Source organism: Salvia miltiorrhiza, chromosome 1 (genome assembly GCF_028751815.1).
Source record: "Salvia miltiorrhiza cultivar Shanhuang (shh) chromosome 1, IMPLAD_Smil_shh, whole genome shotgun sequence".
NCBI lineage: Eukaryota > Viridiplantae > Streptophyta > Magnoliopsida > Lamiales > Lamiaceae > Salvia > Salvia miltiorrhiza.
The window spans coordinates 42125689-42197777 of record NC_080387.1 but is presented as its reverse complement, the minus strand read 5'-3'; the positions used below and the strand labels follow the sequence as shown (position 1 = coordinate 42197777).

Here is a 72089-nt window from a genome sequence, read left to right as displayed (position 1 = left end):
TTTATTTTCTTTTTTTGCATAGTTTTAGGTTGAATTTGTGCAGTGTTTCAACTTGTTTCTTAATTTAAAGTGATGATAGATTTCAGCTTGAACTTTGAAATCATGAATTTAAATTTGAGATTTTAATTTATGGTAAAATATCATAATAAGTTAAAAATTTATGTATTATCATATTATAATTAAAGTTTTTTAATAATTTAGAAATTAGCTAAAAATTTATACTATCTCTATAAAATATTATAAAGAATCGCGTAAATTTGCCGATTCATTAACAGCCGCCACACGAAACATGTCTGGTTTTAGGCAAGTCGTAGATATTAGAAAATGCGGCATGACTTAAGTAACCAGAGTCGTGATATATGATAACTCTTGGAATTAATTAAGATAGTAAATAAAACGCTGTCTCCTATTTTGAGTCCTGAAATACAATAACAATCATAGTACACGTATATATGTTGTACATGCATGCATCTAAATTCACACTTTCAGTTTCTCCATAAGGAAAGAAAAACTGACAAATATACATACTATGTACTAAAATAGAATACTTGTCACCCTCACAATTTACAGATGCTATTTGCCCGCAATTCCCCAACAATAAGAGATATTCTTGATCAACCACGTATTCTTTCTGTTTATTGTCTCAGCTAATCAGTAATTTAGTTAAATATTCGACATAGACTTGTGTTGATTCAAATGAGATGGTGGGAATTTAAATTAAGAAAGTGAAGTATATTCTGGAACAATTTAAAAAGAAATAAATTAAGGATACATAAATTGTTGATCTTTGTATTATTTAAAAGAAATAAATTAAGGATACATAAATTGTTGATCTTTGTATTATTTACAGTAGTCAGTTATCATATATGGATGTATTTGATGAGGACTATAATATGCACATCTCTTTAGGCCAAGTCTAATGAATAAAAAATACTCCCTCCGTCCATGAAAGAACTTCCTAGGAGGGAGTGGCACGAGTTTTAAGAAAAAATATTATTGAGTGTATTGAGAGTAGATAAAAGGTAGTTGAGTGTATGGGGAGTGGTGAAAAGTGTTATAATTAATATTGAGAGTTGTGAAAAGTGAAAAGTAAGAAGATTATAAGTGGTGGGGTATAGTCCAAAAATAGGTAGGAAGTTCTTTTGTGGACGTCCCAAAAAGGAAAGATAGGAAGTTCTTTCGTGGACGGAGGGAGTATCAATGAGAGCAAAGAATCAAACTTGATGAAAGAAAATTTTCAAAGAAGAGAAAGTCAAGGCTAAAGCTTAGCTCCCATCAATTTTGACACCGAAGTCACCCTTGACAAGTCAGTTCTATTAAAGTCACCCTTGACGGGTCAGCCTCTACCAAAGTCACCCTTGATGGATCAGTTCTACCAAAGTCACCCTTGACGGGTCAGCTCTACTAATGTCACATTTGACGGGTCAACTTTGATAAGTGTCATTCTTGACAAATCAACTTATTGTCAACCTTAGAGAATCAACTCTCTTGAATGAATGTCACCCATGACAGCTCAGCTATGTCTACACTTGGCATGCAGCTCAGCTCTACATCATACTTGATAGCCCAACTTCGAAATTAAGACTATTGTAATGAGGTTTGGGCCCATTTATCCTTATGGGCCTTTAAAGCTAGGGTTTCTTTGTAAACTATAAATAGGACTTTCACTTGTAAACCTAGGTCAATCAATTTTTTTCTATTCATCAGCACAACTTGTAAATGTAATCTCTCAACAATAGTGAAATTTTTCGGTGACCTCCTATGGACGTAGATCATTACGATCGAACCACAAAAAATCTTAGCATTCCCAATCAAATCAAAAAAAATTCGGCAACCTCCCGAAACACAAGCCAACCCAATCAAAACCAACTGAGCGCGAAGCCACCAATGGGACCCAACCTCCCGGACCCCAGTCGCTAGCGCACCAGACGACTGTAAAAGAGTCCAAGAGACGCCCCAAACTCCCACCGCCGTAGCATGACCAGACATCCCCATAACATGGGTGCCGAAATTCAGCCACTCCCCGCAACCAACGAAGGACTGAATCCCGACATCAAGCAAAGGCCACTGACTGCCAAAGCAACAACCATACCCAAACAAAACCCAAAAACCACAGGAGAGCCTCACTATCCTCGCCATCACACCAGTCACGTCCTCCACCATAAGCTCTAACCACCCTGACCAACAAACACTCGAACACCCGAAACATCCGAGAGCAACACCAGAAGACACTCTTCTACCAAACACCCTATACTAGAGCAGCAAACCGAGCCAAAAACCACAAGAACGAAAACCCAAAACATGCAAGCAACACCAGCACACCAACTGTTCGATGAAATCATTTAACCAAACGAATATGGCTGTGAGTCGCCATGTCTAAAGCCGCAGCACGTCGAATTTCTTCAATAGAATAAGGCCACCATCCCTCAACACGATCACCATTGGCCATAATATCAGCTGCCCGATTTCCTTCTCTATAAATATGACTAACCATAAGCTGAAAATTTGGCAAAATACGCAAAGTAGCTTTCCAAGAAGCTATAAACCTCCATGGAACGTGAAGAAACCAAATTCATCACATAGAAGGAATTCGCTTCAAGCCAGAGATATAACCAACCCCTAGCGTGAGCGATATTAATAACCGTAATCACAGCTAAATCCTAGCTAGAGATATTAATCAGTATATATATATATATATATATATATATATATATGTCGAGATATCATTATAGATTTGGAATCTACATCTCAAGCACATAAATTTAATGTACATTTCCAAGTTATATTGAATGAGCAATTAATACATGAAATTTGGTGGCTCGTTCGTGAATCACGTAGGAGGGTGACGTGGTAACGAGCGGTTAAGCCACGTGACGCATGGTGAAAAAACACAGCCATTTAAATGTAACTACTCACACCTATTCAGGTTCAACCAACTCGCACCTTTTCGCGTGAAGACACGCATGTTTAGGGTTCAACTAACTCGCACCCTTTCGTGAACATGCACATTCTACCTATAAATAGGAGGCCCTCCCATGGTCCGAATCTTTCATTCAGCATATCATTTAGATCGTATTCGAATGATTTATCATATTTTACATATATTTTGAGTCCTAGAAGTGATATTCAGTCCCGGATATCAAGAAATTCGCCGAAATATTGATATGTGGTACAACATATCTGTTCAACTTAGCCGTTGTATCTTAGGCACATATGCTATAGACCGCAAGCAGCAGTAGCAGAGCATTTTTGTCTTGCAGATAAAGAGTCTAACTCTTGCATCGGTTCGTCAATAAAGATAACGTTATTATTTTCGTTTCATTATTATTATTATTATTATTATTATTATTATTATTATTATTATTGTTATTCATTGTACATTTTTACATTGTTACTTTGCTTATTATTATCTCAACACATACCAAATCTAACAATCGCAATACAAAAAATTCTTGTCGGAGATGGAGATAAGAAGTAGCAATATTAGTCAAGTTTCGAACGTCCTAGTTAGCAACATTCCGAACGCCCCGGTTCTCGTCGAAAAGTCAGAAAAATCTCAATTCTGATTTTAAGTGTTGGTAGTCTAAAATGTTTTTCTACCTTACTACTCTCAATTTAACTCGATTTCTAAAAGAGTCACCTCCAACTGTGGGGTGGATAAGACTGATGAGCAACAACGAACTGCGCTGGATGTGTGGAATCATTGTGATTTTCTATGTCACAACTATATTCCAAATGGGCTAGATAATATACTCTATAGTGTTTATTCTGTTTCCAAGACTTCAAGTGAGTTATGGAACTCATTAGAGATAAAATATAAGGCGGAAGATGCCGACTTGAAAAAGTTCATCGTCAAACGATTCTTGGAATTCAAGATGGTAGTCGAAAGGATTGTTCTTAAACAAGTACAAGAGTTGCAACTGATCATACATGATATCTGACTCAACCTAAAACACATCTAAATTGACTTGCAATAGGACAAGGACACTCTAGCAATGGTAAGTTGACCCAAAGTCATCTCTCAAGGAAGATCTTAAAGGGCTTCTACTTGTATAACAAGAAAGCAGTAAAGATTGTCGTTTAAAAGCAGTAAAATTAAACTAAAGCTTGAAATTAAAACTTAACTTGAAATTAAACTTAAGAATTATCTAGGCGAAACTCAAATACTAAAGCATAAATATATTATTAACCCTAGGCAGAATTTAAGCAGTAAAGTAAAGTTTGATTATTCTAATTTAACTAAAGTTTGTGAATAAAAACTTAACTAAAAATTAACTAGGCAGAACAGAACAAAACATAAATACGAAGCAGAAATAAACTATTAAACCTAGGCAGAATTAAAAGCATAAAGTAAAGGCGAGTAGAATTAGAGCAAGTAGGAAGTCTGTTTTGAAGAATTCTCCACGTGGTGACTCTCACTTTATGGGGAACTGGAATTCTCCAAACCTTCGACCGAAGCTCCTTGCCTTCAGCTGCTGCTGGCGTCTCATTATGTATCTCTTTGATCACTTCATATGTTGATCTCGCTGTATAGACTCCACCTGAGGCGGCGCTCCAAGACCATCCATCTTCGGTACCTGCAATAATCTTAACAGCAGAGATGACACGAACCAACTACCCAACTCCCTCTTTCTTCCTCTCGAATAGCTCACGTCTCCACCTCAACTCCTAAATCCACCCCCCGTTCTCCCATCTACCCGACTCACAAAGAAGGGCTTTCTTGTTGGCGCAGAGGTGAAATAATTTAGGGAAAACTAACTTTAGAGGTTTTAAACCTACCCACCTATGACTCCAGAAGTTTATGGACTTCTCATCCCCAATCTTAGACCTAATGTTATCAAGAAACCAAGATTCGCTCGCCCCTCCCGCCACTGACAGAATCCTAGGCCACCACCCATCTCTAAACCTGCCTCTCCCCGAGCACCCCACCCCCGCCTCACCCCAGTCGATGTCTCCATAGATAGATCTAACTACTCTCGCCCATAGTAGCTCCCTCCCAGTGAGATAACGCCAAAACCACTTTACCACAAGAGCTTGATTAAACCACTCAATATTCTTGAAACCCAACCCCCTCCCCCCCATTTTTTGGAGAACACAAAACACTCCACTTCACCCACGCAATCGAACTTTTACAAACACCCCCACCCCACATAAAGTTGCCAAACAAGGACTTCAGAGTACTTATAGTTGCTTTTGGGATTAAGGAAAAGGTGAGCTGGTAAATTGGAATGGACAGTAGAACCGCTTTCACCAAAGTGACACGTCCGGCTAGAGATAGTTTCCTATTCTTCCAAGAATCAATTTTCTTCTTCACCTTTTCTACTAGATAGTTCCAGTCCACCACCTTTTTGCAATTCCCGCCAACCTTAATACCAAGGTATTTGAAGGAGTGGAGCCGACATCACAACTTAAAACTGACGCCATCCTCTTGATTTTATTTGCATCGATCCCAATTCCCATGAGGCTGCTCTTTTTGAAGTTCACCGCGAGCCCCGAAAGTAGCTGGAACAATCTCAGAATGGATTTAATCGCTTTAGCGTTCATTTCATCGTCCGCTAACAGAAAGACTGTATCATCAGCATATTGGAAGTGTGAGATCGTAATGCAATCGTTTCCCAACTCAGAAGGCTGCACAAGGCCGATCTCCACGGCTCACATAATCAGAGAATGCAAGCCTTCGGCCGCAATAAGGAAAAGAAACGGAGATAACGGGTCCCCCTGTCGAAGCCCTTTCTCCAGGCTTAATTCACCAGATGGAGATCCATTAACGAGGACGTTAGCCGAAGCCGAAGAGATGCAGCCTCTCAGCCACTTTCTCCAAAGAGGATCAAAGTTCATCATTTCAAGCATCGTGTCCAAATAGTCCCACTCCACTGAGTCGTAAGCCTTAGCAAAATCCACTTTAAAAATGATTCTCCTCTTCCTTCTCTTCTTCGCCTCTCCGCAATGGCCTCATTCAGAATAACGACCCCATCGAGGATGAAATGCCCTCGAATGAAGGTACTTTGATTATTCGAAATGATAGAGTCTATAATTGTCTTCAACCTATTCGCCAGAATCTTGGCAATGACTTTATAGAGGCTGCTGATGAGCGAGATGGGTCTGAATTCATCAAGATATGTTGCTCCCTCTTTCTTAAGGATGAGTACGACAGCCCCGGGGGATTTTGCCGTTTGCAAAGAATTCACCCATCACCTGGATAAACTCTTTCTTGATAACCTTCCACGACGTTTTCCAAAAGGTGAGATTAAAACCGTTTAGTCCCAGACTTTTGTCTCCATCGCAGCTCCAGATAGCATCTTTAATTTCTAATTCCGAGAAAGGCTTGATCAATGCCACTGTTTGCTGCTGACAGTTTTCGGGTAGCGTAGTCCATGGGGAGGATAGGAAGGACTCGCTTCCCCTTCCTGAAGAGGTTTTCATAGAACGACTTGACCTTTTCTTTAATGATATTCGGGTCCTCAATCCATCTGTTCTCCAACGACAGCCCATCAATTTCATTTTTCTTCCTTCTCCCAACAATGACTTTATGGTAGAAACTGGTATTCAGGTCACCCTCTTTGATCCAACTGACTTTGATCCAATGCACACTCCTATGTGGGAGTATTTGAACCATTGTACAAATAAATGATGGCATTTTAGTATCATGGGTACAATGAATCACGAGGGTTTCCATTTCATTTTGTCTTCGCTCCAAAACTTATTCATAGTATAATCTATTTCTTTATGTCTTAGACCTAATGTTGATTCTAAGTATCATGGGTTGAACATGGATTCAAATATCTTATTTCAATTAGCATGAATGTTTGACTCATTCGTTGTCGTAGATGTGGAACAAAACTACTGATCTTTGAAATTTATCATTGTGAAATAGCGTGTTTTTGCGTTAATCTCTATTTATCCAAAATAGGCCCTTTTATCGCTTTTTTTTTTTTTACCAATATTTCTATTTCCTAAAATCGGGGTGTTACGGTAATTTATAGAACTTTTTTTTGTATATATGATGTGCAAAATTAAAATTTGATCAAAAGTTAAATAAATTTGATTAAAACTAAAATTTAGTGAAATCGACAAGACGAGCAGCCTAGATTCACCAATCCAGTATTTTACAACAACCTCCCATACACATTAATCAACTTTTTTTTTTTTTTTGATCGGGCAAAGTCATGTTAGATGTTAGTAGTTAGTTCCCCATCCACTCCAAGAACCACCTTATCTCTCCATTCACCAAAATTCACCTTATATCTCCCCAATCTCCAATTCGCTCCCAAGAGGGATCGAACCCGGGTCACTTCACTTAAGTGAGGACCCGGTGGCCAGTGGGCTAAGCCCCCTGGTTCACATTAATCAACTTTTAACAAAGCCACTCATAAATAAATTAATTAAATAATAAAACTTTTAATTTATTTAACTTTTTTAAAATAAAAATAAGATATAATTATTTTACTGTATTGTCTACATTATAGTTATTTTCTTGTAATTTTTTTAACTTTTTTATTTTTTAAAAAAAATAAAAATAAATAAAAAATCAAAAAAAGAAAAGGTAAAATTATTAAATTTTATTTTTATAAAAAATTAAATTAAAATTTACCTTATTAATCTACTTTGGGGGTGACCACATGCTGCATGGATTTATTGCAAGAAAAAATCTAAAATTTATTAGTCGAGATTTAAAGTGCAGGTTTTGATACTTATTTCAGAGTAACTAATTACCGTACCAAAGACTCTTTCCCGAAACAAACCAAGGTTAATTCAATCAAATTGGAATTATAATTCGTCAATGAAAATCGAGATCAGTAATATCGCCCAACTTTTCCCCTAAGTGTGGTTTGGTGGAGCTATCGCTTTGACTATCTTAATTATGATATTGAAAATGTCTCATTTTCACTCTCAGAAAAGAAAATGTCTCATTTTCAGTTAGGTTCTTTCCACGTGAGAATGTCCTTAATAAAACTGTAACATTTCACCTTATTCACAAAATTAAATACTTATATATTTATATACACTATTTTTAATAAGGATATATCTATTTGGATCAAATTTATACGAATCAATGTGGCCAAAATTAAATAGTCACAATATTAAAAATAAAAATATATTTTACCTTAAATACCCCTAAAAGCTTTTACCAATTATATATATATATATATATATATATATATATATATATATATATATTAATATATAGATATAGGGTAGGACTAAAATAAAAACATCTTAAAATATAAAATATAAACAATTTTCAGCCCTTAGATCATCAAGATCAACGGTTGATTCGTAACCCTGTTAGATGAATTCGTGGTCCTGAGTTCGAATCTCAAAGGTAGCAAACATTTATTTTTCACAATTCGTAACCCTGTTGGATGAATTTGTAAATGTTTTTATTTTTATTTTAAGAAGTGTTTTCACGGTAGCCCTTCCCGATATATATATATATATATATATATGATGGGACCTTTAACCAGCTGTCGAGATATGCTCCACTCTTAGTGGACACTGATGAGAAACACGCCGAGAAATTTAGGAACGGATTGCGCCACAAGATATCAATCTCCCTAGCAAGCCAGGAAGGTCTCACTTATGCACAAACTTTGAGCAGGGCTCTCACAATTGAGTCATTGCTACCAAGGGAGAACGGAAAAGCTCCGGGACAGTCTGGATTCGTACCACCTCAAGATGGTGGTAAAGGAAAAAGAAAGTGTAACGAGGGAACTGGAGGAAGCCCTGGGAAAGGAAAAGACAAGTTTTCATGGCATAAGAATGGAGGGAATGGTACCAGTGATTTCAGCAATGAAGGCCACAAAGATAATGAGGAAGGGAGAATGTCAGGCTTTCCTAGTCAATTTGACAGGAGGACATGAGGTAGAGAAAACAATCGAAGAAGCGCGTAGTTCGAAAGTTCAAAGATGTTTTTCCTGAAGAATTGCTCGGTTTGCCACCAGACCGACAATTAGAATTCACGATAGATCTAGAACCTGGAGCAGTGCCAGTATCCAAGGCACCTTACAGAATGGCTCCGCCGGAGTTACAAGAATTGAAAGTGCAACTACAAGAACTGTTGGATCTAGGTTTCATACAGCCTAGCGTATCACCGTGGGGAGCACCAGTCCTATTCGTTAGGAAGAAAGACGGTTCACTAAGGATGTGTATCGACTATAGGGAATTGAACAAGCTAACAATAAAGAATAGATATCCTCTTCTGAGGATAGACGACCTGTTCGATCAGTTGAGAGGAGCCGGTGTGTTTTCCAAGATTGACCTAAGATCTGGTTACCACCAACTCAGGATGAAAAGAGAAGACATCCCAAAGACAGCTTTTCGAACGCGTTACGGACATTACGAGTTCACAGTGATGCCCTTTGGATTATGTTCGCTATTTTATTTGACACGCCGCAAGTGTACGGGTGCAATTGTGTACAGTAGCAAGCAAGGTCGTATTCCACAGAGACTGGTTATTATCAATGCCTATCCTAGCTAGATTATTATTCCTCTATCTGGAAAATCGAAAAGATAAGTTTTTGTGTTTAAAACTAAGGGGGGTGTATTCGTTGTGGAATTTTATGGATTTCTATGGATTTTAAAAGTCTGGGTGTATTCGTTCAAGACTGTTAAAAGTCTGCAGAAATTTGGGTGTATTCGTTTCAGACTTTTTAAAATCCATACAAATTTAGGTGTATTCGTTATTCCATTGACTTAAAATCCGGAATGACTTTCATGGATTTCATCCAAAAAATACACACGACGAAATCCGGCCAAGAACCACGAGAATTGAAATCCATGAAGTTTTGAGCGAGCGCTGAGTTCCAACGCCCGCGGCCAAGAAGCCAGCGAGCGCTGGAACTCAGCCACCGTTGAGAGAGTCCAGCAGACGCTGGATTTGAGCGTGCACTGGGTTCCCAGCGGCCGCTGGGCCCAGGCAGCCCAGCCCAGCCCAGCAACGCTTTTAAATACCCATCTTCGGTTTTTTTCCCCTCTCATTCCACATTCGACAGACACCTACACCCCCTTCAAAAAAGAAGACAAGTTTAGGGTTCTATATTAGCTATTAGCCAGGTATTTTTTCATAAATTTTAGGGTTAAATGCATGTAATATCACGAACTTATGCCGAAATCCATATTTAGCACGAACTTCAAAAGTTCCAATTTATATGGCTAACTATACCCCGTGTCCAATTTTAACACCGTTTTAGTCAATTTAAGTGCCGATTATTAATCCGGCGATCTACTAATCCTACGTGTAAATGACGTGTCTAACTAGTGACGCGTCATTAGAGGGAACGCCGTCGTTTCAAAGTGGAGAAGACGAAAAGACTTAATTCCAAAATTGATTTAGGGATTGCGGCTCATTTTTAACGAAGCATCATTCTCAAGCTTGAAGAAAAAGAATATCCCTTTGTTGTGGTCCCTTACGCGAAGAAGACAACTCTGAACAAAAAGGAACTCCGTCTTCGTTGTATGCGGAAGGTGTTTGGAAAATGGCAGACAGGTAGGGCAATGTTTGATTTGTTTAATTCTTTGAAACTCGTCGTGTAGCTATCACAATAGAATATTGAGTAGATTCCATTAGGGTTTCTTTTAGTTTGTATTTCCAGTTAGGGTTTATATTGATAATAACCCATTTCATTTTCATATTCAGGGACACATTTGGATTGTACATCCATCACGGAGGAAAACTTATTGAAATGGGTAATACTAATGCTTATTCTGGGGGGGTTTATAAGTTATTCACTGGATTGGATAGAGATCGATTTGGGTATTTGGATTGTACATCCATCACGGAGGAAAACATGTATTTGTCGACTGGTACTACAACTACATTCATCCAACCAAGGCAAAGGGGGAGACCGAGGGCAAATTCTGCAGCTGGAAGTAGTGGAGCAACGGGTGAAGGAGATCAAGGAACACAAGAAAGTGTTGTCGAGTAGATTGGCCAACTGATTTCAGTTTTTGTGAATTATGTATGACATTTGATGCATATCAGTTTTTGTAACCACCTTTTGAGACATATACTATCGCTAGGTTGGGGATTATGTAAGACATGAAACTCTTTGATGACAATTGATGTGTTTGGTTTTGTTAAGGTAATTTTCAATGTCAAGTTTCTACATGATATGTGAATTTATAGGTATATGCACACTGATGCTATAGGTTGAAACCAAGATGCAATACTTCAACTTCCATTTCATTACTTGAATTACAGAACTTCAATTACATAAAGGATTTTCATTGCCAAGATGAAATACTTCTACTAGTACATAGATGAGCAAAATGACAAAAAATTCTTCAAATTCCATTCCATTGCCAAGATGAAATACTTCTACACAATACTTTAAAGAAGAACATAGATGAGCCAAATGGCCAAACAAATGCAGCCAAGGCGGAGCCGAGCTGCTTGTCTCTTAATCATCGAGTTCTTCACCTTCAAACCAACATTCATTGCCTCCAAATCGTGAATCCTCTGTGAAAGTTGGTCAAGCTGTCTACGAAGTCTTAGATTTTCTCCAATCCAAATGTTCATCTCTTGTGAGCAATTCTCCATATACCCACAACCTTCATCAACCCATTGGAAAAAATTGCACTGCCCATCGATTTTAAAAAAAAAATCAGCAACACCACAAAATTGCTCGAAGAACTCGAATTCTTAACACACTAAGAATTACCTCGCGATATCGACAACCATAAAAGAGCCGTCCCGGATTTTTGGAGGTTCTTGCAGTTTCGACCTTTGCGGGCTTCTTGCAAATGCAGGTAACTCCCACATGGCTACCATATGACGAGAACGACGAAGTAGATGACATTCTAAATTAGGAAGATCTCGGAGGAAGAAGATGACCCTAATTTATTGTGTATTTTGAAGATTGTGGAGGTGAAGAAGATCCGTTTCAGAATAGACAATTAGGGTTCCAAAGTCTTTGTGGAAGAATTTTAATTGATTCAGACTTTATTGAAAACGACATCGTTTTTTATTATTAAAAACGATGCGTTTTGATTACCGGCCGGAAAATAGTAAAGCTTGTGCCGGCAAGACACGTCATTGACACGTAGGATTCAATTTGGGGGGAGAAAAAAACGGTGTTAAAATTGGACACGGGGTATAGTTAGCCATATAAATTGGAACTTTTGAAGTTCGTGCTAAATATGGATTTCGGCATAAGTTCGTGATATTACATGCATTTAACCCTAAATTTTATATCTTCATATTATTTTAATTATGCAATTTTTCTATAGCATGAATCTTGTACCTTTATAAATTGTTAGCAACTGTATGTTGTGTTTCTATTGCATGTGAGTTGATTTTTAGTTTTTTGTTGATGTTTTTTATTTTTTATTTTTATTCATTGATATAGTACTGTATCTGTATTTATTTTCGGTGTCTAGTAATATTATTATGGGAGACTCTCAACCACAAGATTCCAAAAAAAGGGCAGTGTATGAAGCCTGGACAAAGGAACAAAGTGATGCATTGTTAGATATTCTGGTTGAGTCTGCACATAGGGGATGGCGCGATAATAGTGGTATATTTAGCAAAGCCACAGTAGAGGAAAGGATATTGCCTGTTCTGAATGAAAAACTTAGGTGCAATAAAAATTATAATCACTACCAAGGTCGTATCAAATGGTTTAAGAGCAGTTGGACTGCATATTCACGGCCCCAGATGAAGTATGGGATGCGTATATAGAGGTAAATTTGTTATCAATTATTTTTTAAACACAATGTTATTTTAATAATATAGTTAATTAATAATTTTCTTATTTATTATTTTAGGCTCACCCAAAAGATGCATACTTACGCACTGGGAGTTTTTCGAATTTTGATGACTTGAGGCTTGCTGTTGGAAACGGTGTAGCTGTAGGAAGAAACGCAATTGGAGTGGGCAGTGCTACTGATGCTAGGACAATAGGAGTTGATGAAAGTAGAGGTCCGCTCATTGAGGAGTTGAATTACGATGCTGCTAATGAGGCGTTTGTAGTACTGGGTGAAGATGATCCACCATTATCCGGCTCCAAATCACCTTTGGAGTCCACTGAAGTGCCTGTGGAGTCCACTCAGAGAAGAGCTCCCGCCAAAAGAAGCAGAAAATAGTTCGCATCAGGAGCTCATGGTAGAAATTAAAAAAGTCACTAGCACAATGGATCGAGTTGAAAGCCTCTTCGTGAAACGAGATACTATGCTGGAGAGAAGAGAAAAAGAAAAAGGTTATACAACTTGGGATGTTATCAAAGAAATTCCTGATTTGAGTGAAGATGCCCGCTACACAACATTTGACTTGCTTGTTACAAAGTCACAAAAAGATGGATTTATGAAAATGACTGTTCCTGAACGCAAAAGATGGATAGAATCCAAGACTAGGAAATAGAGTATAGTTTAGTCATGTTTTTTGAACTATGTTTTTATTTTTGTTTCACCATATTTTTATGAGTACATTGTTTTGTTGGTTTTATGTTTTAATACTTTATTTTGTTGATGGATGTGGTTGAATTTTATGAGTATTTTTAAAAGGCTATTTTTTGTGAGTCCCTTTTATTCTTATTTCAATTATTGTTTCATTGTTTAAAATGACAGCATGAATTATGAAGATAAAATTAACATTGCAATTGAAGAAGACATAGATGAAGAACTTGAGGATGAAATCGAAATAGAGATGGAGATTGAACTTTCTGATCTTGTTAGGCAACTGATGGAAGCAGCTAAGGTAGTTATCACTCTATTGGGAAATATTATGACGCTACATCCGACTGCTGACAACGCTCTGATGCGACGACCAAAGACTAGGGAAGGATTCCGTTTTTATTACGAGAATGATGGATGGAGATCCGAGCCAGTTTCGACAGTTGTATAGAATGTATCCTGACGTCTTCATCAAATTATGCCAGATCATTAGGGAGAAAGCCCATGTGGATGATACACGATACACAACTGTTGAAGAAATGTTGGCAACATTCCTCATCATTGTAGGGCACAACGATCGTTATTGTAACGTTCGTGAAAGGTTTGGTCGTTCGCATTTTGCTGCTAGTCAGAACTTCAACAAAATCTTGAGAGCATTGAACACCATAGCACCGGACATGATGGTTAAGCCGACTGGCGCAATACCCGCTAAAATTCGGGAAAGTACAGATTTTATCCTTACTTCAAGGTATAATATTTCTGCTCTTGTATTATATTAAATATTTTTGGTTTTTGTATAACACATTCACCACTCATATTTTAGGATTGTATCGGGGCTATAGATGGCACTCATATCCCGGCCATGATAAGAGGTAAAGACGTGAGCTGTTATCGTAACCTTCATGGGGTGAATTCGCAAAATGTTTTGGCAGCTTGCAACTTTGATTTGCAGTTCATCTATGTGCTTAGTGGATGGGAAGGCTCAGCCCATGATTCCAAAATTTTAAGGGATGCATTGTCTAGACCAAATGGACTCCACGTGCCTCAAGGTAAATAATTTCCAGTAGATTGTGGATTTGCTAATCGTCGTCAGTTTTTGGCTCCGTTACGTGGTGTTCGATATCATCTCAAAGATTTCGGTGGTGACGATCGTCATCCAAGAAATGCAGATGAGTTGTTCAATCTTCGACACGCATCATTGCGAAACGTGATTGAACGCATTTTTGGAATCTTCAAATCACGTTTCTCAATTTTTAAAACAGCTCATCCGTTCCCATTTCAAACACAAGCAGAGTTAGTTTTGGCTTGTGCTGGATTGCATAACTTTCTCCGAAAGGAGTGTCGTTCTGATGAATTTCCAGTCGAGGTTGAAGAAGGAAATGTTGCACCAGATGTTGAGAACAATACAGACATTTTGGAATATTTTTCTCAAAGCCAATTGTCCCAGCGGAATGAAGCGAACATATGGAGAACAAATATTGCTAATGCTATATGGCAAAATAGACACATATCTGAAACCGATCAAGACGGTCAGGCGGAGACCGAAGATAATATTTAGGGCGGTATTTTGATGGATGTGGTTGAATTAACATTTTTTTTTCAATGTTGGATGTTTTATGGATGTTGACGTTATTTTTAGATTTTTTTTTAATGGATATTGGTTGATTTTATTGAGCATGAATTATATAATTAGGGGTGTATTAGTTGGGGATTTGATGAAATCCACGGAATTGAGCATGAATTAGGGGGTATTTGTTTGGGATTTACAGAATTCGAGCATTCTGACTTGGGCTTCCAGCGGCCGCTGGAAGCCTGTAGTAACCCGCTCTTTTATCAGTATTTTAATTACAGTATTGTGTGTTTATTTACCTATCTGCGAGTAATTGAAGTTTTATGTTTTCTATTATGTTTCTGAATTTATGAATCTTGGTGACAAAGTCACTTAGCTAACAGTGTGCTATATTTATTTTCACGTTGATGAGGAGTGATATGTGCAAAGTAGAGAAGGGGTGCAAATCAGAGGAATCATCTTCATCAGAGGAATCATACTGGTCAGAAGAATCATTCTTGCTAGAGGGATTTCATATGTCAGAGACAACTCATCCACCAGAGGAATGGCTCTTGCCAGAGGAATCGTGTTCGTCAGAGAAGTCGCCCTCGCCAGAGGAGCCACCTTTGCCAGAGAGGCCGCCTTCGCCAGAGGAGTCACTCTTCGCCAGAGGAGTCATTCTTCGCCAGAGGAGTCACTCTTCGCCAGAGGAGTCACTCTTCGCCAGAGGAGTCATCTTTCGCCAAGAGGAGTCATCTTCGCCAGAGAAGTCATCATCACTAGAGGAGTCACCCCCGCCAGAGAAATGCTAGAAGGCGCGGAAAGAGCTCCCGCGTAAAGACGAAGTTACTGTTATACCCTCCGACCACGCAAGGAGCATGCGTGGATAATGATTTTACCTTTTTACCCTCAATTGTAATCTATAAATAGACCTCAGCTCATGTATTACCGACACGTTATCTCATATTTTCGAATACAACAGTTATTTTCTCCTTCGTGCAAAGTTTCCGATCACTTTACTCCACTCGTTCCGATCATCTCCACTAGGTATAGTCCATACTTTACATCTTATAGTTTAGGTGTTGGTTCCTAATTCACCACACGTGTTTAAGACCGCGATGAGAATCTTTGAATTGATGAATGATTATTAATCCGAGTTATAACCAACTTAGCTAAGTTGTGTTATTTATCAAGATGGAGTTTATCTTCGCATGATTTACCAAGTCGTGAATTAATTCCGACTTTGAGGATAATTAAATCTACGGATTTAATTTAAGTATTAGAATAACGAACGAATTAAATCTATGGATTTAATTAGCATTATCGTTTAGCAAAAACGAAACCCGTTTCTCTATTTCGGAGAAACCAACACTGAGAGGTTTTTATTTAGATCTTTCACTTAGATCACATCACACGACTCTACACCTCTCTCCCTCTCTACTTCGGCTACACCTAGGTTTTAGAAAGGAAAGAAGGTGGGTGATGTGAGCACGGCCACGGCAGCAGCCCCCATTGGGCGAGCAGCCGAAGGGCCGCACGCCACCTCCACTGCCAGAGCAGCAGCAGCCACGGCAGCAGCCTTGGGCTGGGCAGCCGAAAGGCCTTGCCCCTCCGCACGCCAGCTGCAGCTCCTCCCATTGGGCAGCAGCCGAAGAGCCACACTCCACCTCCACAGCACGGCAGCAACAGCAGCAGCAGAGCAGCAGCAGCCCTTCCATTGGGCGAGCAACCGAAGAGTCTCCCCTACTCCACGCATGGCAGGGCTAGCAGCCAAGCCCTCCCCCTTAGGCACTCGAGTACAACCAACCGAGCTCCCCTATTTAAACTCCCCTTCAACCCCTTTGTGCCACCCTTTCACTCCTTTCGGCACTCTGAAATCCAGCAGCAACAGCAAGAGCTCTCTCTCTCTCTCGACGCCTTCCACGGAGAAGATTAGACCGAGACCCTTGCTGCACTTTCAAGGTAAGACACGGCCCTTTTTCCTCCCTTCGCCGTGTTCCCTTCCATCTGTTTTCAGCCTAAGAACATAGCTTTCATTTCAGTTTGAACCTCGACGATCGAAGAAGCGAGGAACCATCGTGCTTGTCCGACCAAAGCGCGCAACAACAAGGTAACTCTCGACCTCTATTACTACTCTTTTTAGCATGAAAAACACGAACACTAGAAGCATGTTAGGTCACTTTTCCGGTAGAACCCACGGCTTGGAACCTTGATTAAACGACGAGAACGTTAGGCCTTAAACATAGATGAACTTGAACAAGCACAGCATGCTCACATAGGAATAGATTTAGGCCGACGTACGAGTGAGAATCGACGCAAGAAAGGACGAAGAACCCTGATTCGGAAACTGGAAACCCTCGTCGTTCTGCCCAGAAAATACCAGAGCAGAACAGAAATACCAGAGCAGAACAGAAAATGCCAGAGCAGAGCTAGAAAATGCCAAAGCAGAGCTGAAAATGCCAGAACAGAACTGGAAATGCCAGAGCAGAGCTAGAAAATGCCAGAGCAGAGCTGGAAGTTCCAGAGCAGAGCTGGAAATTCCAGAGCAGAGCTGGAAGTTCCAGAGCAGAGCTGGAAAACACCAGAGCAGAACTGACCAGAGCAGAGCCGAACATCCAGAGCTGACTTTCGAAGGCCAGAGCTGACTTTCCCGAGCAAATCGCCAGAGCTGACTTTCGGAGGCCAGAGCTGACTTTCCGAGCAAATCGCCAGAGCTGACTTTCGGAGACTAGAGTTGACTTTCCCGAGCAAATCGCCAGAGCTGACTTTCGGAGGCCAAAGCTGACTTTCCAGAGCCAAATCACCAGAGCTGACTTCCGGAAGCCAGAGCTGACTTTCCGAGCGAATCGCCAGAGCTGACCTTCAGAGGCCAGAGCTGACTTCCCGAGCTAAACTCGCCAGAGCTGACCAAGCAGCCAGAGCTGACTTTCCAGAGCAGAGAACAATGAGGCAGAGCAGACGTGAGATAGAGAGAGAAAGAACTTAGGGTGTTTGAGTTTCATTTCTTTTCCTTTACTCACGAAGGGAGTTATTATTAAATTAGCAATTTAGAACACCCTAAAAAGAGCAAATCAATATAGTAAATACTAGATCTCACGAGACTGAAACCTAGTAGGTTTAATTGCTTTAATAACAAAAACGGGAAATAGAATTTCCCTTAGTATCACCTCAGTCTAATAAACAGAATATGAGCCATGCATAATTACATTACGCATCCTCATTTATGTTAGATTTTCCATGGTCTAAGACCTTGCGTTATTCTTTTCAATTAAGGTTGAACGCAAAGAGTTAAGGCTTAGACGTGAGTCATCACTACCAGGTGAGGCTTTCTTACGTATAAACTAAAACCATATTATAGAACTGTTACCAATTTATGCTTAAGATTTTTGAATGATATTGTCAATGCCTAAATGCTTTATGTTTTGTTGTTAATTACCTATATGATGCTAATCGAATTCGGATTCTGGATGGGACCGCAAATCCCTTCGGAATTAATGTACACCCTTGTGATCGTGAGTCATCTAGCGGGTTGGCCGATCACAGTGTCCGTAGAGGGAGGCCTACCTCTCGGCACGAGTTACTGATATGGTGATTAATGATGTTAAAATGCCTGCCCGGGTTATTTATGAAAGAAATGATATTTTTGGTAAATACGAGTCTTTAAAGGAAAACCCTCGTATCTTACTACTGTTGAAAGGCTTGACAATAAAATGTATGTATGTATGTATATTTCGGCATGTGTCCACTGAGTACTTTCGTACTTAGCCCTGCATGTATTTCTAAATTGTGCAGGTTGAGCTGTGATCGGAGGTGTGGTGTGCAAGCGGAGCTTTTGTCGATCTAGGAAGAGTATTTCAGAGCAGGGTATATGTCTTCATACATATGCCCGAGTTGTTGTTTTTCCGCTGCGTACACTGATTTGCTAGATATCATGTTATTCGTCAAAACAATATGTATGGTTTAACAATGTCCTCAAACTTCTTAGGTACCCGTTTGGGTTAATGTTATGTTTCTCCTTTGACCTCCATCAATATCTGTTGTTCTTAAATTATTGTCTTATATAATGTCGAGTCATCAAGAGGTTAGACATGCCCCTTTCTAATCCCGCTCCTAAATCCCCTCCCCTTTTTGTCGCGATTTCCCCGAACTCGCTATCCTTAGCGGGCGCGGCCGTGACAAAGCCCAAGTCAGAATGCTCGAATTCTGGGGATTTACTCAAATCTCAAACAAATACATCCCCTAATTCATATTTTTTGGGGTTGTTTATGTTACATATTTGTGTATATTTTTTTATTTCATTTCATCATTCGTTATATTTATGTAAAATTGTATGATCATAAAAACATAATAACATGATTAAAATGTAATGAAAACATGAAACTCATGAATCAAATGCAAACATAATTCATGAAAACAAACATTAATCATTGTTCAAAAGATAAAATTATCCAAACTCATAAAACAATGTCAACATTAATATAAAAACTCATAAACGTGGTCTCCAAGAATCCCACTGGCGCTGCAACTCGGCAATCTGCTGGTCTTGTGCATCAAAGCGAGCATTCATATCATCCCTCATTGATGTCATTGAGGAGTCAAAATGAGCTCGGAATGCTCCCATGGATGAATCAAAGTGTGCACGGAATGATGTGAGATCAATCTGAACTTGCTGATAGTAGTCTCTCGACATTGAACCACCAGCTGCTCGCTCTCCATTCCCCTCGTCTTCTTCCTCTGCCTCTTCGGCTTCCTCTTCAGCTTCTTCTTCGTTCTCCTCTTCTTCATCATCACCAGCGGTCCCAGATGGACCGGCACCAAGATCAATGTGGGGACTGACGTCCTGCTGCAATCTCGGAGTGTATGTAGTTAACTACACAACTCCTCTTCTCATGAGGAACCAGCGTGTATCGGTCAGAAATCAATTGAGCTCCTCTGAGCTCACTATAATCAATGTACTCACCATGCAGCTCATCCTGACCATGCTGAGGCCCCTCTGTCGCAGCAAGAACTCCAAACTTGTGTGCCAAACCAGTGATAATAGTAGCGAAAGAAGCATGGGCAGTAGGGCGCTTCTTCGCCCGAATCATAGCAGCCCAAATAAAGTGTGAGATGCACACTTTTGTGCCATCTAAAGCACACTCCAACAAAAATACCTCATATGCATTCATCTTATTCGCCTGCTCCTTTCCAAACACATTATATGCAAGAAATTTATGAACAATAGCCAACACCGGATCCTTAATGTACCCACTAGGCATACCCGAACTATCCCAATTATCACAGCTAGTCAATCGATTCCACACTTGATTAACATTCCATCCCTGAGTTTTATCAGATAATCCACCAATACTGAAACCAAAAACTAGCTTTCATTCTAGCCAAACTAATTTTATACTCTCGGTCATACATCCTAACTTTAATCCATTTCATATCACCACTAATTTCCACAGTAGTCATGAATTCATAACATAGAGGATCATACCCAGAAAATTTAATATTTTTAGCATACTCTTTCATCCCTAGATTCTTCAAATACAAACCAACTTGCCGCTTAAGTTTCAAATCAGTAATCAAGTCCCAATCCAAGTAATGCGGAGGAGTAATATAGTTCAAGTTGAATTTCTTAAATATTTCTCCCTCTAGTTCGCTTTGCAATTCAAATGGACATTCATACCTTTCGCTCAAAGTTTGCACCTCCTCGCCTCTACGGACGTTTGCGTTCTTCGTTCGGACCATTATATCGTTGAAGGTGATTTTAGAGGGTGGTGGTATGGAAGAACTATAGTTGAAGGTGATTTTTTGGGCTGGGAGGTTCTGGAGCGGCGCAAGGTTTGGGAGAGGTTGAGAAGTATGTAAAAATTAGGGCACCAGCGCCCGCTGACCCATTATATAGCACTTATTCCCAGCGCTCGCTGGAACCCAGCGCTCGCTGGATTCCCAGCGGTCGCTGGGTTTCCAGCGGTGCTGGGACTCAGCAGGCGTTGGTTTTCATGGATTTCAATTCCAGAATTATCCCCTAAAGTCTTCGAAAATCAATGAAAATCAGGGTGAAATCCAACCACGAATTCTTTGAAAGTCGTCTGGAATCTATGTGAATTCCATGGAATTTAAATTCCATGGACTTTTTAAAGTCTGTGGAAATCCACAACGAATACACCCCCCTAAATAAACAAACAACAGGAAAGAAAATAAATCAAACTGTGCAACAGAGAAACAGATAAGAGAAGATTTCCCAAGGCAAAGGTTTCAACAGATTCTCCTAACTAACATGTTCAATTCAATTAATAAGATGATTCCTAAGGCAATCTCTAAGCTAGTCCATACCCACTCCCGTGGCTTACAAACCGTTGATTACATGCAAGGCTACCATCCCTGGATCGCACTTCTAACACGTAACTCCTAAAAGTTCCTAGGATTAACGCCCTCACAATTATCAATTCCCTTTAGAATTAAAATAAATGTGTTCTATGTTCTTAGTTCAGGTAATAATTATCATCTCCCGATCTCAAATTAAAACCTATGATTATGCTAAATTGGTGATCAAGCAATAAAGCAAACAATTATAACAAGAACATAAAAAAGGAATAACAATCTAAATTAATTGAATCAAATAGTCAGAAATTCAAATCATGTCTACTCCCTAAACCCTGGGAAAGAAGGACTTTAGCCACACATAGACATATGACTAAAAATAAAAGTCTCAAATAAACAAATAAACATTCAACAATAAAACCGTAGTAGAATCGAGAATCTTCAGTTCTTGCTCTGGCTCCATCCTCCGTCCTCCGTCTCTCTCAGCTCTCAGGAAAAGTAAAATATGATGAAAGGTTGATAAAAGGTTCCAGAGAATGAGTTATTGGGGAGTATTTATATGCCCTAGGTCTTGTAGCTCCAAAAATACCCCAAAATCGCGTAAGTAGCTGAAAAACGGACTTTTGGGCAGAAATACGGTGACTCGCGTGGCCGCGCCCCATACCCGCATGAAGGTCCAGAATTTTCTGTTTCGTCGCGCGACTGTGGCATGCGGCCGCATGCCCGGACCGCGCGACCTCTGATGCTTTGCGCAGAAATTTTGTTTTGGCTCGTTCTCCCTCGTTCGAACTCCATTTTACGATCCGTTTGTGCTCACGAACTCCTCTCGAGACGACCTTCAACTTGTATTTCAGCCAATTCTTCCAAATTATGCTTCATTATTTCTGAAAATTCGTTCAAACAACAAGCAAGTGACAAGTTCTTGACCATAAACCAATAAAAGCTCAAATAAATCATCAAACACACAAAATCCTCATAACTAAACATCAAATATAACACACCAAGAGGTAAAAATACATGTTTATCATATTAACGAATGCTCCAGCCGTTTTTATGGATTTGATAAATAGAGTGTTCCATCAATATCTCGATAGTTTCGTCTAAGTGTTTATTGACGACATCCTCATATAGTCTAAGACTGAAGAGCAACACGAGGAACACTTGCGCATCGTACTCGAAACCCTGCGTAATGAGAGACTGTTTGCCAAATTCAGCAAGTGCGAGTTTTGTTTGAGGGAAGTGATGTTTCTCGGTCACATAGTGTCGACTGAAGGAATCAAAGTAGACCCCGCCAAGGTCGAAGCAGTCAAGGAATGGAAGGAACCATCAAACGTCAATGAGATCAGAAGTTTCCTCGGTCTAGCAGGTTACTACAGAAGATTCATCGAAGGATTCTCGAAATTGGCTAGGCCAATGACTCAGCTTTTGAGAAAAAGGACTAAGTATGTTTGGTCTGAAGCTTGTGAATAAAGTTTTAAGGAGCTCAAGACTAGGCTGACTACTGCACCAGTGTTAGCAACACCAGAAGAGAATGAAGAATTCGTGGTGTACGTTGATGCCTTGAAACTAGGATTGGGTTGCGTGTTGATGCAAAATTAGAAAGTGATAGTATACGCGTCTCGTCAACTGAAGCCCCATGAGCTCAACTACCCGACTCACGACTTAGAGCTAGCAGCCGTCGTGCACGCGCTGAAAATTTGGTGACACTACCTCTATGGAGTTAAGTGTGAGATCTTCACAGATCATAAGAGTTTGAAGTACTTCTTCGAGCAAAAGGATTTGAACATGAGACAATGAAGATGGCTCGAATTAGTAAAGGATTACGATTGCACCATCAGTTACCATCCAGGAAAAGCGAATGTAGTAGCTGACGTCCTAAGTCAAAAGACGAAGGCTAAGCTAGGGTATTTCATCACCCAGCAGAAGGAACTGATTCGTGACTTCGCCTCACTCAGTTTAGAGATTGTTTATCCTCCAGATTCAGTATCGGGTTGTGTAGCTGCACTGACAGCTAAACCTGATTTGAGAGAAAGAATTGTGCAAGCACAAAGAGAAGATTGATTCTTGGAGAAGATGCGTCTCGCTGCAAGAACGAATGAAACGAAGGGATTCACTGAAGCAAAGGATAACGCACTTATGGTTGGTGAAAGATTGTGTGTGCCACACAAAGAAGAATTGAAAAACGAGATTATGAGCGAGGCTCATGATACTCCATACACTGCACATCCAGGCAGTACAAAAATGTACTAGGATTTGAAGAAAATTTTCTGGTGGAAATGAATGAAAAGAGATGTAGCGTTATTTGTGGAGCGATGTCTCGCTTGTCAACAAGTGAAGGCCGTGCATCAAAGGCCGTACATAATGCTGCAACCACTACCAATCCCCGAGTGGAAGTGGAAGCACATCAACATGGACTTCGTAGTGAGCCTACCGAAGTCAGCACGTGGAAACACTGCATTTTGGGTCATAGTAGACCGATTATCAAAGTCAGCGCACTTTCTACCAATTCAAATGACTTTTGGATTGGAGAAATTTGCAAAGTTATATGTCAAGGAGATAGTACGCCTTCACGGTGTACCTGTATCTATCACGTCAGATCGTGACACCAAATTCACATCGCGTTTTTGAAAAAGTTTACAAGAAGCAATGGGCACTCAGCTGAACTTCAGCACAGCGTACCACCCTCAGACTGACGGGCAGTCAGAATGAACGATTCAGATTTTAGAAGATATGTTGCGAACGATTGTCGCAGATAAAGGTAGAAGTTGGGAGGATTTGTTACCTCTTATAGAATTTGCTTATAACAACAGTTATCAAGAAACATTTGGAATGGCTCCATATGAGGCCTTGTATGGCCGAAAATGTCGATCACCACTTATATGCTTAAGTATGAAATGAGTCATGCATTGCATCATGATTTAATTGGTTATTTATAATTCCAATTACAAAAGAAAGTCGAGTAAGAATATTGTTGGTGTTCTTAACTCAAGAATATTAGTTTTCAATTATTTATTCATTAAATTTTGAAAACCCGGCTAAGTGAATCATAGAATGTTAAGCACTTTACCGTGACTTGAGTTTAGATTTAAGAGACCTATTAAGAATAGATTTCTTGTAGGCCTTGAACATCAGGAGGATTAGCACTGCTATTCCGATTCAGAGATAAGGTTAAACGACAGGCTTTGCCTAAACAGGTGGGCTTATTTTCCAAATGTATGATTGAGCTAATGAGCTTAAATGTTTCGTGAAATGCAAACTGTCTATCCAATAAAATGTTTATGTGCACTCTGCTCTGATTAAAGGCTCACCACAACGAATCAATTGAGGTTCTCTTATGGCCTAACACGTTATTTGAGAATTGTGTACACTCGTTAGCTGACCTGGTGGGTTGATCTCCATCGGGCACTAACTAAGAGGCTTTATAAGGGTGCTTGCTGGATATGTTCCGAAGCATGTAAAGTAAGGGCCTGCCTGGGTAGCGTCCTGAGGTCAAAGTAAACTTGTCTTACGCCCTCAGTTCAAGTAAGTGGGAGAAATGGATCCGTCGGTGGCTAAAAAGTCCGGGATCACAACGAGTAATAGAAAGGGAGTGTGACATGTGCGCACAAATGAAAGAAATTATTTTAACATGCTTAGAAGTTATTTCTCTTTAAAACCTTCTATGTCATGTCAGTATGATTGGATAAACTGCTCTTCAGATTATGAAATGTTTCAAAAGTTGCAGCCCACTAAGTACATTAGTACTTAGCCCAAATATTTTCAAATGTTTTTCAGGTTAATGGCTGGTGCTGACGGGGCGAGCTGAGGCTAGAGTTCAACTCCTTATTTTGACTTCCGCTGTAGAACTAGCCAGTATCTGTCTTTTGTTTCCTTAACTTAAGACCTTTGTATTGTGACTCTAAACAATATCTTTTGTTGAGCCTAGACTATCGACTCTCAAGTATTTCGATCAGTGAATGTTGGTTATTTGAAGCATGAAACTAAACTTGTGATCCTGAAGTTATTATGTTTGTTGATTGATTCGTATCACTTGAATACCTGTCTTTCTTCATCCAAAGGGGCTAAGCCCGATTGTTATCCATTTCATTCGGATTTCACAAGGATTCTCCCTTGTTCATTTAGATGTTTAGTCGTACCACAGTAATAGTTATTGTTTCAAGAATTGGGGTGTGACATAAATTAAGTTCAAAATTTGAATTATATATATTATGATTTTATTTAAATAATTTTACATATTTCTAATAATGGAATGAAAAATTATATATTTTAACTAAAATAATTACCATTTTTTTAAAAATAAAAATATCCACTTAATGACGACTTTAAAAGAGAATTTAATGATGAATTATTATTCAATTAATAACTATATATAAATATAACAAAATCAGTCAAAATTCTTATTGAAAATACAAATATTTAATGGATTTTTTGTTCCCAATAAATAAAGAAATATATATACATTAAAATTATGGAATGAAAAATGTATAAAAGATAAGAATGTCCGATTAGTATTAAAAATTGAATATTTATTGTGTTTGACCCGGATCAAATGGATCCAAATAGCATCAAACAAATAAAAGTTTAACATAATATATAAAGAAATTTTCGCCTTTTCTGAGGGAGGAAATGATATTGGTCTTAGAAAGTTTGAAGAAAATTTTCGAAAATTTGGATAGACGCCAAGTTGCTTGAAAGCAATTAATTAATCACTTATGTTTAATACTTTCTTAGTATGATAACGTGTCTACTTTATGGACGGTACGGATTTTAAGAAAGTGGAACGCAACATAGTAATTAATAATAGTAGGTATTGTTGCGAGTGGAGTTTGAGTCTCATTATTATTGTGAGTGAAATTTCTAGACCATACTACTATAAATGAAAGTGAAAATGTAATTATGGACGGACCAAAATGATAAAAGTGAAAATGATATCGTGAACGAGAAGAGTATCATCCTTGCAATTCAACAAATACATTAGGCGCGTAATTAAGGGAATATTTCTAAAATCAATTATCATATATAGATGTAGGGAGACAAGAAACCAATTGAAATGAAATGCCACTTAATTAAGATTAGACACATCTAACACATGGTTATGGTTGCGAATTCATAATCACAACTGTGACCATGGTCCAAACTAGCTAGCTAGTTCAATTTTACAATTAACCGACAATTAATGTTACATCATTTTCTCTTCTCACAAGACAAAAGTAATTGTCACTCGTATTCTTACACGATATTGAAGAGCAATGAGTAATCATAATATTTTAACCAGACATCTCCTCTACATTGTGTGGTCGAATCCTTATAAAATTAAAATGTTGAGAATTTTTCTTTTTCTAGTTATTTAAGAGTTGGTTGTTGTAATTAATCATATCTGTCAAATTGTTGTTTTGTGAGTTTCTCAAAAACATACCTATGAATTGATTTTACTTTCCAAATCTAAAATGAGTTAACATTTCGGTGGCTCAAATGAGTTATGAAAAAAAAGAAAAAAAGAGAGACAATTCATTGCATATATTTTTACAAAATAGTCATTTACAGTATTGAGATAGATTTGAATATACGAGCTATACTCAGAAATCATATCTGAAATTGATAGCAACATGAAAGAGGCCAGCAAATCCTTTACAATATATTTTATGTGTGACATAGATAAATATTAAGTACTACTAGTTTTTTAAATTTCTCAAAAAAAGTACTAGTTTTTTAAAAATTATTGGAACATAATATATATAAACTAAAAGTTTGTAACTAAAATATTTAAACAGAGCGCTCCAATGAGACCTTTATTTTTTGTGAGACACTGAGACCCTTATTTTTCAAAGAATAAGACATATATACTGATGAACAAGGCAATATATACTAATGGACAATGCAGTATATACTGATGAATAACGAAATTTAAAATATTTCGCTCTATCCAAAATTCAAACCTTGAGAAAAGAATTCGCCCTCTAGGTACATATTAGTCATAGAATTGACAAAATAAATGCACGAGATCGTGTCTAAGATCTCATTAAAAATTAATAGAGGGTCTTATTGGTTCGCTCATATATATATATATATATATATATATATATATATATATATATATATATATATATATTACTCTAGTTATCTTTACAAATTTAGGAAATTATTAATTCATAAGGTTGATGGGATCGTAGATTTATATGAGGGTCTATTGAACAATTATTATCTTATTAATTTATCAAAATCAATAATTTATATGGTCTAAACTTGAGATTGGAAAAAAATATATCTTAATTAAATTATTAATTTATTAAATATTACTTTAAGATGTGAAGATACATGTTGGGACACAAAAAAATATATCCAAACTCCTGGTTTTGATGGTACCAAAACTGATAGAAAGTCTCTCTAGACTAATACTCTTTTTGGACTTAAGTGTTTTAGTCCTCAATAGTTTAGACTGAAGCGGCAAAGACTGAAGACCATTGTCTCAAGACACCAGACTGAAGACTGTTGACTGAAGCATGAGGTTGAAGATACATGATCAGCTGAGCCGACTGAAGGAATGACACTGAAGACTAATTGACAATACTCGGACTGATACTTTAGAATGCATCAGTCCGTTCCTCAAGAAGCTAAAGTAGTCAACCGCCGTACATGGTGCAATTAATGCAAAGGACAGAAGCATTAAATGTTGAAGATAGGAGATCGTCCTTCATGACACAAAGCTCCTCTCTTCATGTCACATCGGCCTGCAACACATCTCCAAGAGAAAAAAGACGTTACCTCTTTCAGCCTTATGGAGATCAGAAGATTGAAGACTTGAGCCCAAATTCAAACTTGTCTCACAACGACAATTTCTAAAGAACATCTCCTCCAACGGATCTATTCAAGACATTGCCTATAAATAGGCTCAACGTTCAAGTTCACTCTTCACCGATTCAAACACACAAGCTGAATCTCTGCCGAATTTGCAACTCAGCCTACTCACAATCATCAAAAGTCTGAATTGAAGAAGAGATTATACAAAGCTCAAATCAGATTCCTGATTACCTACATTATCTTAGAATTCTTAGGCAATCCATTGTAAACCTTTAGCCTAAGCACATATTACATAGAGCTTGTTCTCTGTAATTTAGTTGGAAGATTAAACCCCATTTTCAACCGAGTAAAAAGAAAGTTTGAGAGTTTGAGTTTTAGACAGTTGTGTAGACTCGAAGAGTTCTCAGCCCCCGCAAGCAAGACGATTGACGTCTTAGCGTATCTGCAAGATTGGGAAAAGAGACGAGAAGTCCAACCCAGTGTGTTGGCACTAAAACAGTTGTTTTAGTCGTAAGGTTTGTTGTGCACCGTAAGCACAAGCGAGTACTCGTCAGCCTGATCGCCTGACCGTGGACGTAGGAACGTGTTTCCAAACCACGTAAAAATCTTGTGTCATTTATAGCTTTCAATATTTCATTTTGATTCATGTTCACAATCATTCTATACTGAAACTGATATCTTAAAAAGATAAACGTTAAAATCCGTAACTTGTCGCACTAAAGGCTTTTTCTGTTCAATTAGCTTCCGCACCTGTGTGAGAATTCCTACTGATAACTCTTCGGACTATCGAAAAGGTCTCTCACCTTACTCTGCATTTATCTTTTCTTGACTGAACTCTTTTATAAGCAACTGAAACTCCCTTGAGTGACTGATCATCAATTTCAGTCTTATCTCTGACCCCTTCAGTCGAAAAAGGTTTAAAAAGCCCACTGGTGTATTCCCCTCCCCCCATACACTAACTCTTTAGCACCCCGGGACCCAACAATTGGTATCAGAGCAGGTTGTCCGCAAGAACAGGTTGCTTTGACCCGATTCTACAGAACTAGATCCTCTTTTTATCTTGCATTATTTTACTTGTCTTGTTCAGTTATTATGGAGACTAACTTTAGCAGGTCAACTTCTCTACCAACGTTCTCTGTGGATAACTACGAACTATGGAGATTCAGAATCAGAAATTTTCTCACAGCACAATATTGCAGAATGTGGGAAGTCATCATCAACGGTCCAATCATTTACTTCAAAGGAAAAGGTGACCTCACAACAGAAGAAAGAAAACAGGTCGAGCTAAACAATCTTGCAAAGAACATCATCTCCGGAATGTACCGTACCAGACAAGCATCTGATGAAGATCATGAAGTGTAAAACAATTAAAGAGATGTGGAACACTCTTGAAAAAATGTGCAACGGATCAAAAGAAAACAAGGAGAATATGCTATCAATCGCATGTCAGAAATTTGACAACTTCTAGATGTTGAAGAAAGAGTCAATCGAAGAAATGGAGACTAGATTCAATCAAGTGCTCAGCGACATTCAAGCTATCTCCAAGGACAAATACAATCAAAGTGAGATTAACCTGAAGATCCTTCGTGCACTACCTATAGGTGACTGGCAAATATATGTCGTTTCTCACCAAAACAAACCCGGATTCAACTTAATATCAACAAAAAAGCTCTTCTCCGACCTAAAGGCGAACGAGTTCGACATCAATCGAAGGAACGATTCTAGAAAGACTGAAATTAATTTATCAAAATCAATAATTTATATGGCCTAAAATTGAGATTGGAAAAAATTTATCTTAATTAAATTATTAATTTATTAAATATTACTTTAAGGTGTGAAGATACATGTTGGGACACAAAAAGATATATCCAACCTCCTGGTTTTGATGATACCAAAACTGATAGAAAGTCTCTCTAGACTAATACTCTTTTTGGACTTAAGTGTTTTAGTCCTCAATAGTTTAGATTGAAGCGGCAAAGACTGAAGACCATTGTCTGAAGACACCAGCTGACTGAAGACTGAAGATTGTTGACTGAAGCATGAGGTTGAAGATACATGATCAGCAGAGCCAACTGAAGGAATGACACTGAAGACTAATTGACAATACTCGGACTGATACTTTAAAATGCATCAGTCCGTTCCTCAAAAAACTAAAGTAGTCAACCGCCGTACATGGTGCAATTAATGCAAAGGACAAAAGCATTAAATGGCAAAGATAGGAGATCGTCCTTCCTGACACAAAGCTCATCTCTTCATATCACATCGGCCTGCAACACATCTCCAAGAGAAAGAAGACGTTACCTCTTTCAGCCTTATGGAGATCAGAAGATTGAATACTTGAGCCCAAATTCAAACTTGTCTCACAACGGCAATTTCTGAAGAACATCTCCTCCAACGGATCTATCCATGACATTGCCTATAAATAGGCTCAACGTTCAAGTTCACTCTTCATCGATTCAAACACACAAGCTGAACCTCTGCCGAATTTGCAACTCAGCCTACTCACAATCATTCAAAGTCTGAATCGAAGAAGAGAATATACAAAGCTCAAATCAGATTCCTGATTACCTACATTCTCTTAAAATACTTAGGCAATCCATTGTAAACCTTTAGCCTAAGCACATATTACAGAGAGCATGTTCTCTGTAATTTAGTTGGAAGATCAAACCCCCTTTTCAATCGAGCGAAAAGAGAGTTTGAGAGTTTGAGTTTTAGACGGTTGTCTAGACTCGAAGAGTTCTCAGCCCCCGCAAGCAAGACAAGTGAAGTCTTAGCGTATCTGCGAGATTGAGAAAAGAGACGAGAAGTCCAACCCAGTGTGCTGACACTGAAACAGTTGTTTCAGTCGTAAGGTTTGGTGTGCACCCGTAAGCACAAGCGAGTACTCGTCAGCCTGATCGACTGACCGTGGATGTAGGAACGTGTTTCCGGACCATGTAAAAATCTTGTGTCATTTATAGCTTTCAGTATTTCATTTTGATTCTTGTTCTCAATCATTTTATACTGAAACTGATAACTTGAAAAGAGAAACGTTAAAATCCGTAATTTGTCGCACTAAAGGCTTTTTCTGTTCACTTAGCTTCCGCACCTGTGTGAGAATTCCTACTGATAACTTTTTAGACTATTGAAAAGGTCTCTCACCTTACTCTGCATTTATCTTTTCTTGACTGAACTCTTTTATAAGCAACTGAAACTCCCTTGAGTGATTGATCATCAATTTCAGTCTTATCTATGACCCCTTCAGTCGAAAAAGGTTTAAAAAGTCTACTGGTGTATTCCCCCCTTCCCATACACCAGCTCTTTAGCATCCCGGGACCCAACAATACACATGATCACTTTTGGCCTTGGGCTACACCTATGTATGGTTTTGTTTTGTCTATTTTCTATTTTTTTCGGTGGTTTTTGTTGGGCGCTGTCACTTTTGGGAAACATCATGTACGAGACATTGGTTGATGTTTTATGTACAAGTTGAGGGTCTGTCTAACCGGACAACATCATGTACGAGACATTGGTTGATGTTTTATGTACTGGTTGAAGGTTTGTCTAACCTTCCACTCTGAGGGTGTTTTTTGTACATAAATAAGAGAGAGAGAGTCACACTCACTCAACGTTGCGAAAACATCACCACATAAAGTGAGAAAATATCGCCAGCAAGCGGAACTGAACCTAAAACCTCTCACAAAAGAGAATCTTTAGGTGTCTCAACTTTGTCACTGGAGCAAGGCCTCATTGACGAGTCACACTCATAGCTAAATGTAATATATTAAAAATTGATTAGATAATGTGCCGCATAATTTATATCGTATTTATTTTTGTGTTAATGGGCAAAAATGCCCCATCCCTTATGTGTTTTTTGAAAAATGCCCTCTTTTATCATAGAAAGCATTCTATGCCCTAAATATGTGAAGTGCCTAATTTACCCTTTGATGTTGATGGGTTTGCTTGGTTTTTGTGAAAGTCTTACACATTTGACCGATTTGACAGCCATCGGTCATAAAAGTCAACGATTTGACAGCTATCAGTCAAGAGTACATATGATCGGTGGGTGGCTAGATCATGTGTCCGGTCGGCCGGACACATGATTTTACCGGCTGGACACATGATTTTATCGGTCGGATCATGTGTCCGGCCGGTGAAATTATATGTCCGCCCGGCCGGACACATGTTTTCACCGGTCGAACACATGATCTAGCCACCCACAGGTCATATGTACTCTTGACTGATAGCTGTCAAATCGTTGACTTTTATGATTGATAGCTGTCAAATCGGTCAAATGTGTAAGACTTTCACAAAAAACCAAGTAAACCTATCAAATCAAAGGATACTTAAAGAATAGGGCATAGAATGCTTTGTATAATAAGAGAGGACATTTTTACAAAAAAAAAAAAGGAAGTGGGCATTTTAAATTTTTACTCTTTATTTTTTAGGACATGAATAATTATAAATGAGTGCAATTGAATATAATTAAAATGTATGATCTCCATCAACTTCTAAAATTTCAAATGTATAATTCCATTTTCCAATATATAATTATTTTAATATATCCGAATTCCGTTATTATTACAGCATAATCTAGCGATTGTCGGCAGTCGGCCCATTCAAGAATACATACGAAGTTGGTGGAATTGAAAGCACCAAACCAGTAGATTACTGACAGGTAAATCATCAAAAGTTGTTCGATCACTGACAAGTAAAAGATATCTGATAATGTCTGTGTGTGTGGGGCACAATACATGGGTTTGGTGAAAAATGAGGAGCATGTTTTCTCTGTGTGTCACAAAACATTTCTTATAAATAGATTTGGTTTTCATTTGCTATAATTCATTAAATTTAAGAAGAATGATGCATTAAAGACGTTATATTTATTTTTCAAATGTTTTCATGCCCTCAATTGGTACCTTTTTTTTATTTTTTTTATTTATAATGAATTGGAGATGGAGAATTGGATTTTGTATCCTGATCATTCACTTTTATAAATGAAAGGAATATCACTAAACAATACTCGAATCAATTATATATTTGTTACCAAATACTATATAAGTATACATCAAATTTGAGAATTAAATTATAATATTTGCATTTATATATAAAGTTGGGTTATAATGAAAATGATGATGCATGTTATAAAAATTACACCAATTATTAGATTAAGACTTAATTATAAAATTAATGAATGAAGATAGGAATCATATTGTATTTTTGTGAACCAATTATGCTAAGGATGATAAATAAGTGCCACAAACTCCACATTTCTGTGAACCAATTATGCTAAGGATGATAAATAAGTGCCACAAACTCCACATTTATTCAACACGTAAAGAATCATAATGAGATTTTAAGATGAAGTACACTAATCTACATTGGCCTTTGAGTGAAATTTAAAATCAAATCAAATCGGTAGGAATTCAAACCTAAAAGCAGTTTATATCATATCAATTTACTTATTTAGTGTAACCTCATGCTCAAGACAGACGACAACAAACTAAAATGTCTATTTCATGGGGCCAATCCCAATAAAAATTCATTCCCCTTAATCCCAATGAATAATTACATGAACTATTCGCTATATAAAGAGATACATAATTGCATATTAAGGGCTCGTTTGGTTTTCAGTAGAGGATTATGTAGGATAATTTTTTACCAGGAATATTTAGTGTTGATAATGACAGATTATTAATACTGAGTTGGTGTTTGCTATCATGATTAAATACAAAATATCTTGGTTTAAGTTAATCTTAAGGGGGTGGTATTATTAATCCCAAGTTTCAAATTTTTAGGCATTGTTATAAATTTGATTTAAATTTTATATAATTTGTAGCGCATCAGATCCTTCTACTTTTTTAACATATATTTAGAGTTGAATTTTTTACACTTATATGACGTTAAAACTTAAAATTAACTGAGGAATTTCAAAATTTACTGTTTGAACTGTCCTTATATATTATTAATTTGTTGTCGAACGTCTGTAAATTTAATTCGATCCATCGGCAAGCTCTAGCTCCATCACACCGACTCCCGGTTCAACTATTAAATTGTCAAACAATGATAAAATTGATAAGTGTATAAGAGCACCCGCAACGCTATCCTCGAGTGGCTACTCAAGGAAGGCGTTGCGGTCGAGTAGCAGCGTTGCGGAGGGGGACGACTCGAGGAATGCTCGAGTGCTCGGGTAGCACTCGAGCGGCGCGTGCTCTGCACGCGCCCGAAATTAAAAAATTAAAAAATAAATTCCAACGGTAATTTCGTCATTTTTTCGAATTTTTTTTCCAACGGCTCTTTCAGCCGTTTGAGCCCATTTTCCTTTTTTTTTAATCTTCTTTTCTCTCTATAAATAATACTTCTCCCTCATTCATTCATCACAACTCACTCATTCTTCCTCCTACAATTTTTCTTGCAAAATATCATATTCGTTCTTCCAAAAATGTCGTCACCTGAACATGATTCTTCGCCCGATTCCGACGAAGTCGCTGAAAAGTTCATGGAGTTGGTTGAGTTGCAGAAACAACTGCTTCAATCATACTGCCCCCAACCGGCGCCAGAGCCGACGCGTGTCAAACGTCCCCGATCATACGTCCACCGTGATCGTGAAGAGGCCCATGTACGTCTTATGCAAGACTACTTCATCGACAATCCAACGTACAACCCTACTTTTTTCCGGCGTCGATTTCGCATGCAGAAGGAGCTGTTCTTGCGCATTGTCGAGGCTGTTCAAGGTGAAGATATTTTCTTCCATATGAGCACTGATGCACTCGGTCGAGATTCTCTTTCTCCTTTGCAGAAATGCACATCGGCTATCCGCCAATTAGCCACCGGGGTTAGTGCGGATGTTTTCGATGAGTATCTCAAAGTGGCGGACTCAACCGGTCGTGTATGCCTAAAGAAGTTCTGCAAGGCGGTCATACGGGCTTTTGGAGCCCATTACCTGCGCCGTCCAACGCCAACTGACGTGCAACGCCTACTTCATATGCACGAGGCGAGACATGGTTTTCCCGGGATGCTCGGGAGCTTAGACTGCATGCATTGGGCGTGGAAGAACTGCCCAAAGGCGTGGCACGGCGCATACACACGCGGGGATCAGGGAGAGCCCACCTTGATATTGGAGGCTGCCTCTTTCGATTTGTGGATTTGGCACGCCTTCTTCGGCGTCGCTGGTTCAAACAACGACATCAATGTGCTGAATCAGTCTCCTCTCTTCTCCGACGTGTTAGGAGGAACTGCGGCGCCGATGGTCTTTCATGCCAACCAGCGCGAATACCGGATGAGCTACTATTTGTGTGATGGCATATATCCGGAGTGGCGTTGCTTCGTGAAGAGTCCATCAATGGCAACCAATCCGAAAGAGGCAAGGTTCAAGAAGGTGCAAGAATCGGCACAGAAGGATGTGGAACGCGCCTTCGGAGTCCTTCAAGCTCGGTGGGGAATCATTCGAAGTCCGGCGCGCAATTGGTACGTAGAGCACCTGAAGGACATCATGTTGTGTTGCATCATTCTCCACAACATGATTGTGGAGCACGAAGGTGAAGCGGCTGCCAACTGGAGAGATGATGACGAGGCGTCTAGCAGTGCTTCGACGGAGAGTGCTGGACAAACACCGGTGTCCTTCGAGGAATATGTGCGAAGGGATAGCCTTCTCCGAAATAGACAACTACATGCTCAGCTCCGATATGATTTGATGGAGCACATTTGGGCACGTTTCGGACCTCTAGGGCCAGAGTAGTTAATTTTTAGGAATTATTTTTATTTTATTTAAGTTTTATGTAATATTTAGGATTTTATAATTATTGCAATTTAAATTTGAAATAAATTATGTTATTTAAATTTGCGCAATTAAATTTAAATGAAAAACATAAAAATCAAAGCTAATGTTATCAAGTAGGCTATCAAGTAACCCCAATGCAACACTACCTACTCAATAACACAATAGGCTATCAAGTAACCCCATTGCTGATGCTCTAAGAAGACATCCCAGTCAATGAGTTTCAATTTTTTTTAATTAATTTTAAATTTTAATATCGTACGAATGTCAAAAATTTTCAACTCCAACGCATGCTAAAATATAGAAGAGTGCTCAATTAAGAAACCTCAGTTAAGAAAGCTCAATTTGCTCCAAATTGTAAATTTGAGTCTATTTTGCCACAAGTTATAAAGCTAAATCTTAAGGTTTAAGTATCAAATACGCCTCTAACATAGAGGTCTTTATCACGTATAACACCTTATACTCAACTTGGGTTCAACTAAACCCCCTGAAGTAATTAAAATAATCAATGGTGTTAAACAACCGTTAGGGCGGAGGTTGTAATTGCACCAAATTAAGAATTTTGGGGGTTTAGTTGAACCCAACCTAAATCAAATATAATTTTATACATGATAGGGGCATATTTGATAATTAACCCAAATCTTAATTACAACAGTTTGAAATTTGGGTCAAATTTGCAATAGTGCCTAGAATTTTGGGATCTAATAAAACACAAGAAGTTCTTGGAATTACTTTTTGCTTATCACAACTAAAAAAATAAATAAATAAATTGAGGGAGCTACTTTTAAAATTTGGGCAATAAGAGGTGCTAAATCAGAAATCCTCAACAAAATAATAACAAGATACCATACACCCAGCCCTAAGTACCATGCCACTAAATTAAAATTAATACTCCGCGTGTGTTGGCCTAACAATAGAAGGTTAGTACTCAAGACCCAAGGTCTTGGGTTCAAGTCCTCTGTCGCATGGTCTTTGAATTTATTTATTTAATTTATCAAAAAAAAGAGAAAAGAAAGAAAGAAAGAAAAGAATGGTGTCAAGGAGTTGAGAAACTGATGTGAGCATTAATTGCAACACTAGTATATGTCCATTCATGCGATGCACGAAAAACATTGAAATTAAACGATAAATTTAAATAAATAAATAAAATAATAAAAAAATACAAATATGTTTTAAGATAAAATATAATAATTCACATCAATTACTCAATAAAATTCTAAATTTAAAAGTGTAAAATTTCAATTTATACAAAGTGTAATTGATATTATAATTATTAAATAAATTTAAAAATTATTCGATAATGAAAATTTGCATTATGCATATTATATTATACTTATAGTATTATTAATCATAATAAATATTTTCATACATAAACATAAATAAAAAGTTGTAAATTTATAATTAGGAGACAAAAAATAAAATATTTTAATTTTTTCATAACTATTCATTTTAAATAAATTTTTGATGATTTTTGTACTGTATTAAATTTAAGATACATATTGATTTTTTTTCATGAATCAAATTTGATGATGTTTAGAAAATAATTAAATTGTAAAAAAATAGTGAAAAATTTGGTGGAAGAAGAGAGGGAAAACATGGAGGAAAAAAATTCCTCTTTTATATACTCCCTCCGTTCCAAATGAAATATCTTGTTTTTTTTCGGCACGATTATTTAGAAAAATGTTAATTATATTAGTAAGTGGTGTGGACCGTGTAGTGTAGAGCTGAAAAGGTGATGTGGGTCCTAAAAATTCTACTTTTTGAAGATAATTTTTTCCATAAAAAGAAATAAGATATTTGAAATGGGACAACTCAAAAGGAAAAACAAGATATTTGAAGTGAGGCAGATGGAATACTATATAGATTATACAAATAGAATGGGAGGACGAACTCAAAAGAAAAAATAAGATATTTGAAGTGGGGCAGATGGAATACTGTATAGATTATACAAATAGAATGGGAGGACGAAGTAGATGAACCAACACAAGAATTTGTCAAATTGTCTTTTTACTTTCAGGAAAAGGAGAAGTAATTAACAGTATGAATGGGTGACTTTGAAGTCAATCCAATTTTCCTTTTACCCTTGCATGAAGGATATCGATTTTACTTTGTGCTCAAGTATTAATTTCATGTTAAAAGTAAAAGTTCATAATTTAAATATTAAGTATCTAAATCTAAGATAATTTTCTAGACCCTACACTAGTTCAAGATTTTAATGGATTCTAAAATTGGGCAAAAAGGATTCTTGTTTTCTTGTATTTTCTTTATTTCATTTTTGTTTCTCTTTTGGTACTGTCTACCTATTTGGAGATGTAATTTTGGCGAAAATTTAATTATACCTTCGTCCTGACTCGTGACTCGTGAGCTGTATTTAAGGTACAAATTAAATGAAGATAATTTATTCATAACTCCTATTTTATTTATTATAACTTTTAAATTAAAATCATAGTAAAAATAATAATAGATGTACAATTTTAAGCCCCCAGTTTAAAATGTTAATAACAAATTAAAATATTTTTGTTACTCTTCTGCCACAGCACCAATATCTCATCTCAGTCAAAATGATATTCAAATTAATTTGTTGATATCAAACTACTCAACTGCTCATTCTCATGATATTGTTATATGGATTTACATCAATCAATTCTTGATAGATTTCAATTGAATCTCTGCAATTTCCCACCATGTCTGGAAATCATTCTATTGATGAGTTCATCAACCAAATTAATCAAGGCAAATAATATGTGGAAAAAAAAAAACACCTTGCATAGCTTAAGATCCAACCTTTATTCTCCTTCATCACGCGCCTCGACAAAGGCGATCCTACATATTTTTTTTGTACTCTATAAATATTCATTGGTGTCTTCGACACAAATTTTAATGAAAAATTGTTAAAGTAATGATAGTGCATGAATAGGTTTACATTGAGGGTGTGTTCTATTTGAAGGATAAATTAATCATGAAAAATGAGGGATAACAAAAAGGATTTTTTAAAAAAAATTTATTACAACCAAAGAAAGGAAAAAACCCACTCACACTCTAGCTCCTAGGGTGACTCGAACCCCCGACCTATTAGTTGGAGGGGAAGCGTCTTACCAACAGACTGCGCTTCATCGTCTAAATACACAAAGTTTCACCGAATACTGGAATTGCACATCATATTTGAAATCCGCTCTATAATACATCACCTTTAACTTTTTTCTGATTTTTCTAACGACCAAAAAACTTCCAACCGTGAAAATGACGTGGCAGTCGAAAATTTACACGTAATCACGTTGAAACACCTATACAAATGACGTGTCACCCAACCTGTATAAAAATAATTTTACTCTTTTTATTTATCATGGTGAATACTTTGCTGAAGCTGAAGGCATATGTTTTCTGGAAAATATAGCAGCAACGAGTTGGCAAAAATATAGAGCAGTACAACTCAAGTGGCTACTGCCTCCAACTTGATTGACAAATGTATGAATTTCATGCTTCAAAATATGGAGTGACCAACGAATCAGTAGAATCTCATTTATATACTTCGAGTCTTAACATAGACTGCATAAACTAGCCAATGCTAAAATTTATAATGCACCAGTTTAATCTTAGGGGGGTGTATTCGTTGTGGAATTTAATGGATTTCTATGGATTTTAAAAGTCTGGGTGTATTCATTCAAGACTTTTAAAAGTCTTGCAGAAATCTGGGTGTATTCGTTCAAGACTTTTAAAAGTCCATATAAATCTGGGTGTATTCGTTTCAGACTTTTTAAAATCCATACAAATCTAGGTGTATTCGTTATTCCATTGACTTAAAATCCGGAATGACTTTCATAGATTTCATCCAAAAAATACACACGACAAAATCCGGCCAAGAACAACGAGAATTGAAATCCATGAAGTTTTAAGCGAGCGCTGAGTTCTAGCGCCCGCGGCCAAGAAGCCAGCGAGCGCTGGAACTCAGCACCTGTTGAGAAAGTCCAGCGCTCGCTGGGAACCCAGCGCCCGCTGGGTTGTATAATTCAAATAATTATACAACAATCTCAATCGTATGCAAAAGAGGAGGAAAAATCACACTTCTGCTAAATTGAATTATCAATCTCTGAGATGTAGAAATAGAATTTGAAACAGATTATTACGCTTTATCGTCGACGCCGGCTTCTTTAGGGATCTTGGCGGTGATGGAAAGTGCGTGCAAACCGGATTGGAGCTCATCGGAGAGGAGTTCGTAGACGATTCGCACATTAAAATGAGTCTCCTGCGCGCTGCCTCCCATTTCTTTGACGGTGGCGTGGCCGGCGTGCTGGTGGGAGGCGTCCTCCACCTCCAAAACGGCGGCTTGCAGCACCGTTTCGAGCTTCGTCTTGATCCGACTCGCCCTCGAAATCGCCACTCGCGATGCAGCTGGTCTGTATTTCTGCTTCAAACGTTTGTCAGATGCCACGATATTCATAGTGATGTACGGACTAACTAGTATGTACTTTGCTGGAGTCATGGTGCGGTTGATACTTGTAGCAACACCTGCAGTATGCCTTATTAGTGCTATTGTGGTCTCAGCTACTGTAAAAAATTTAACTCAGCTGGTGAGGGCAAAGAGCAAGCCTGCTCCTGCGGGCTCTAGTAAGGGAACCAATAACCCTAAAGCTTCATCTAAGGTGGGTATTTGATACTTGCTTTCAAGTATCATGTTTCAGTACATTTTGAATTTGCTATCTGTGTTCCATTGTGTAGAGTACTTATGATTGTTGTAGCTGTTCACTGTGAAGTCCTCCAAATATTCACCAAATAATACCCGCTGGGTTTATATACAACACTTATTCCCAGCGTTCGCTGGAACCCAGCGGTCGCAGGCTTTTCAGCGCTCGCTGGGTTTCCAGCGATGCTGGGACTCAGCGGGCGTTGGTTTCATGGAATTCAATTCCAAAATTATCCCGTAAAGTCTTCGAAAATCAATGAAAATCGGGGTGAAATCCAACCACGAATTCTTTAAATTCCATGGACTTTTTAAAGTCTGTGGAAATCCACAACGAATACAGCATTCTTAAATCTGAAATTTGGGTGACATGTCATTTGTCCACGTGTTTCCATGTGTAAATTTTCGACTGCCACGTCATTTTCACGATTGGGAGTTTTTTGGTCGCGGTAAAAATCATGAAAAAGTGAAAATGTGATGTATTATAGAGCCGATTTTAAAGGTGATTGCAATTTCAAAATTTGGTGAAACTTTGTGTATTTAGGAGCAATTAACCCTAACAAAAATTTATATCTTTAAACGCCTATTTTTTTCCCCCTAATTTTCTACAAAAGAGAAGTTCATTATAATCTATTCATTCTTTTCACTTCAAAGAGGAATAATATTATATCGATACCAACTCAATTATCATATGTATAAATATAATAAAAAAATTAATTTGACTGAATATATTTAAGCTAAATATTTAAAAAATAAAAATTTTAAAAAATTCACAACACAAATGGATATTATGAAAAGGCAAAAATAATAAGTTAAAAAAATAAAAATAGATTTATTCAAAAAAAGATGAGAGAAGAGAGAGGAGAGAGAATTTTTAAAAAATTTAATCTTTAAATATAACTTTTACATTTGAAATTAAATATTTATATAAAATATATCAAATTAAAGCTATTATCGCGATCTTTAATTTGATATACATATTAAATATTTTATAATTAGTTGAATTTTTAAAATTTTAGAAAAGAAATAAAATAAAAAAATAAGAAGATAAAGAAAAAGGAAATAGAAAGGAAAAATATAGTTTACATATAAAACTTCAATTTTATTATAACTAAAAAATTACCACTCAATTTTAAAATAATTTGAAATTGATTTCACATTGGGAGTTGGCTTTTTAATATATAGATAACTAGTTATATTTATATTAGTTGCCAATTCATTATAAGAATTAATGGAATTTAATTGAAATATTAACCTTTTACAATAACTTCTTCTTCTTTCTTTTTTTTTTTCATGAAATCAGTATGTTTAAGAAGTTTAATTAGATTTGAATAATCAGACATATTAATTCACTTATTTTATCATATACAGTTTAATGATACTCAGCTCCACTTAATTACCTTATTCCCCATGGCTATGGATAGCGTTAGCCATATCCATAAATCCTCTCAAGAAATTCAATATGAAGTTTCCTGACACGGTTTTGAGCAAAATCCAAACAGATAACCAACAAGCTTCTGCTCAAACAAAGGCCGCTCATGGCCTCTTCTCTTCGCTTCAGCTGCGCAGTTCCTATCTCAATCTCCAGATCGACAAAACCCAGAAATCAACCAGCTAAAATTCGCTGCATAGGATGGGTAACACACCGCGCGCCCCAACTGTTTGTTATATTGTCTCTTTGAAATGGATTTGAACAAATTTTTGCATGGTTGTGTGAAGGCAGGACCCGGAAGGCGTGCTCGGAGCTCCGAAGCCAGGACACATAGCGAGGCTGGAATTCAAGCGACGTCTCGATAAGGATTCCGAGGCCCGAGAAGCATTTGAACGCCAAGTCCGAGAAGAGAAAGACCGCACGCGAAGACTTCGCGAGGTAAGGCCCAGCACGAGCCTTTGTGTTGGGTTTATATACTGAAAGCAAGACATAAACTTTTATGTCTGTATACAATGATCCCAATTTTCATTATTCATTCTCCTATTTGAATTGTTTACTGTCACATATGTATTTCTCATTATCTGATTGTGCAGTATACCATATGGTGTGTTATCGATCTCCTAAGATCATATGATTGGATAAATGCAAGAGATATTAACTAGTATCACAGTCGAAACAACTTAAGGACGAATTATATAGCTAAGTAGTTTATCTTGACTACTTGTTCATGTTAGTACGTCTTCACGTATTGATAGGATAACAGTGAGATGTGTTCTTCTTCTCAGAACTTAGTGAAGAACCAACTGTCTATACGTGTCTGTATGTCACTTTGACTTACCATGTGCTAAATTCCAAGGCAATTGGACGAATACCTATGTGCTGCAGTTAAATTAATGGGAGCATGTTAGGATATAATCATTGTACGGTGGATTAAATATCCAGGAAAGATCATCAGGCAAAAATTGAACTGCAACTAAATTATCAGTTCCTTCAGCTTGTAGCTTAGCGGTATCGTTTGTGGTCTGGGGTTCTATCCTAAGCTCAAGAAAAAATGGATAATTGTTGTTGTTTGAAGCAAATGCTTGTCTAGCAGCAACTTGAAGTGAAGTAGTAGCTTCATCATAGTATAAGGAGCCGAAGCATTTGATTGATTAGTTTTTGTGCAATAGAATTTATTCGAATTTTTATAGTGTTTGATGCGTGCACCAATGCTTGTATTGATTCTGATATACGTTTGCTTTCTTTTGTGTTGTGATTAGTCTCGGGTGATACCGGATACTGTAGAGGAGTTGGTTGAGTATTTTCTAGATACTGAAGCTCAGGAGATTGAATTCGAGATTTCAAGATTGAGGCCTCGGTACATTTCTTGATTCTACTGTAGTTGTTAAATCTGGCATTTTTCATACGGCAACTGATGGTTTTTACTTAAGTTAGTGTAGCATGTCAGCTCTATGTTCTTAAAACTCACTCTAATTAGCAAATTCATACATTTACACTGTAATATGTGTCGTTGAACGACATAATGTATCTTATCATGATAAATCAACCAAAGATGAAAGCTTTTGATTTGGCATACCAAATCGGGTAGATATACGTGCAGATATTCTGAGGTTTTTAGGGGGAATCATGTTGAAGTAGTAACAAGTAAGATGTAGAAGATAAACAACGGGAGATAGATCCGTGAGTATGGATATGCCAATCAAACTACCCTGCTAATAGTGTGTGGACAAAAGGAAAGAGTAACTGCAGTATCCATCAGAATCCTTCTCTATTGGCATATCATGGTCCAGTTTGTGTTCAAATTTTAACTATAAACCTATGTTTCTAAGAAATATGTTTGGCTCAATGTTAAATTTGACCCTCATAAATCGGTCGAGATGGTGATAATGCAAAAGAAGTAAAACATGTTCCAAATATTATAGCAAGTGTTTTATAGGGCGGGTGAAACTGAAACAAGCAAGACACATATGATATGGTAAATTTGTTATGTAACACATGCTAAGCATTTGATAAATGTCAACTGCGCTTTTATAAATTTAAATAAATCAATAATTTCTTTTGATTTTCTTAGCAAGGATGGCATTATGCCCGAATTTGTTGTTTGGTTTGTAATTGTAAGCGAGAAAAGCATGAGAATTCATGCATTGGGTTAGTTTTCTCTCTTATAAATGGTTAGATGATGCCAAAATGCAGATTGAATGAGGAATTTTTCTCGCACCTGAAACTTGAACTGGGAAAACTCAAGTTTTCTGTATCCAAGACTCAGGTTCGTCTTTTCCTGTGCCCCATATACCCCCCTTGATGAATAAGGAGAAGCTAAATGCCCATCAACTGATTTTGTTTGTAGGATGTGGAAGACAGAGTAATTGAGTTAGAGACGCTGCAAAAAGCCCTGGAGGAAGCCACAGGTTACAATTAACAAGTAAATAGTTTGTGAAAGAAATTGATATTTTTATCTAACTAGCAATCTTTTATTCTCCTACAGAAGCATATGATAAAATGCAAGCTGAACTCGTAACAGCAAGGGAGAGTTTGAAGAGAATTTTACAATCGAGTGATGTCAAGGCAACTGTATACCACTTATCTGGCTCTCCTCTCTTAAATAATATTTTCTATTCTCTTGAGGTCACTGAGAGCTTTTTTTTACACCATGCAGCTGTTGGACTTGGTTGGGGAGAACTCGTTGAATAGGTCCCTATTGACACTTCTTGATCAAAACATTGCAAGTGCATATCAGGGTAACCAGGTGAGGGAATTCATTTATGAAATGCTCTTGGCTCTATTTTGTTTAGACGGAGGATCGTTCTTGGTTCTACGATTTGGCTTCAGAGATTTAAAATCCATAAAAGTTCTGTAAAGCTCAAAATTATACCAAATATTTAGTATGACAGATACGAATACTAACCTGTCGGTAAAGAACAAACATTGGTTTTGAAGGAAAATTAAACAATAGGGCTCAAAGTCCAGAAAACACTTTTAATGAATCTACAGTATCCATGTTGGTTTCTGCAGTATGCCTGATAAACATAGTCCTCGAACATTTAAGGTCCTGCAAACATATGGACTGTTCTGATCATAGTCTAGTGTCCCTCACAATTGCATACATCTGAAATTCCACAGACACAGAGAGGTGTTTTTTTGCAGTGCTTGTGGTTCTTGTATTCGTAGTTGTTCTCTTCTCACACTGAATACCCGTCTACAGAACCCGGTTAATCTGTCTAAATATCTACATTCTCATTAGCACCTTTTGAACATTCCAAGGGGATTTCTAATTTTCTGGTTATATGATCCTTTTGACTCTGTGCTTCTTCAACTTATTCTTATTTTCGGGTTGGATTTTGAAAATCTTATTATCTTCTAAACATGATGATGCAGAAACAAGCTGCGGAATACATGGAAAAGATTCGTGGTGCGATGCTCAAGTATATCACTGTCTGATTCATGTAGAACGACGGTGAACCAAAGATAAATATGTATGTATTTTTTACACTTGTGCAGAGATTCTGATTCTCAAATTCAAGGTATGATGCGTTCATCCTTCTGCAGTGAGTTTAGTTTTATCAAAATTTATGAGCTTGGACATGGCTTCGCTTTTAAGCCACGGTGTAGTAGTTTTGGTGGTTGTTTTTGTGGTCAGGAATGTTGTATATTTCTTGATGAATGTAAATTCCAAGACTTTGGAATAATAGTGGACTAGTTCAACTGCAATGTATAGATAGTAGATGCTACATTGTATTTGGAGATATAAATAAATGTGGAGCCTACTATGCCTAAGGGCATCCACACTGGGGGCGCGGACGCTGGCCCAACCCCCCCCCCCCCCCCCAATGCCGCAACCCCGATGTCCGCACCCACCCCTCACCTCCGCACCCGGCGCAATCCCCCTTTTGATTGGGCGCGTGATATACACGGTCCAATCACAAAATTTTCAGCATTTTAATTAAAATAAATAAATCAATGTCTCATTTCTTTTTTAGCAACATATTTTCTCTCTATACCTAATATTTAAATAATTTTTACCAACCCATTTTATCTACTAATTACACATTTCTTAATCTCCGTGCCCAAAAGTAATGAGACATTTGTAATGGGACGGAGGGAGTATTGTTTTGCATCTATAAATTGATCAATTTTACTATTCACTTTCACACACAATTCTCATCTTCTTCTTCTTTCTTTCATATTTTTTTGTGCTAAAATCATGGAGGATGGATGGACAAAATATTGGAGCAATCACTCCCAAAATTCATCTCCCGGCAATGCATTCTCGCCATCTATATATATATAAAAGTACATTCACTTCCAAAAATAGTAAGTTGTATTTTTCGGCCAAAAATCACCTTATTATCTTTGAAAATAATTATATTTTTAAATTTTATTTGTTTGTTTATTTTATCGACTCTGGATGATACAAATATCTTTTTATTCTGAATTTTTTCAACTCATATAATTTATTACATTTTCATGATTTTTAATTTTTTATTTTTTTTGAAAATGAGTTTGCAGCCTAACTTTACCTTAATGACCATATTAAGTATGTAATAATATATTCTTTTAATTAAATATGTAATAATATATATTTTTTTGAACATATATATATATATATATAGATAGATAGATAGATATATGATTATATATGGATTTTTAACATATGTATTTATTTATCTTTCTTTTTGAATATTTAATCAACAAATATAAAAGAAATTTTGAACATTTAAAATTAATCAAGCCACTATAATCTATATATAATATAATAACGACTACATATTGTCGTAATTAATAACTTTTATTTCAGTTATGTTTCATATATGGCTTCTAAAAATGATATGTATAAATGACATAATTAATCCGTCAACCAATTCATGTCCTAGGGAAATGGGACACGAGTTTTAAGAAATAGTGTATTGTTTATTAGTTGAGTGGAGAAGTAGGCACGACTTTTTAAAAAAATCGATTTATTTGTTAAGGAAATAGTGGACAGACCAAAATAACAAATTAGGACACAAATTGGTGGACGGAGTGAGTATCATATTTATGTATTGATAATTTTAAATTAACAATTAATAATTAATGTTACAATAACATAGTGTGTGACAACAAATTAATTTTAATATTTTAATTGAATGTTATTTCTAACATGGCATGTAATAAACTTAAGAAGATTTACTTATATACAATTAATAATATATTATGTTATATAAATGATATATAGATACCATATATTTTTTTTTACCTATAATGCACGGATTCGCCGGAAATCAACCCCGTGCAGTATCCGATTCGCGCGGGGGGGCGGGTGCGGGCGCGATTCGCGTGGGATTCGCACGGGATTCGCCACCTGGTGAATTCCCCCCAAAAAAAAAAAATCGGATTCGCGAATCGGGAGTTGTTGGCTGGCAGGAGGCGAGGCGGCATGATCCGAGACGGTTGAGCAGGGCGGCGAGGCCGAAGGCCAGGCGCCGCTGATGCAGCCGAGAAAGGAGCAGTAGCAACGGCAGGCCCTTCTTGGCCATCTGCTGTCAAAAACGCGTGGGAGAGAGAGAGGGACGACAGATAGGAGGCAGTGGGCCGGGCGGGGGCGGCGGCGTCAGTGGAGCCGGATCTTGTGATGGGAATGGAGGAAGGGGAGTGGCGGAGGCCATTGGTGGTGGTGGAGGTGCTGCTGCTGCTCGAGAGAGAAGATGAAGGGCGGCGCCGCGTGATTAGAGAGAGAGAGGGCGGTGGGTTGTGAGGAAGGAGAGATAGGGTTGTGAGAAAATGGACCGATTTCTTTCAATTAAATGTCATGGGCCAATTTCTTTTAATTTCATGGGTCATGGGCCGATTTCTTTTATTTTGTTGGGCTCAATTTATATATTTTTACTTAAATGTAGTATTAAATATTTAAACTAATACATTATACTCTCTAATCTAACTCTTCTAAATTCTCGAATCGCACCCTATAAATTTTATTGGCTTTATATATATATATATATATATATATATATATATATATATATATATATATATTTGATTGGTTATACTTATATGTAATAAAATATATAAATATAATAAACGTATCCTTCACGAATCGCACCCTATAATTTTTGAAAATCCGTATCCCCGCACCCGAATCATATCGCTCCCGCACCCGCTCCCCGCACCTGTGCAACATAGCATATATACAATATATGCATATATATATATATATATATATTTATTTAATCTATAATAGATAAGATATTATAGTCTATGAATGTTCATTAATTTAATCTAATACTCCCTCCGTCCCAGCTTTTTGTATCCACTTTTAGTTGTATTTACAACTAAAAGTGGATACAAAAAGCTGGGACGAAGGGAGTATATATTTATATAATAATAGTATAGAAGGGGCAAAAACATCCAAATATTCTAAAAATTATAGTTGTTTAAACAAAATAACTCATAATATCAATATTATATGTAATCAAAGTAGTTCATTAAAAGTAATTTGTCACTCACATATACAAACATAAAAAGATTAAATTTTCACCTTTAAAATTTTGAGGACATTACGCCTCAAAATAAAAATAAAAATTGAGGCATTATAGAGTAGTGGCTCTCAATCAAGACAAGTGATTTATTACATTTTTATCAACTTTATAAATTTTCAATAGAAAATACGAACTAAGAGTAGGATTAAAAAATTTAGAATAAAATCAAATTCGTTATCACAAATTTGTATTTCACTACATGCATATTATTGTTGCATATTTTTGCAAGTGATACAAAAAAAAAAAATCAGATAAAAAAATAATAATAATATCCAAAATTCATATTTTCTATTTTACCTTTCTGTGTATTTTGTCTTTCAAGGTCTTTGTCACGTATCATGTTCTTGGTGCGCCACATATTAATATTATTTTTATTTTACGACCACATAAATTATATTTATTTGTATATATAGCATTGCTTATTTATATATAAAATAATATTTTATTTTGAAGGAATATTATTTATATTATGAGAATTGGACCCATCATTAATAATATTTTAAATAAGGGTAAATTGCACGAAAATACCCCACTTTATACTAAAATCTGATTTTTTGACAATCTTTTTAGTTGTAGCAAAAATTTCAACGAGGTTTTAATTTGTTGCAATTGACTTCCGAAGTGTTTTCCGGCCAAATTAAATTAGGGATTTTGCTTGCGTGTCAATATCATTAGTATTTGATATGTCACCCTCTCCCTACCACGTCACCCTCCCCATCCTCCTCCCAAGTCACTCTTCCCTCTTCCCCCTCCCCCTCTCCCCGTCGGCTCTCCCCCTTTCTCCACCGACACCACTTCCTCCGCCTCTCTCTCTCTCTCTCTCTCTCTCTCTCCTCCACTCGATTCCCGGCGGATTCAAGCAGGAAATTGCAAAGGAACGAAGAGGAGGCCCAATCTTCCTGCTCCTTCCGTAAGCGGCATGATTCCAGCCCAATCGACCGCTCCTTCTCTCTGCCAAGTTCTGTCGCAGCCGCCGCGGCTCTGCAAATCCGGCGAACGCCGGCTTCTCTGCCTCAATTTCATATGCTCGAGGAGAAATGGGTGATCCCTAATTCTGCCCCAAGAAATCAGCCGCGACTGATGCCGCCTTGCATTCCGGTAAGCCCTAAATCTCCTCTTACTTCACAATTTGCGGTTGAGCCCTAAATTTCCTCTCTTCCTCAATCTCAACGAAAACACACAATTGGGGGAGAAAAGTCGAACCCCAGCTTCTCCGTTAACATATCTGTTGTTGCTGCCTCTGGGAGACCAGCAAGAGTCGACGCGCCTGGGTTTCTCGATTCGCCGTCGGGCTTGGGGTTCGTCCCCAGTCACAATCGTGGATACCTCCCGGAAGATTTTCCGCCACCGCCGCTGCAATTTGGTATCTGAAATTTGAGGACTAGAGAGTTGTGTTTGAGGCGATTGGTGTGTCGATTCTGTTGGTGGTGGAGGTCGGCGGAGGGGTGAGGGAATTCCGGCTATGAGAGGTTGCGCGACTTAGATTTGGGATTTCTGATGAGAGAGAGAGAATGGAGTTGAGAGAGAGTGTGCGTGTGTGAGTGTGTGGGTGAGTGTGATTTGGCATTTTTTATGCCACGTTGGCATTTCGGCTTCCACGTTGGTGGTCCGGCTGCCAACTCAGATTTAATTTGGTCGGAAAATCACTCCGAAAGTCAATTGCAACAAATTCAAACCTCGTTGAAATTTTTGCTACAATTAAAAAGATTGTCAAAAAACCAGATTTTGGTATAAAGTGGGGTATTTTCCTGCGATTTATCCTTTAAATAATTAACTTTTTTTTACTAAAAAGAGTATATATGAGACATTACTAGTAGGACATCACAATATAGTAGTCACTATGAGTCATGACATTACTAATGAGATAGAATGAGTATTAATTAATTTTATATTAGAAAAGTTCAAGTGAGTTTAAACACATTAAAAAGTAGTACTCCCTCCGTCCCAAACGAAATGTCCTGTTTTCCTTTTTGGGACTGTCCCAAATGAAATGTCCTGTTTCCTTTTTTGGCAATACACACTCTTTCTATATTTAATATTTAAATAATTTCCACCAACCCACTTTATCTACTTTATACACATTTCTTAATCTCCGTGCCGAAAAGAAATGAGACATTTCGTTTGGGACGGAGGGAGTACTTCTTTCCGCCCATAAAAACATGCGCAATATGCCATTTTGGTACATTCTATAAAAATATTCACTTTTCATTTTTAAACAATACTTCACTAATCCCTTTAGTTTTTATTCCTACTTCCTCAACTTATTCACAAAAAACTACTCATGGACTACCATTTCACTCACAACAAAGTGTGATCCCTTATTCACTACAACAAATTCACCTAACATTTTTTAAAATCAGTGATATGCATCAAAATTGTCGGATGTTTTTGTGATACAGAGGGAGTATTATTTTTTCAGAAATAAAGAAAATGCATATATAATTATAAAGCATACAATCTGGTGTTATTTCTATAATAATAATAATAATAATAATAATAATAATAATAATAATAATATTGTGTTAAAAATTAAAGTCTTCTCGCTGAAGCCACAAACTTGATAGAGTTGACTCCTTTTGTTCTTATTGACATATTGCACGTGAGCTACTCTAACTATTATGATAGTGGTGAGTGATGGACTCAGAAGAACTCATATAAATATCATGACATTTGTCAGTTTATAATAGAGTACACTTCTAGTAAGTCTTTACCAAACAAATTTCAGTCTACCAAAATCTTTGAAATATCTAACTTAGGGATATCAAATCTACTATTTAATTATTCACAAAATTTCTTGTACACTCGGGTGTACCGTACACCCGGGTTAACTCGTACCCGAATTCTGACCCATATGCTAATTCAAATCCACATCCTGACCCAAATCGTGTAAATGACACTATTAAGTTATACAAATGACACTGCTTATAATTGACACTATTCAATTATATAAATGACACTGTAACATTTAAAATATTATGGTGTCATTTTCAATCTTATAGAGTTATCTAAAATATTATAGTGTCATTTACAATTTTATAGTATTAATTACTGGAAGTGTCATATATATTTCTGAATAGTGCCAATTATACTCAGTGTCATTTATACGCAGTGTCATTTGTATAACAAAATAGTGTCAATAATAGACAGTGTCATTTGTATAACCGAACAATGTCATTTACACGATTTGAGTCAGGATGCGGATTTGGATCAAATACGAGTTAGGATTTGGATACGGGTCAACTCGAGTGTACGGTACACCCAGGTGTACCCAAGACCACCTCTTAATTATTTATAAATGAACTTCATGCACCTCATCATCTCATGGAACAATGCAAATAAATTTGTAATAAATTTGATGAGTAATTTAATAAGTTAAACTATGATACATATATTTTAAGTTTTTGGATGGTGGCCATATACTATTTCTTCTCAATTCTGATTATCCAAAAGAATGAATTCGAAAATTTTCTCATATTACATGAGTATTGGCTTTTTTCTTCTTCTTCTGGAAATTATAGGGATCTAAAATCGATCATTTTAAACCTCTAACTAAAAAATTGCAACTTTTGAACGGATCCCACGATCTGTCGATGCTTGATCCGTCCTTGATTTGGGAGAAGTATAAGTATAATTACGATTAATTTATTGATTTTGTCGAACTGAATTGATAAGAGAGATCATATTAATTTAGAATCACTATCTTTAATTTATTTATTTTGACCCGACTACTTAAAATTTGTTTAGTATTCAATTGGTACAACGCGTTCTGGGAAATTGAACCGAGAATTATTTAATAAGTAGTAGTATAACAATTACTACTAGTTACTCGTAAAAATGTGTAGTAATAAGTCTGGATCCAGGATGTAGTAGGCAAACAACCCTATTAATTTATGTATGTTTTGCTTCATTGACGAACAATTACTCGTGTATACAGTATATCATTGCTGCTTCTGTTATATCGAATAATTGGTCGGTGCTTCATATTTAAAAGAAGCTTCGATTATTTAGGGATCTTTTTGTTCTCCTCTCAAATCATCCGGTAGATCTTAACTCGTGATCCCGACTAGATGATCTCAAATGATTTTTTGTTTTTTTATATTATATTTTATTAGTACATATACTAAATGTTTTCCACTGTTGATGTACATGAATTTCGTATTCATTACCGGTGTGTTCTCTTTTGTTGATAAATTTATCATGAAAAATTGAGAAATAATAAAAATTCTTCTTTTTCAATTTATTTTTTATAAAAGAGAATTTCATCATTTCTTATTCATTTTTTTTCACTTTGAAAAGAGAAAATATTATCCCTCTATTTTTTGTGTGATAATATTATACCTCCTTGAAATGAAAAGGATGAATGAGAAGGGTAAAATTCTACTCCATCCATCCCATTATAAGTGAGACTCTTTCAATTTTGAGTGTCCCACCATAAGTGATACTCTTTCCTTTTTGAGTAAAAATTTTACCATTTAAACACATTTTCACCTTTTCACCTACAAAATATACATTTCTTAATTCTCGTGCCCAAAAAAAGGGGTCTCACTTATAGTGGGACGGAGGGAGTATTTTATAGGAAATAAGAGAAAATAAATTTATCAATTAAAAAGACACCCTAAATGTTTTATTTGAATGATAAGAAATGATTGATAACATAATCCAATCTAATCAAATATTTTATTTAAATCCACACTTTAATTATTTAATTAAATACTAATTCAATTTTAATTTTCAAATTAAGTATAACTTAAAATAAAGTGCAATATCGCAACACATGTTTTATTATACTCCCATGTGTTTGTAAATTGAAGGAAAATGAATCAAAAGAGCAATCTTGATATTGTGTGTTTGTAAATTGAAGGAAAAAATGGATCACATGTGCAATCTTAGCATTATGCTTTAGTCGTAATTCTCAATTTATTCTACGCCACAATCAATCAATCAATCCAAACAGAATATTAAATAGAGAATGTGCACTCATATAGCTCAAGGATTGAAATTAAAAAAAAAAAAAAAAAACAACAACATGCATACACACACAAATTTTAGCCTTATTTTGCAATTTTGGACAGAATAGAGTTGGGCGTGCGGATTCAGGTGATACTTTTGGCTCTAATATTATAATTTGTGTCAAAAATATCAAATTATTTAGAACAAAGAAATACTATCAAGTAATTTGGTACTTTTGGCATTAATATTATCATTTGTGGCAAAAGTACCAAATTACTTGGATTTTTTTAATTTCTATTTGTGCTTTTGGCACTACTATTCTAATTGTTCTAAGTAATTTGATACTTTTGGCACTACTATTCTAATTTGTTCTAAGTAATTTGGTACTTTTGACACAAATTATAACATTAGTGTCAAAAGTACCAAATTACTTAGTATATTTTTTGTTTTGATTTATATTGGTACTTTTGATACAAATTATAACATTAGTGTCAAAAGTATCACTTGAACCCGCGCGCCCAACCCGATCCGATCCGCCCAAATTAAGAGCAATACAGTCCGAAATTGTAAAAAATGATCAAAATTTATGTTTTAAGATGGATGACCAAATATTGAGTTTCATTAGGGCTGTATACGAACCGAACCGAGCCGAAAACCTCCAGGCTCGGGCTCGATTCGTGAAAATTTAGCTCCGTTCAAGCTCGAATTCGAGCTTTAAAATGAGCTCGAACTCGGCTCGCCTATATAATATACTAAGCTCAAGTTTGGTTCGAATTAGGTTCAAAAATAATTCGATTGAGTTCAAATATTCACCGATGTAAAATAGTATCTCAGATTTTTCTCGAGCTACATAAAATATCTATCACTAATAACAATGTTGAGTTTGAACAACCAAGAGCCTAGAGAAATCGAGAATCATCCACTAAATCTAAAATGATTCAAATCGCGTTGACATCTTTATATTTTCATAGTTAAATAATATCTTGCCAACCTTTAGTTGGAGCTAATTTTATATAGTAAGTCAAGTTGAGACTCAGCCTCTTACGATTAATCTATTGCCTTTTCAAATCTTACGTATAATGACAATTTTTTTAATATATTTTGAAACCATGTAAAGACAATTTTCAAGTGACTAACGTTAACGTTGACTAAAAGTTGATTTGAAAAAAATGACTGAGAGATCGTTTTATAAAAGAACATTGACTAGCTATGAGCATATTGTATGCAAGCATATAGTACTTTAACTAATTGCTACATCCGTGGTTACACGTGTATATTATAGAACTGGATCTTTATCATATACATACATGATTTGTAATTCAGTACCTCGTCTCATAATTAGAGTATGCATTTTTTATACTATGTTTGATACGTCTCACAAGAGTGTGCATTTTATTTTTGGAGTACTCATTCTTTCACTAATAAGCAATAAGACACTCATCTAATATTTATTAAAATTCATGCCACCAACAATCATGCACACTTTATGAAACGTTTTGGCGAATAAAAGTGGATTTGTGAAACGGTCGACCAAATCGTGTATACATTATCTTTTGCCTTTTAAATGAGTGATAAATCAATATTTTTTTTTACTTGAGTGATAAATCAAATTAAACCCATTTTATTTTCAAATTTGAGCAGCTAAACGAGTAAATTTGTATCACATATAATTTGTGAAACTTCACTTGCTAGTTAGTACTGCATTAAAATGTACATGAAATGTATTTGCCAATATATCATATTTCAATCCATGCATGGACCGATCGACATCTAAATTCGGAAATAAGAAACACCTTATCGGCGCGAAAGAATAATTTGCATGGGAAAAATATGCTTCAACTAGAGACATCTTGCAAAAGAACTCCATGGGTTGGCAGAGATTAATTAGATAATAATACAATAATTAAATTAAATAGTACGGTTGGTAATAGTGAAATTAAATGCGACCCATATACAATTATAGTATTTAAAGAAGCCATCACGTGATCTTTAATTTGATTTATTAACCTCAAAAGAAGATGACTATTTAAATAAATACAATAATTAAATTCCTCTTTACCCACAACCCCTATATAATGTTTTTCCCTTAACTCCCCAAAATAACGTAAACAAAAAACAGTCAAATTCAAGTGTCTCTCAACCCTCAAAGTTTATATCTGAAGCAAGTTCCCAAAAAATTGCTCGATTTTTAGCAAAAGCAGCTCAAAACTAATTCTAATGGCAAAACTCAACACGCTCTTGCTATTCATCTTCTCCCTCCACTGCCTCCTCAGCACGGCCGAGTCGGGCCGGCCCGCGAGCACGGCCGGAGCCACGGATCTCATCAAGTCGGAGTGTCGGGCCACGCGCTATCCAGCGCTGTGCATCGAGTGCCTCTCCAATCACTCCACCACCATCCAAACACGGCGACAGCTGGCGCAGGCCGCGCTGTCGGTGAGCCTGTCGCGGGCCCAGTCCGCGGCCAGCTTCATCTCGAAGCTGGCCCGGATGAGGGGCATGAAGGCCGGCGAGTACGCCGCCGTGCAGGACTGCATGGAGAACGTGGGGGCCACGGTGGACCAGCTGAGCCGGTCCATGAAGGAGCTCGGGAGCCTGCACGAGCCGGTCACGAGCGGGGACTTCTCGTGGCACGTGGGAAATGTGCAAACGTGGGTTAGCACAGCGCTCACGAACGAGAACATGTGCCTCGAGGGCTTCTCCGGCGCCGCCATGGATGGGAATGTTAAGGTTGCGATAAGGAGGAGGATACTCAACTGTGCGCAAGTCACTAGCAATGCGCTAGCCTTGGTTAATCGCTTTGCGACTAGACATTAATTAGATCCAGGAATTAATCCACAAAATTCTTGATTTGTCCAACTCCAAGAGATTTTATTTAGGAAGTGTATTTCATTTCATTTTCTTACCTAAGTCGATGTTTCCTGCCAAATGTTGAGGGTCTCCTAGAGTTTTTCAAGATGTGTTTTTGCATTGGCTTGTCTGTAAAGTTTGTGGTTTTGTGACGTCGGTTGTAGTTGATTAAAGGTATTAGTGTTGTCTTTTGGTTAAATTTATGAAAGAGCTATAAGTTGTGATTACTACTAGTCTATGTTGCATAGGTGCGGGGGTGCGGATGCGGGGGTGATACGATACGAGTACGGGGATACGGGTTTCTAAAAAATTATAGGGTGCGATTCGGCAAGGATACATCTAATTATTAAAATTTTATTTTATATAATGCTTATAAAATATATACAATTTAAATTTTCTTAAATTAATTATATGTAATTTACATTTTATTTTACTCAAAAGTTAAGCATTTTCAATTATATAAGTTAATTGGGCAACAATATAACGATTCAAATATTATTAGTCCAATAAAATTATCAAAATCAACCTTGTATAGGCCTTTTCGTGCATGAGATACGTGAATTTCGCCTATGGAATTTGTGAATCCGGTTTATTTTTATAAATTGTTTTAAAAGATACGCCACGTGGCGAATCGGGTGCGAATCCGACGAGAATCCGAGAGAATCGCACCCCAAAAGAATCCGATTCGCCGTACATGCTAATTTTTGAAGAATCCGTGCATTATAGCTACTAGTTGAAGACAAGTTCAGCATGCTTTGTTTTTTTTTTTTTTTAAGTCTTTATGAATTGGACACATAATTAAATTTATTCTCACGGATAAGAACACACTTGCACACTCACACCCGGTGGTACTCAAGTTTTTGTGTTACATTATAAACCCTAGATGACTCGAACTACTGATCTATTAATTTGAGAAAATTAAAGCATCTTATTAAATGCAAAAAATGTATTAAAATACTAGTAATTTTTAACACGCCAATGCGCGCAACTCAAATTGGACATGACAAATATTTACATGTCATGTTTAATTTGATTTCTAAAGATTGAAATAAAAGTGCAAAGAATATCGCCATAAGTTCTTTTTGTTAGTGTCCTGATTTTGGTTTTGGAATAATCAGAATTACATATATGTTACTCCATTTATTAAGCCCAAAAGATGTACTCTATGAACCAAAATATGTAAATAATTCATTATTTGAAGAACATGTATGAGCGATTATATTGACATCACTAATTTTAAAAATTAACTAAAAATCAAAGTCTTAATTTGTAACAATAATAAATATATAGCCGATCTCGTCGTTTAGTTGACGTTAACAATATTCTTTTATATTTTGTACATTTATTTTAATTTTATACATGTAACATGCTTGTCTTCCTAGACACATACACCCAATGTTTATTAGGTTGATTTATCGCGAGTGAAATTCTAGTTTAGATTAATATTCAAATATATAGTTTGTGTAATGACGTTGTATACGTGACAGGTAATTAATACAGAAGGAGTTCATATCTTGATTCATTGTGTTAATGATGTCATCACGAGGAGCTCATAAAATTAGCGTACGTGTAAACTATGTAGTAATAGGATTTAGGGGTGAGAAAAATCCAAAATCCGAATATTCGATCCGAACTAATTCAAAATTTTAAATTTGGTTCGGATTTTTCGAATTTTAGGATCAGATCGAATTGAACTTTAAGTAAATTTTGGATTTTCGGATCGAATCGGATTGACACTTTTAAAATCCGAAATGATCCGAAATCCGAATTATATTTATAATATAAATAATATTATAATATTATATATAAATATATATAATTAGTAGTTTTTAAATAGTTAAATATTAAGTTCTAACCTTATACTCTCATATTGGTTGATTATAATTAATGGCTTATTAATTAGGACCTTAATTATCTAATTAGTTAGGTTGATATGTATTTCGGATTTTTCGGATTATTTTGATTTTCAAATTATTTTTTATATTTCAGATTTTTTTTACATGTTGGATTTTTAGAATTGGATCGGATTTATTTGAAATTTTTTGAATTTTCGGATTCAAATTGTCGGATAATATGGTTCGAATCCGATTAAATTTTAGGAAAATTTTGAATTTCAGATCGAATTGGATTAGACAAAAATCTCATCTGAAATCTGAATGCTCACCCATAGTAGGATTTAATAGTACTACACAATAACAAGGTTGAGTGAGTATACTACTCATAAAATAAAATACTACTAGTTAACTATAAATTGTCGGTAACTTAAATTAATCAATTAATGAACATTCGATATTATTTTTAACATGGTGAAATTAACAATCTTATAACAAATAGTCATAGAGCCCATTATCTATAATTGGAATTGGGGAAGTAGTGCAAACAAATATTTCAAAGTGGGCCTATTGTTAATGGACTTAGGTTGAGTGATTGGGCCCAACATGAGAAATTAAGTCCATGAAGAGGTGGGCCCTGTTTCTCCTCAGATTGAAAACAACGAGAAGAGAACTCGTGAGGTCGGGAAAAAAGACGCCGCCAAACGCCGCTTGACTGCCGCTACCGTCGCCGCCTAGATGGATTTGGGGGCCGGAGTCAGGAGCTTCAACACCAAAACCACAACCTCATACTTCAGCCATCTCAGCCACATCAAACCTTACAATCTTCACTGTAATCGCGCCACCTCACATGCTTTCTTTCGTACTAATAGGAATTTTATAAGGCGAGCTTCTATCGAAGTGAGCAGCAGCAGCACCGATTCCATTTCGAAGGTAATTCACTCAACTTCCAGCGACCAGCACGTATAATTTTTTATTTGTTTTTAATTTTTGCAAAATCCATAGACGTTTATGGCAATCATTTTAAGTGATATCTAATAGGTATATAAAAATTCTAGCCTGGTCGACTTTGCCTTCAAACAAGAGTGAACATGAGTTGGCATATGAATACTGTTATGCAAGATAGTATTTATTATCTGTAAAATTGAAGAGCATGTTTCAGATATGCTGTTAATCGACATTCAGAAGAAGACGTGGTCTAGATACTTGGAGTGACTAGATTTATATGTTGAGATTTTTTCGATGATTATATAAGGATATAGTGGTAAAAGAAAAGAGATAGTCAAGGAAAGTTTTCATCGTTTGATGGTTTGTAATGTGCTTTTGTAATCCATAACTGGTTTTCTCTCCCTTTTCTTGTGCCTTGATTAACTAGATTGACCTAACTTATCTTGTCTGACGACTCCACATATATTCCTCTGAGAATTTTTTTGGAATACATCCGTAAATTTAAATTTAGTTATTCAGCAACCTGAAAGTTCCAAAAATCCAGTTTGAAAGCTTTAAACATTGCCTTATGTAAGTTGCATCCTTTTTCCAGGTAAACTCGATGCCTGCTGATGATTATCTATTGGATCTCGAGCTCTCAAGTTTGGCAGCCTTGTGTCCACTGGATGGCCGTTATTGGTCCAAAGTGAAGGATTTGGCTCCTTTTATGAGTGAATTTGGTCTTATAAAGTATCGAGTTATAGTTGAGGTAAGCATTTTTGGTTTACAATTGGATTAAGCAACTATTTTACCAGTCATCCCTACTATACTAGGGTAGTAAAAAAGTGAATAAATTGTATCTTGGTTTTTTTATCACCTTCGTTAGATGTACTGGGTTTTGTTGCATGTGACATAAATGGCATGATCCCCATTGTCAACAGGAACTCTTTCTCCCGGCTTACAAAAATGTAAGGTGAAGGAAGAAAATTACCCATACACTCGCGTACACCTGGAACATCAATATCATCATTTAACGTTTTAAGTTTATGGTTTATGTACTCAACTAAAAGGATTATTAAGATGAACATTTAATTTGCTTTTTGACTAACACCAAAAGACAGAATAGCTCTTGTGACTTGTGAGTATATGGGGAATTTGTATGATAGGGTTAAGATGGTAGGAAAGATAAAGAACTGGAATTACTGAAAGAGAACACCCAAACGAGGGCCACAGAGCGAGATACTCTGCAACAGCCTATGCTGCAAAGTTCATATAGAAACGGATACCCTAATCTAGCGTAGAAACACATCTAGCATAGAAACATTTATTTATAACCTACTCCTATCCAGGCCCATGCAAAAACATAAGCCCACAATTAACAAAATAAGAACAATAATAAAATAACAAAATAAGAATAAGAATAATATTATAAGGATGTAATTCAGAACTAATTCTTGTCAAACGGAAACTTGCGGCTCACATAAACCTTCAATCGGCGCCGTTCTATCATTGTAATCATATCTAATTTACTTCTCCTACCCACACATTAAAGATCTATATTGTTACAGCTTCACAGATGGAATGAATTTACTTTTTTACAATAAACAAAATTATGGCTTATTTGTTAAGACCACTGTTTCTCCCTAGCTGCTTGTTCAGGTGGTATATGGGGGATATAAGGAGATAGTGCTGGGATGTAAAGTATTATAGAGTGTGGAATATCATGCTTTGGAAACATGATATTAGCTGTAGTTTTCCATTAAGAAATTAGGATTTATCTCAGATTTGGGGAAATGGAATTTCTCCCTCTCTCTTTCTGACACATGTTTTTTATATATTTTTTTTAATTCGGAGCAGTTCAAATGCCAAGCCTTTCGACTCAAATTTTTATGGAAGTTATTTAAGCGAGTTATATGGAGTTCTCTTGAAGTTTCATTGTACTTGATAAAGCTGGATGGATTCAATATGATGTGTTGTTACACACAAGCTACTTTTTTTATATGATTTCCATACACATTTGTCTTCTTTCACCTTATACTTAACTTCTTTCAGATTAAGTGGTTGCTGAAGCTTTCTCAAATTTCTGGAGTCTCTGAGGTCCCAAAGTTCTCGACGGAAGCTGAGTCTTATCTACAAAATTTAATAGATCAATTTAATCTGGATGATGCCTTGAAAGTTAAGGAAATTGAGAAGGTGACTAACCATGATGTCAAAGCTGTTGAGTACTTCCTGAAACAAAAATGCCAGTCACATCCGGAGATAAATAAGGTGCATATGTCTATACATTTGGCTTTGGACGATTTTGAATCTACTTTTGGTATTACAGTAATGCTTTGATTAGTATACAAGAAATGGTGGTGATTGTAGCATCTTTATGTGTTCAAATCTTGATGTCTTTCCTTCTCTCAGGGGATTTATATTTCTCTGTGTAGAATTCTCTTATTTATGAACTAACTACTATCCATTTTGTTTAGGTGCTTGAATTTTTCCATTTTGCATGCACGTCGGAGGACATTAACAACCTGGCGCATGCGTTGATGCTGAAAGATGCTCTCAATAAAGTCATACTACCTTCTATGGACAAATTGATCAGAGCTTTGTGTGATATTGCAACTTCAACTGCTTCTATCTCTATGCTATCTCGAACTCATGGACAGGTTCAGATATTATCACGCTTCATTACTCATGCAGTCTATTCTTCTATTGTATATGGGTGAATGGGGATACATTAACATGCATTAGTCAGACTAGAAAGCAAGAAAATGATTATCAAGATTGTTTTCCTCATTGCATGACGGACTTTGAGAAATCGCTTAACTATATATATCTACTTTGGGATGGTTTTGTGCTTCTTAGCCAGCTTCACCCACCACACTAGGGAAGGAAATGGCAGTCTTTGCATATAGACTCGGTAGAGAATGCGAGATATTGTCACAAATTGAAATTTTAGGAAAGTTTGCTGGGGCTGTTGGAAACTACAATGCTCATCTAGTTGCATATCCTGAAGTAAATTGGCCACAAGTTGCAGAGGAGTTTGTGACATCTCTTGGAATAAGTTTTAATCCTTATGTAACTCAGGTACGCCAGTGAATAACGAGCTTCTGATTTTAGTTGTTCCATATTGTTTCCAGTTTCATCTGACAAGATCGAAAATATGTTCTTTCGAGCCTAGCCATTTGTTTAATGTTCATGTCAAAGAATGATGTCTGACACAAACTTTAAAATTATCACTTGTGTTTTTCTATGTTCAGTTTGATAATATGACTTTCTCTATGAAAATCTTTAACTAATTAAGCATTTATTCCCCTTCTAATACAGATTGAATCTCATGACTATATGGCTAGACTTTTCAACTCTATTATCCTGTTCAACAATATTTTAGTGGACTTTGACAGAGATATTTGGGGATACATTTCTTTGGGTTACTTCAAGCAGGTGAGAGCAGTAATCTGTTAGCTTTATCATTCTTCTCTTGCATCAAGCCAAACTGATGCTTTCTCTACTATAAGCAGATAACTAAGGCTGGGGAGATTGGATCCTCAACGATGCCTCACAAAGTTAATCCAATTGACTTTGAAAATAGTGAAGGCAATTGTGGAATTGCAAATGGAGGCTTATCGCATCTAAGCACAAAGTTACCTATATCACGAATGCAGGTAGTCATGTATTTTTCAAAGAATTTGAAGCCATATAAAATCATAGGGCATAATAGAGCTATATTAAATGTGGGAATTTGAGTATGAACATGGAAGATATGTCTTTCAAACTATCTTCACTGTTGACTTTAAGCATCTAATTCCTTACATCCTTTGATTTTTTATTGCAGCGAGACTTGACCGATTCGACTGTTCTGAGGAACATGGGTGTAGGGTTAGGCCATTCTGTTCTTGCCTACAAAAGTGCGTTGCAGGGAATCGCTAAGCTCCAGGTAAGAAATATATTTGTGTTGATTTCCATAACTTGCATGCCAGTTCAATCATTGGAAGCAGCTTTTCCTAGTAATACATCTTCATTTATTAATTTGTCATGATTTGGTAATCCTCATTATTTTATTTACTAAATATAGGTCAATGAAGCTTCCCTTAATGCAGACTTGAACCAGACATGGGAAGTGCTTGCGGAGCCAATACAAACTGTATGTGACTTGTGTCATACTTCATCTCATGCTATCCCTGTGACCATTGAACTTTTCTGTTGATTTTGAGCACCACCAAAATTCTCACCTATTTCTTTAACTGACTTATCGATTCATTTTACTTTCCTGTTTAGAGTAGACCACAACTCGGGCACTAATATGTGATGCAATCACTTGGTTTTGTTCAGTCCAAGTACTAAGTAGTTTTTCTTTCATGTGTCAAGAGTCACTTTACAATTCTTTCATTCGTCTCTTTATAGGTAATGCGGAGATATGGTGTTCCAGAGCCATATGAGAAGCTTAAAGAGCTAACAAGAGGAAGAGCAGTCACTAGAGAAAGCATAAGAGAGTTCATCGAAGGCCTGAGTATTCCCATCGAATCCAAGAAAAGTCTCTTAGATTTGACGCCCCATACATATATTGGGGAAGCCAAAGAGTTGGCCAAGAAGTTGAATCTTGTTAAAAGCTCGGTGAATGGAGCAAGCCGGTCCTGAGTGCAGTTCTACCAAGGACAACAGTGGGACATGGGGCCACTGATGCCAAGTCGAAGCTGAAAACGATGCCCCCAAAAAGGGGGGAAAAGAGGTCAGTGAGTGCAGTTCATCGCTTAGTATGGCTAGATCCTCTCTTCTATGACCACAAGTTTTGTAAGGGATGTTTTTGGGTATGCAAAATCACTATTGATAAATGCATAATTCCGGGAACCCATTTCTTATAGAGGAATTAAGTCGAGTTCTTCTTTATCTCATATGTACGAATCGGTCAGTCTCTTTCTTGCAGCTATTCAATCAAAATTGCAGAATTGATTATCATTTGAATAAATGTTAGTAATCGTCGTCTACACAAAGAGTTTTGATCAGTAAAGCGTCAAGAGTGAGGAGGTTTCGAAGCTTGCAAACATAGCATCTATTGGCTTTATCTTTCTTTCTAATTGTGGCATGTTCCTCACCTTCTTTCTTCATTTATCATCGTTGCGAATTCGTAATTTTTTCCTCCAGACGCGTATCATTCTTCGCAAAATCACAATTACTATCATTTAAAGAAATTTGGAAATGCGGAAAATTATTATTGTAATATAGGAAGACATATTTTGATTTTTTAAGATGAAATTTGACTAATATTTGCCACTGTGTATAGAATCATACATCTGATTTTCATCTCATATGATTCTTTGTTCTAACTCTTTCGAAATCCTTGGATCCTTTTCATGCTCAAGAATCATCTCACTTCTTTTTTTCGTTCTAAAATGTAATAAGGACTGTGAAATGTTGTTCCAGTTAAACACTTCTAATTTTTTATTATTCTCGAAAGAGAAGATTATTTTCCTTTCCAAACATATATGGATCCAATCATAATCTCATAATAAGAAAAAGATATATTTCTTGATCAATTTTTTTAAAAAATATTGATATACTCTGATTTCATAATGGAGTCCTTTAAAAATAGGAATAGATCACTTCAAAATGACTAGTAAAGAAAGTTACTAATTTATATATGTACTTGTGTGCTCACCATTGCACTTTTGTATTAAACATTATACATTTTGTATTCACTTTCAGATAATTTATATATATATTTTTAAAATTTATATATGCCCTTCTGCAATTATTATTCTGCACTTTTTGTGTTTAACATTATACATTTTGTATTTAAGATTAAGCACATAATATATGAATATATTCTGACTTCAGGACGAAATTTCGTTAAAATCGGAAAAAATAAGTTTCAAAATATTTTAAAGTTTTTGTAATTATTGATGCACTTTTATGTGCAACATTATACTCCGTCCATCTCACAAAAATATTAACATTTTGTCATTTTGGATCGTCTCATAAAAACATGAACATTTTTATTTTAGTATATTATCCCACCACAATTCATTTACTACTTTTTATTTCTACTTTCATAAAGTGGGACCACTTTTACACTTACAATACATCTTTACCTAATATTTTTAAAACTCGTGCACTAACCAATGTTCATATTTTTGTGAGACATATGAACTAATATAATTTTATACAATAATACTGTTTGGACAAACTATGTTCGGACAAAATAATTACATACTTTAGAACATCTTCACTTGCTTGGTATATTAGTGAAGTAATTTTTTTCTCTGTGTATTTACCACTATCCGGTTGTTTGTATTGGAAGAAGTATTTTAAAAACATTTAATTATTCTTGTTTAGTATTCTGTAATGATTTTTTACTATTTTATTTAACCCAAAAACTTAGGTATAACCGGATGTATCGTACAATCGGGTTGATCCGCACTCAGACTCTGACCTGCATTTTGATCCAATTCCGCTATCCGCATCCTAACTCAAATCGTGTAAATGACACTATTTGATTATATAAATGACACTGCTTATAATTGACAATATTCGGTATATATAAATGACACTGTAACATTTTCAATCTTATAGTGTGATTTAAAATATTATAGTGTAATTTACAATTTTATAATGCCAATTACAGGAATTTATATTTCTGAATAGTACCAATTATACACAGTGTCATTTACAATATTATAGTGTCATTTATACGCAATGTCATTTGTATAATCGAATAGTGCCATTTACACAATTTGAGCCAGAATGCAGATCATGATCTGAGTGCGAGTCAACCCAGTTATACGGTACACTCGATTGTACCCAAGACCTCCTCCTTATTCAATTATATCAATTGTCACTCATTGCCCGATTGCAGATTTTTGGTCATAATATTATTATTATTATTATTATTATTATTGATGATGATGATAATGATTTTAGAGGTACATTTTGATATATTTGGATGTACCATGCATCTATTCTAATTAAATTTTTATTGTGATTAATAAATCTTAAATGAAAATTAATAAACTCCAATTAAAAATTAATTAATTTTAATTAAAAATTGATAAATTATAATTAAATTTAGTATGTCATTGTTAGAAGGGATAGTAATCTTGGACAAGACTAGCCGACCAGAACTATCAGTACAATATATATGATGTAGTATTACGTCTTTACGTGAAGTTGATTGCACAACAAATAAAATCAATGCTAAGCTAATAGAAACAAGTTTTATGTCACGTCCAAATAGAACATGTCTGTGAATTTGAACGATCAATCTCATAATTAGTTATACGGACGTTAATTCAATTCGAAAATCATGGATTAATGGAAATAGATCGAACAAAAAGGCGAAAGTTTATAGTGCGGAACTTTTTTAGATATAACGACTCGAATAATAGTTATTTAGAAAAATAAGAGTCTTTGGGTGCCTCAATTTTGTCATTAGAGCAAGACTTTATTGGCATTTAATATCCAAAAGTTATAATTTCAACCTTTTATCTTTATAATTCATTGCTTAATATAAAACCTTTAAACGTGAAAAATAAAAATAGATAGTTATTTAGAAAAAATATACGTTTAATCCTCATATTTTGAAAAGTTATTTATTGATTGTTACGAAAGTCAATGTTTAAATAGCAGTCATTTCATCGTATAGTTTATTACCACTACAAAAAAAGTTCCTATTAGTGACATAAGGCTTGGTAGCTAATATTCGTGTCATAAAAATTAGTGGCGTTTGAAAGTGTAACTATTAGTGATTAGCTATATCATCAAATGTCACTAATTTTTGTGACACACATAATAGCTACCAAACCTCATGTCACTAATGGAACTTTTTTTTGTAGTGTACGTATATAAAATCATCAAGAGAAGTATATATATGTGAATCAATTTTCATAAACTTTTTTATCCAACTTCTCCAACGAATTAATCTGAAACCCAAAAAATTTAAGGTTAAAATAAAAAATTTCTAATTCAAAAAATTTTAATACAAATAATCTGACGACCTGATAAAGTTGACCTGATCGTCATCTCAAATTATTTCAAATCAACCTGTCGTGTAACGAAGATGCTGAACACTACCTAATTCTGCGTTATCAAGTCGATAATACTGCCAAGAGATAAATTAATGTTCCGAAAAAAAATGTAAAATGAAAACAAATTGTTAAACATCTATTTACATGTAAAAAAACTAATCAGCCAGCCACTTAAGAAACTCAAAAACAAGAGAAAAAAAAAAAGAAAAGAAAAGAAACTTGCATCGATACAAATTGCGTGAGGTAGATTCCATAATATTGCTGAGTTAAAACTAGTTTTTAAATTTCGATGAGTTAAAACTAGTTTCTAATCTCAAGTCAAGTTACTATAGAAATCGGGAGATTAATTTTATCTACAAGTAATCTTTGCTAAGAAAAAATAAAAATAAAAATCCAGAAGTAATCTTCTCTTTAGCTAAAAGAGTGTTTTGTTATCTATGGATGGAGCAAACATTATTTATGAGTGAAAAAATATTCTCTTTTGAAAATCAATCTAATTGTTTATCTTATCAAAATTTATGAATCAAACTGATTTCTAATTAACAGGACTTTTTATTCATTCCCCTATAAAATATTTGCATATATGAATTCTTTCCCCTTAGTATAAAGTCTAAAACGATCCATGAAATTATGATTGTGTTTGGCTCAGCTTATAAGCTCTTTAAAACAGCATAAGCTGTTTAGGGCTTATAAGCTCCTTTAAAGTGTTTGACAAAATAAGCTCCTAAAGAGCTTATAAACTAAAAATAAGGTCCCCAAAAATAAGTTCTTCTACCCCAACTTATTTTTTCATTGTCTGATAAGAAACACTCATTTTACAAAAATAATTCAACTATAAATTTTTATTTTCATCATAGATCATTCTAATTTTATTTTTATTCAACTTTCTCTCTCTAACAAAGATTTTCTTTCACTAACTAAAAATTCTCTTTCTAACTAATAAACTCAGTTACCCAAACACTTTGACAATTTATAAGTTCTTGAAACATTTTATAAGCTCTAAGAACTTATAAACTCTTTAAAATAAGCTTCACAAAATCTTGGGTACGTACAACCGGGTTGACCCGTACCCAAAATAGTGTTATTTATATGAGTTGGGTCAGGATATGAGTTCAAATCAATGCGGGTCAAAATTTAAGTGAAAGTGTGACCCAGTTGTACGGTACACCCGAGTGTACCCAAGACCACCTCAATAAGCTTAGCCAAACACCCTCCATATGTAACCTTCGGCATCACAGTTTCCAACTCACAAAATTGAAAGGAAGCTCTGGTTATAAATTGTATAAGCTGTCAAGTTGTCATTGGCGTTAAAAACAATGTAGAATCATTTTCCAAATATTTCCACAACAATTGTATAGCCTCCATCCCTCAAACATTTTCATCTCTTTTCATTTTGGTCCGTCCCCAAAATATTTTCTTATCTATTTTTTAAAATAATTCTAGTAACTATTACTTTACAATATTCTCAAAAAATAAAAAATAAAAAATATTACATATACAATCTTCACTTTTTATGAGACCTTATATCAACCCATCAAATACATAACTAACTTTTATTAAAATTTGTGTCTCCCTTTCTTAGAAAGATTTTTGAGGGACGGAAGGAGTACATGTATTTTTACCTTTTACGTTGCGTTTACTTTGATAGAAAATGAGAGAAAATATATGTTAGAGTTATTTAAACTCTAATATGTTGCAGTTTACCTTTTTGATTGTTTTACCTTTGTTCTCTAGATGTAGTCACTTTTGGGCTATGTCTATATATGATTTTGATCTGTTTTGTTTTTGGTTTTCCATGTGATTTTATCTGGGCGTTGTCATTTTTGGACAGCGTCGTATTTAATTGGGATATTGGTTGAAGTTTATTTGCAAGTTGGGGGTCTGCCTAACCCCTCACCTATTTGATCCTTTTTTTGTTTTCTAAAAAAAAAAAAAAACTTTAATATGTATATCGTTGCAGCATGAATTCTTACTCCATAGTTTACATTTTAAATTTGAATTTCCACACGTATACAAATATTTCACACGACATGTGTAAAGGAATCAAGATTAGATAGGAGCACTAAAATTTCTCCATGCTCAATATTACAAACACGTAGATCCAAAAAATTAGAAAATGATAAGTAATGATTTAACAGGTACCCGTACTTAACAATCTATAGACTTCTAAACGATTGACTAATCGTAAAATATATGCAGTGAGACGTGTATCATAATGTGTTATACGATGGAAAAAACATATTGACATAACACAAATATTAAAACAATAAATCAACACAATAATTTCACAATCCAATTCAATTATCACCTACATATAGGGGGCCTCGTTCACGAAAAATACTTTAAGTACTACCTGGAGATAAATTATAAAATGAGTTATATAATAAGACTCCCTTATATTACACCTAGCTAGTAACTTCTCAAAGCTCCACACACGATGAAATGCTAGATGTGCGCATACACACCCTTTGATAAACAAGAAATAAATTAATAATAGTCCACAACTCTTTTTACAAAGTACGCTTCAATAGTGTACATTTACCTCACAAACACTCTTATGCTAGATCAAAGAAAGGAACTAATATCAAGAACAACACCACTAGCAGCAGGTCCAACGGACGCTTAACAGTAACTAAAGATCGAATTATCGACTACATCATGCGAGATCAATTTAGCACGAACTTCCCCACCTTTCTAAATAAAAGTAGGTCTTCTTAAATAGACTTTAAGCCCTCGATCTTCTCTGGCAGTCCAAGTTAACCACAAATTAATATTTTCTTAGCGTGAATAGTAACAACTCCTTGAAGATAAGCTCGAACACATCTATATTCATAATCTTAACGAATTATATCTTCAACTATAAGGATATATATTAAGACCTAAGTTCCCGAGTTTCACGGACATAAAAAGTTTGAAATATATCTCCTAACAAATCGCATATATACAAATAAAGAGGCCACGAATTTCAAACTAACAAGAACATCTACTAATACTAATATCTAAAAGAGCACCAAACATAAAAACACTCTATATAATGACAACAACTAAAGAGTATAAATTACTTCATTCGTCTATGAAAGAACTACATACTGTTCTTTTTTGGGACATACATTAAAAAACTTTTCACTTTGAATTATACCTCATCACTTATAATACTTCATTTATCCTTATTTTTTCACCTTTTTACCACGCCCAATATTAATTATAATAATTATCATCACTTTCAATATATTCAACAACTTTTTCTCTACTCTTAATTATAATAATTATAATTATTATAATATGCTCGACAATTTTTTTTAAAACTCATGTCACTCTATTCTAAAAAATTCTTTCATAGATTGAGAGAATATTCTAACAACTTTAAAAACTCATTATCACGACTCACGAGTCTGGAAATTTCTGATCAGATCCTTGTTATAATGAAACAATTGATTACCCAAAAAAGATTTAACCCAACTTAATGAAAATTACTCATGGTCACTGGTTCACCGATTTTTACCTAAAGCTCGAGAGTTTGCAACCAAAATCAATATTAACAGTTGGTCGAGAAAATATTGATAATTGGAAAATAAAATAGTATCTATAGTTTAGTGTATATATATTATAATAATTAATAGCTAGTTAGTAAAGAAAAAATAGGAATTATTGTAGTTTGCGGTCTGAATTTTGAAGTCATTTGTAAAAATAGTCCAAATTTTTTAAAATATAAAAAGATGGTATAAACTTTGAAATCATTTGTAAAAATGGCATGAACTTTAGATAATACAGAAAAATGACCAAACTTTAGACTCGTTTATTAAAATGTCATGAACTTTAAAAATATAAAAAATAGCCTGAACTTACAAAGAAATTGAGTTGTCGTCTAGGTTACAAATTACAATGGTCCATCGTTGGTGAGGTTTTGAGAAAATATATATAGAAGCTTAGTAAGAACTTGTCTTTATTGTGCAAGTCTTTTGTATATCTTAACTTAAGATAGTTGATCGTTTACCTGGGCGATGCACATACTGTTCTTTCTTGTTTTGGTACATTCCGTAGTACTATATCATAGGGATGGCAACGGGGCGGGGCGGGGCCGGGTATTGCTTTCCCATCCCCATACCCGCCTAAGAAATTCATCCCCGGCCCCGCCTCCATACCCGTTTAAATTGGGGCGGGGTCGGGGCGGCTATTATCCAATGGGGGAAGAATACCCGTCGGGTACCCGCAAAATTTAAATTTAAATTAAAGTTAAAATTTACAATAATTTTAACTTAATTTTTATTTCAAATTTATTTAAACTTTTATTAAAATTTTCTTTTTTTCCTTATAGAATAAAGAAAAATAATAGCAAAGTTAATGAAGTTAAGTCTTGTGTAGGAAATCTTATTTATAAAGCCAACTTTCCTCATCTATTCTTTATATTTTCAATGTGAGACAAAAAGGGATGAGAAATGTGGGAGAGTTGAAGAGAAACAATGTCCCACATTGAAAAATGAATGAAAAAAGGTGGGTGAATTGTGTTATATAAAGAATGAGAAAAATGTTATATATCATAAATTTGAATTTTAATATAATATTAATACTAATATATTTCGTAAATAATAAAAAATAATTTAAAATATACTAAATATATATTATTCGGGGCGGGGATCTATATACCCGCCCCCGCCCCGAACCCGACTCGGGTTTTATTTTTCATACCCGTCCCCGCCCCGACCCCAAAAGTATTGGCCCCATCTCCGCCCATTAGGGTCGGGTACCCGCGGGTATAATTGCCATCCCTACGTACGTACTTAATTTATTTGTGTGTGTGAAATTCTATGTATTTGGATATGTGGCAATTACATATATATTTTTGTTTCATATAAAATTATAAGTAAATTTTGCTACTTACAAAATTTAATACACCCTCAAATACTATTAAATTTTATAACATGTTTTTATTTTTGTGAGATGCATAATAGTTAGAGACCGATGCACATGCCCCACAACATTTTAATTTTTTATTATATATATATATATATATATATATATTTAATTAACATATATAATAAATAAGTAAAATTTTAAACTTTTAATCTGCAATAGACTTGGATTATTATGTAGTAAT

General features: G+C 35.9%; 5 protein-coding genes across 6 annotated transcripts; 4 read left to right on the top strand and 1 right to left on the bottom strand.

Annotated features, from left to right (window-relative positions):
• Positions 1-11161: 11161 nt before the first annotated feature.
• On the bottom strand, positions 11162-12184 carry LOC131025606 (uncharacterized). The gene is made up of 2 exons (XM_057955407.1): positions 11661-12184; positions 11162-11578 (listed from the first exon to the last, which is right to left on the bottom strand). The coding sequence occupies exons 1-2, from the start codon at positions 11796-11798 to the stop codon at positions 11330-11332; spliced, it is 387 nt and encodes a 128-aa protein (XP_057811390.1). The 5' UTR covers positions 11799-12184; the 3' UTR covers positions 11162-11329.
• Positions 12185-12388: 204 nt separating this feature from the next.
• Positions 12389-13083, top strand: LOC131008278 (uncharacterized protein At2g29880-like). The gene is made up of 3 exons (XM_057935167.1): positions 12389-12515; positions 12626-12681; positions 12766-13083. The coding sequence occupies exons 1-3, from the start codon at positions 12389-12391 to the stop codon at positions 13081-13083; spliced, it is 501 nt and encodes a 166-aa protein (XP_057791150.1).
• A 28629-nt stretch (positions 13084-41712) lies between these two features.
• LOC131025595 (uncharacterized) lies at positions 41713-45622 on the top strand. 2 transcript variants are annotated; one of them, XM_057955401.1, is made up of 8 exons: positions 41713-42119; positions 42206-42352; positions 43174-43271; positions 44108-44180; positions 44262-44322; positions 44400-44485; positions 44571-44660; positions 45290-45622. In XM_057955401.1, exons 1-8 carry the CDS (start codon positions 42021-42023, stop codon positions 45350-45352), a joined length of 717 nt encoding a protein of 238 aa, XP_057811384.1. In that variant the 5' UTR covers positions 41713-42020; the 3' UTR covers positions 45353-45622. The 2 variants fall into 2 exon arrangements, with proteins under 2 accessions (XP_057811384.1, XP_057811379.1); XM_057955396.1 differs by having other exon boundaries at positions 41862-42119; positions 44571-45622.
• Positions 45623-55483: 9861 nt separating this feature from the next.
• LOC131025591 (21 kDa protein-like) lies at positions 55484-56450 on the top strand. The gene has a single exon (XM_057955391.1). It carries the CDS (start codon positions 55594-55596, stop codon positions 56188-56190), a length of 597 nt encoding a protein of 198 aa, XP_057811374.1. The 5' UTR covers positions 55484-55593; the 3' UTR covers positions 56191-56450.
• Positions 56451-58708: 2258 nt separating this feature from the next.
• On the top strand, positions 58709-63929 carry LOC131025582 (uncharacterized). The gene is made up of 10 exons (XM_057955383.1): positions 58709-58988; positions 59596-59751; positions 61035-61250; positions 61457-61639; positions 61839-62060; positions 62301-62417; positions 62495-62638; positions 62809-62910; positions 63049-63117; positions 63378-63929. Exons 1-10 carry the CDS (start codon positions 58794-58796, stop codon positions 63609-63611), a joined length of 1638 nt encoding a protein of 545 aa, XP_057811366.1. The 5' UTR covers positions 58709-58793; the 3' UTR covers positions 63612-63929.
• Positions 63930-72089: the final 8160 nt, after the last annotated feature.

What these genes read in the sequence shown, in the direction of transcription:
- LOC131008278 (XM_057935167.1), top strand. Translation starts at nt 12,389, where the DNA reads ATGGGAGACTCTCAACCACAAGATTCCAAAAAAAGGGCAGTGTATGAA. An exon ending in GGGATGGCGCGATAATAGTG is followed by an intron (nt 12,516 to 12,625) that starts GTATATTTAGCA and finishes AAATGGTTTAAG; the next exon opens with AGCAGTTGGACTGCATATTC. An exon ending in TATGGGATGCGTATATAGAG is followed by an intron (nt 12,682 to 12,765) that starts GTAAATTTGTTA and finishes TTATTATTTTAG; the next exon opens with GCTCACCCAAAAGATGCATA.
- LOC131025606 (XM_057955407.1), bottom strand. Translation starts at nt 11,798, where the DNA reads ATGTCATCTACTTCGTCGTTCTCGTCATATGGTAGCCATGTGGGAGTT. An exon ending in ATGGTTGTCGATATCGCGAG is followed by an intron (nt 11,579 to 11,660) that starts GTAATTCTTAGT and finishes ATCGATGGGCAG; the next exon opens with TGCAATTTTTTCCAATGGGT.
- LOC131025591 (XM_057955391.1), top strand. Translation starts at nt 55,594, where the DNA reads ATGGCAAAACTCAACACGCTCTTGCTATTCATCTTCTCCCTCCACTGC.
- LOC131025595 (XM_057955396.1), top strand. Translation starts at nt 42,021, where the DNA reads ATGGCCTCTTCTCTTCGCTTCAGCTGCGCAGTTCCTATCTCAATCTCC. An exon ending in AGCCCTGGAGGAAGCCACAG is followed by an intron (nt 44,323 to 44,399) that starts GTTACAATTAAC and finishes ATTCTCCTACAG; the next exon opens with AAGCATATGATAAAATGCAA. An exon ending in CGAGTGATGTCAAGGCAACT is followed by an intron (nt 44,486 to 44,570) that starts GTATACCACTTA and finishes TACACCATGCAG; the next exon opens with CTGTTGGACTTGGTTGGGGA.
- LOC131025582 (XM_057955383.1), top strand. Translation starts at nt 58,794, where the DNA reads ATGGATTTGGGGGCCGGAGTCAGGAGCTTCAACACCAAAACCACAACC. An exon ending in TATCTCGAACTCATGGACAG is followed by an intron (nt 61,640 to 61,838) that starts GTTCAGATATTA and finishes TGTGCTTCTTAG; the next exon opens with CCAGCTTCACCCACCACACT. An exon ending in TTGCGGAGCCAATACAAACT is followed by an intron (nt 63,118 to 63,377) that starts GTATGTGACTTG and finishes GTCTCTTTATAG; the next exon opens with GTAATGCGGAGATATGGTGT.